Here is a 72089-nt window from a genome sequence, read left to right as displayed (position 1 = left end):
AGGCGCATGAGATCAAAGACAGCAAGGCTTGTGATGCAGTGAGCTGCGCGTGCACACCTGTCACCAGTGGCGGCTGGTGAAAAATATTTTAGGTGGGGCTGTTTGTGTGTGTGTGTGGGCATCTGGGGGGATCCTCCCCCAGAATTTTTTTTATTTCATAGATGTGATTTCCTGCATTCTGGTGCATTTTAGTCCATGTCCCTTGCCTATACCAATAAAAGAACTCAAACCAGTCAATACCAATGGTCTAAAAAGACAATATTAATTGAACTGCCATGTAGAAATCAAGTCTCACAGGTAATGATAATGAACAAGTTACATCGCTCAGTGTCCAGATAGGAAAAAGTGAACAAAAAAAAACAAAGCAAGCATAGTTACATTACTATTAAGATCAATATTTTAATGGCAAATGTGTGTGAAATGTGGTGTGGTGAGTGAGAGAGAGACTGAGTGAGTAAGAGAACGATAGCGTGTGTGTGTGTGTGTCTTTCAAAGTGAGTGAGTTGGAGAGATAGATGGAGGGTGAGTGTGTGTGTGTGTGTGTGTGTGTGTGTGTGAGAGAGAGAGAGAAAAAGAGAGAGTAAAGAGTAGAGAGAGACTAAGATATGGTGTCTGTGACAGATTTGTGTATGAGAGAGGTAGATGGAGTGAATGCGGGAGGATGTGTGTGTGTGTGTGTGAGAGAGAGAGGTAGATGGAGTGAATGCGGGAGGGTGTGTGTGTGTGTGTGTGAGAGAGAGAGAGAGAGAGAGAGAGGTAGATGGAGTGAATGCGGGAGGGTGTGTGTGTGTGTGTGAGAGAGAGAGAGGTAGATGGAGTGAATGCGGGAGGGTGTGTGTGTGTGTGTGAGAGAGAGAGAGAGAGAGAGAGAGAGAGAGGTAGATGGAGTGAATGCGGGAGGGTGTGTGTGTGTGTGTGAGAGAGAGAGGTAGATGGAGTGAATGCGGGAGGGTGTGTGTGTGTGTGAGAGAGAGAGAGGTAGATGGAGTGAATGCGGGAGGGTGTGTGTGTGTGTGTGTGTGAGAGAGAGAGAGAGAGAGAGAGAGAGAGAGGTAGATGGAGTGAATGCGGGAGGGTGTGTGTGTGTGTGTGAGAGAGAGAGAGGTAGATGGAGTGAATGCGGGAGGGTGTGTGTGTGTGTGTGAGAGAGAGAGGTAGATGGAGTGAATGCGGGAGGGTGTGTGTGTGTGTGTGTGAGAGAGAGAGGTAGATGGAGTGAATGCGGGGGGGGGTGTGTGTGTGTGTGTGTGTGTGTGAGAGAGAGAGGTAGATGGAGTGAATGCGGGAGGGTGTGTGTGTGTGTGTGTGTGTGTGAGAGAGAGAGGTAGATGGAGTGAATGCGGGGGGGGGTGTGTGTGTGTGTGTGTGTGTGTGAGAGAGAGAGGTAGATGGAGTGAATGCGGGGGGGGTGTGTGTGTGTGTGTGTGTGTGTGTGTGAGAGAGAGAGGTAGATGGAGTGAATGCGGGGGGGGTGTGTGTGTGTGTGTGTGAGAGAGAGAGAGAGAGAGAGTAAAGAGTAGAGAGAGAGAGAGAGAGAGTAAAGAGTAGAGAGAGAGAGTAAAGAGTAGAGAGAGAGAGTAAAGAGTAGAGAGAGACTAAGATATGGTGTCTGTGACAGATTTGTGTATGAGAGAGGTAGATGGAGTGAATGCGGGGGGTGTGTGTGTGTGTGTGTGTGAGAGAGAGAGGTAGATGGAGTGAATGCGGGGGGGGGGGTGAGTGAGTGAAGGGGATGGAGAACTCTTATTTGTACAGGAACTTTGCTCGTCTATCTTTCTGAGTGGCAAATCTCTCAATGACCCTTGTGTTGAAATCTGGAATGTCCCGTGTGAGTTTCTTCTCTATAGAGAGTATAGCCAGAGCGTTGAGGCGATCTTGTGCCATAGTGTTCCTAAGGAACGTTTTGATCCTCTTTAAAGTAGAGAAGCACCTCTCTGATTCTGCTGTTGTCATTGGTGTGGTGATGAGGATCTTGAGAAGACTTACAGTTTCAGTGAATGTGTCTTGAAGGTTATTTTCCATTACAACCTGAAAGAGAGCCAGTGCACCACTGCAACCCTGGAAGTCCTCATTTTCATAGATAAGGGACAGTTCTGTTTTAAGTCTGGCTTTGTCCAACATGGGATAGGCTTCCACCGTGGTTCCTAGTGCTGAATCTGGGAACTTTCTGCTGTGTTGTGGGAACAAGTCTCCTTGCAACAGAGTGGCACTGATGAGATGATTGGTGAAAGAAAACCTCCTTGGCATGGCTCATAATGGTATCACACACCTATGAAATTAGACATAATTGTAGAAGAGTAAGCACAGAAAACATTAAGTTTTCACATTTCTCAGTTCAACAATACAATAAAATCAGCATATTCATAGCAGTTACAATTTTGTTATGAGCAAGTAAGTTTTATTAATTACAATACAGACACTAGCTCTCACTCACTCACTCGCTCGCTCTATTGGCGGTCTCTATCACTCTCTCTCTCGCTTACTCACACATACACACCATATAGCACTAATTAATAAAATCACAAATGTGAAAAAAAAGTAGATAGATATGTCTAATAATGACAATTCAGAATACAAAAATGTGCAAACAAACACAAATACATATAGGCTATAGAATACAGAAACAGAATTTCTATTACTGCTTACCTCTATTGCCAGATGCTGTTGCGTTTCTTCTCCCATTGCCCTCCTTCTCTTCGGGGGTGGTTCCTGTACGGGTCCCCTATACTCCTCATCCTCAACTAGAGAAGGAACGGAGTCCCTGATCCAAAATAAGTTTCACAAGTCACTGTCCACCCTGAAATTACTGTATCAGAAACCAACTTGCTGGAGATATAAACATAATTTTAATAAAACTGTATTAAAATATGTGCTATTGCTGTGTTGGGCCTAGTCAATGTTATCTAGATTCATCACAAATAAATTCACTAGTCTAACATGGTGGCGAAATTGTAATATTTATGATAGGTTCTGTCGTGCTAAGCCATGTGGATTTATGTTTTTATTGTTTAGGCTGCATAAGCATGTTTTTAGCCAATATGCAAAATCATAGCCTACCTGATCACCTGTATGCTGTGAGTGAACCTCTGGGTGATCCCTGCGATGAAGACAGAGTCTATGTTCCTCTTCTGCAGATGGTTAAACAGCATGTCTACATGTGGCATGATTTTGTGGAATAACGCCAGGATGAAACAGAAAACCTCATCTTCCAACATTCTCATACAACCCCCGGCCTCTCTCTTCGATATGGCATCAAAGTCTCCTCTGTCTCGAATGGTTTGGAAGCACTTAACCAGTTTATCTTTGTGCTCGTAAACTGTGTTAACAGCACGACTGTGGAAGTTCCATCGCATTGTTGAAGCACCTGGAAGTCTGTGTGCCACCACTTCATCCAGCACTGCCGTTCGTTTGAATGACTTGGAAAAAAATGTAGAAAACCCCCCAATGTCTGAAAAAAACTGCCCGATCTTTGTGATGTTGCCTGCTGCATAATGAGGTTCAACTGATGCGCATAACAGTGAACGTAGTATGCACTCCCGTAGACGTCTTGCACTATACGCTGCACTCCACCTGTAGCACCCCTCATCACTGCGGCACCATCATAGGCCTGGGCAATTAATTTTCTCTCTTGTCCCGCAGGAAGGATGGTGCTCAGCCTTTCCAATAATGCAGTGGCAATCGTATCAGCGGTCGCATTTGGAAGCGCGATAAACTCAAAAAAACGTTGTTGAATGTTGTTGTGGCCATCTATGTACCGTAGCACAAGCACAAGCTGACAATGAGTGCAGATGTCGGTTGTCTCGTCTGCCTGAATGGCAATATAGTCCGACTGTTTCACCTCTTCCAGAATGCGGTCTCTGAGAACTGACAACACGCAGTCTAACAGTTCATTTTGCACGGTCTTCGAAGTGCCTTTAAAAACAGTGGCGTTCTCCAGGTGCACCTCCAACTCACGGTCGATTGAGGCCATAAGATCAATTAGACCCAGGAAAATGCCAGGGTTTTCTGATACGTCACTCTCATCGTGACCACGCAAAGCAAGTTCAAAGGCACCACAAAATTTCACGGCATCAATGATCTTTGACAAAATATGCCGATTCCTGTCCACCTCCTCGTTGTGCCTTCTTATGGCAATGCGGTGTCCCTCATCTAGCTGTGTGGCTATACTAATTCGGCCTAGCATGGCTAGCTTCACAGAGTTGTCCATATGCACTCTTGCCCGTTCATGTTTCTTAATGCGTTCTGACATATGTTCAGGTCTGTCACCCCTGTCTGTGTCCACGAGCTATCACAAGCACTTGTTTTAAACAGTAAGCAAGGGAAGCAAAAGATTGCATTGGCGTAACCACAGCTAGTAAGCCAAACCTTTCGATCGAACCAACCTCGGGAAAAGGTTCTCTTGTAGGTTTTCTCCTTTTCTCGCGCCTTTTGCGTTATATTCACTTCTGGCTTGTCTGGTCCGAGTTCTTTTACAATTAGTTTTTCCGCTAATGTTCTTCTTTCGAATGGATACAGGTGTAGAGATTTTACTGAATTTGGGGCAAGATTAACTCCCACGACTACATTATTGATATTCAACGTCGCCGGCGCCGCCATACTGCACTCGCACTCCGCTCTGAGGTAAAAGGTAAAAAGTGGTGCACTGCTCTAATCTTGGTTAGGGATGTGCACATCGATGCTATAGTATCGATATATCGATACTCGAAAGCTACTGTTTAGGTATCGATATTTCATATAAAGTATCGATATCTTAATTAAGGCATGACTAAATGTTATCAAAGCTGTGCAGTGTTTATGTCAATCGGTGGCGGTGTTTATAATGTTAAAACTTTCCAGCCGGCTGTGCGTGCGTGCGTGCAGTCTGTAGCGCGATGACGTAGTACGCATTCATTTTAAACAGAGCGGCACGATGGCAGAGAGGAAAAGTAGCGTGGTGTGGTGCTATTTTTCTACAATATTGCACGATGCAATATATGTGATAAAAAAGTGGCACACAGCAATAATACTAGCAACCTTTTTAAACATTTACAAACGACACACCCTGAAACTTATAAAGAGGTTGAACGAAACCAAGCTGCCCGTGCCCAGTCTTCCTCTGCCCAGTCTTCATCTGTCCGACAAAAGACGTTACAGGAGACTTTCCAGGGAGGCAAAAAGTATCCAGGTACAAAGAGCTGGTCATTAGTTAACCTATTACGTGTAATCCCTTGTCACTTGGTACAAATAGGCAAATAAAAATAAGTGTGTTTGTGCGCGCACACAAATGAAAGTTTGCGATAGGAAACTTCAGTACAGTTCAGTAATAGTTCTGTACAGTAAGTGTAACAGTTTGTCATGAAACTGCTCCGAGACTTAGAGGTGAGATCCACTTGCAGCTTTATTAGGGGGTAATCCGAAGGCGTAATCCAAATAACGGGCAGGGGTCATACACAGGCAGGCAGTTCAAACAAAGCAACAAACCAAACAAAGAGACAAACCAAAACAAGCAGGGACCAGAGGCAAAAGGGTAATCAGGGAACAAGGCACAAATCCAGAAGACAGGGAATAGACACAGGTAACGCTCAGAAATGCAGACAGGCTAACAAGACTTCGCAGTGAGTGAATAAGTGCACATGGTATATATAGAGTGAATGTGAATGATATGCAGGTGTGTGTGAAATCAGTGCTGATGAGTCCGGGTAGTGCGTTATGGGAAATGTAGTCTGTGAGTGAATGATAAGTTTGATGTGGAGTGCCCTCTGGTGGTTTTCAAGGGCACTCCAGCTGGTGACCGTTACACAGTTCAAGAAAAATGGCCTGTTTAAAATGACAGTGAAAAAATGCACAGTTAATGTTTTTAGGATTTACGTTATTTCATCATAATTTTTGGAAGAATGTGGTTTAAACGTTTAAATTTTTTGTTAAATTAACCTTTTATAATAAATATGTTATTAATGGCCAGTACAAGTCGTAATTTGTCTTTAATTGTAATTATATTCTATTATAAAAATGAAAAATTCTCATACACTTTAAAAATGATAGCAGTATCGGTATCGGTATCAGTATCGCTTAAATTTAAAGAAAAAATATCGGTATCGTATCGCATCAAAAAAATGTGGTATCGCCCATCACTAATCTTGGTACTACAGGCGATATTTTCAGAGCCCCTAAACCTTAAAATTACACGACGATGATTGGCGAAATATAAACTTTTTTGCGTAGCAACCGGGGAACCATTGGCTTAAATTCCAGCACTGTAGGGCTGAGCGAACTGGAGCCCAGGGAAGACAGCCTATTGGCTACTACTACTACACCAACATCCAAATATCATTCTGGAGAGTTCTAAACACATTCTAGAGTAAAACCATTAATATCATGTAATTAACACAGATTATTTTTCAAAATGAGAGATTATTAAAAGATTTTTTTTTTTAAATACAAATAAAAAACTGTAAGGGAGGTCGGCACCCCAGCGCCCTCTATGGGCGAGCCGCTGCTGGTGGAGCGGCATGAATATGACGATGATCTGCATCATTCAAATTCACTCGATGCAATTTAAAAAACAACGGAAGTAACGGTCAACTGTACACTTCGCTTCACGACCAGCATCAGAAGAGATCGTCTTTCACCTTTCGCTGAAACTTGTTTACAGGAAGGATGCCATTGAAATGCAAAGAACCGTCTGACAAAGAGACTTGTATAATACATCCGCGGAGTCGGGCCAGGTAACCGGAAAAATCTCATTTTATTAATAATGCACCACCACATTTAACCAAAATCTTGTGTTTTTTGGGGTCGGGGTACAAATCATTTGTATTAATGCTTATTTGAGGAGGTTAAATCATGAAAGGCATTCATTCCTTCCACTGGAAAAGGGCCCTGGACTTTTTGTTACTAGAAATATCTTTGCATATGAAGGAAAATGTGAAAACAAAATCATAAAGGAATTTAATTTGAGTTAAACTCCCTCTTTTGAACAATCGATTAATTGATAATCGTGTTTTTATATACGCTTTAAGATAAACCGTGTGCAATTTCAATACTTGAATCCATTGTAGAGTATTTTCTCCATATATTTACCAAAGACGGTTTAATAAAATGCTGTTTGAAACTACCTCTGTTTACAACTTCATGTGAGGCATAGATGTGGATGGTGCATATACTACATACAGTATATAACCATCACTGATGTTTCAGCTCTGCTTCTGCAACACCAGCACACGCTGCTCACACGTCAAATGAAGCATCTATGTATACAGTACAAATGTTACATTTCAGCCTTTTTAAGGCATGAATAAATCATAATCACAGCAAAAAACCTTTTACAGATGCTATTTCAGTGCTAAAAGATGAGTGACACAACGACACATTATTGAATGCGGTGGGACTTTGAGTGAATTAGCTAACCAAGCAACATACAATAGATTTTGTGTTTCAAAGCCTTTTTTTTTTCCGCAGAAATGTATACCTGCTGTTCATGATCATCCTTACATCTTTCAACTTGTTTGCCATCCCTTTGGACATGGCCTTTTCTGAGGATATCCACAAAAGCTCACACAAGATTTGGTTATCTTTAAATGTCATCTCAGACATAGTGTTCTGTTTTGACATCTTGATAAACTTTCGAATGGGATTCTTCAAGGAACATGGTCAGGTAGGAAACCAGCCGTAACAGCGTTCTGGGTGAAAAACAAGAAACGAAATGAAAACTAAACCTTTGCATTAGCCAGATTACTGATGAACGCCTTAATAATGCCAATCACACATTTTTAGAAATAGTCCAGTTTAACTGATGACAACAACGTAAATATGATTATCTTACTTAGCTGCACCTGTCTATGTTTTTATATTCAAAACAGATTTTCAGTCCGCACTTTTTTGTTCCGTCTAGGTGCTCGTTCTTGATCCTCAGATGATAAAGAAAGACTATCTAAGCTCGTGGTTTGTTCCAGACCTGCTGGCTGCGTTTCCGGCGGATGTCTTCATCATAATTTTGGTGAGTTTGCTTATTCTGCCTTATTAATATCAGTCACATTGATGATATCAGCTATTCGACGTCTTACTATAAAACCATATTTGATTTGTTTCAGGAAAACTATCACGTTGACACGAGCTCGCTGATGGCCTCAAAGATCATGAGGATCCTCATGTTTGTGAGGATTCTGAGCATGATACGTCTGCTCCGTGTCCCGAAACTCACCAGGTTTTTCTTGGAACTTGAAGAAGTAAGGAATAGCCAGTTTCTTGCATACAAAAGTAGACATTTTTGTTGTTGTATGGAGTGTGATTGTAATGGTTGCATGGTGTTTTCGTACGTGCTTGTAGGATTTACACATCCAGCTTGTAGCAGTGAGAAGACTCTTTAGAACCTTGTTTGTTGCAGTGGTGCTGTTTCTTATTATGCACTGGAACGCCTGCATCCAGTTTTTCCTCTCCGGGCTGGGTGAATTTCCACCTGATAGCTGGGTCACACAAGAACACCTCCTGGTACGTGGTACATGGTTTTTAATATGGTGAGAAGTCACGTGAATTGAATGCCTGTTTTATTCTTTTTTTGACACATTACGTAGAATGCCTCAATTGGAGAGAAGTACTCATCTTCTTTCTTTCGTGCATTCTGCCAAATGACCGGGACACTATGTGGAGCTTCTGACCCTCCGACACGTACGTCACACTTCCAACATGCATTCGAAATACTTAAATTCAGCGATGCTTGCATTTAGACGAACTCAGGGCTTTGACCAAATCCTTAACAATAAAACTTACCACAACCTAGTAAAAGCAAGCAGCACTCAAAAAGGATGTAAAAAGATGCAATAATGGCGTTTGCATGGATGTGTTTCTCTGATTTGTAGGTATTGAAGAACAATGGGCCGCCATCATAAGTATTGTGATTGGCCGATCGATGTTTATGGCACTTGTTGCATGGCAGATAGCAACATTTGCAGCTAGCAATGCGAACGTAAAAGAGGTGCTCTTTTGTAACATTTGCTCATTTTTATTAAATGAACTGAAGGTACGTCAGATAATATAATGGCATATTTGATATGTTACATCTGTAGCTGAAAAACTTCGAACATCTGCCCAAGGCATTGCGCAAGCGTGCCATTGCAGGCTACAGATGGCAACAGAAAAGGAGCTGTCTTGGCCTCCTGCAAGAATCGCTAAAAAAGGTTTGTCAAATTGAGAAAGTTAGATTTTTTAAAATATGAACTGATGTGTGCAGTTATACCATTTTGTCAAATGTTGTCACTGACCGATCAAAAGAGTGTAAATGTGTATACCTTCTAAACGTTTATTTTGTTCATGTGTAGGAGCAAATTAGCATATTCATGAGCTCAAAGCTAAAAGACATTCATGTTTCGTACTGTAGGATGTTATGAAAGTCATGTGCCCAAACTTGATGAAGGGATGGCTGTTTGCTAGTGGCGATGTCACGCTGATCGAGGCCGTTCTGATGAAGCTGGAGTGCGAAATCTTCCAGACAGGCGACATCATCATCCAACGGAACGGTCCTGCTGACAGGATGTTCTTCATCGAGCGTGGACGGGTACACGAGGAGATCAAGTCTTTCCAGCAGGAGCTCTTGTCTGGAGAGTACTTTGGAGGTGGTGTATGAGAAACTTGCTTTAATTCAGTTTGAACTTTACAGAGACACACATCATATCATTTTTACCAAGAACTTCCTACTTTTGACAGGAAGCTGGTAGAATGTGTGAAAGAATTCAGACATAATTCGGACAACTTGGAAAACGACCGAAAAACCTTTAAGTGTGCCATTGGTATATTTAAAAGAAAATATACATACAGTATATACTGTACCGCCAGTCTACTTTTTATGTTGACTTACTGTAGATCTACTTGTTTTCATCATTTGATGGAGAAATGCCGTACTCTATAAAAGTGTTATGACGTATTTGGCTTGTAGTTAAGTTTCTTGCTTATATATTGAATGTTTTTTCTATTTGGATTTCTCTGTTATGTCTTTGCAGAGATCAGTTTGCTCTTGGGAGGACAGCAGCCTGCTCAACTTCGTGCCTTAAGTTCCTGCACACTTTTTTCCTTGTCTGTGGACAAGCTGCAGGAACTTGAGAGGAGCTTTCCTGATGTGATCGCTGATCTGCGGGAAGCGGCTCATCAGCACCTTTCAGATATCGAGCGTACGAAGCCTTTTCAAAGCAGTCAGACTGGGTGTAGTGGCTTTAAAAAAAGTCTTTATGTTGAAAAAACAATGCGAGTGACGTTACAGTCCATTTAGCAATGCTCAAAACAAAGCTCAGAAGTTCAGCTTATGTTGGTGTATTATGTATGCATTAACTCTCTGCTAAAGTGTTTTGTTTGTGTGCTTTACAGAAGGTGCTGCGGAGGATGAAAATGAAGATCAAGTGTGAAGAAGATGGAGTGCTTATTAATTAAAACTAAGAAACGTTCACACACTTGTCTCTGATTTTTTGGGCTTCGTTGGTTCTTGTCAATACTAGTGTTAACATATGGAAACATTTAGTGGTTTGCCCTTTAGTGCTCAAGTCACAGTTTTGGCCATCTTATCTTTTAATTTGACATTATTTGAAGATGAAAATACCTTTGCAGTAGTGTAATGCTATGGAGGAAGGAGAAAGTAAGCGGGATTATAAATCCACATTTGGTGGTTATGACCTAAATCAGCTTTAAAGAGATCCTGGTTAAGGCCTTTGGTCCTAAAGCGGCTTCTTCAAATGCTCCAGAGACTCAGCTTGAGGCCGGACCAAGGAGACCAGGTTGTCCAGCAACCTTTACCAGAATCATCTTCTCCACTGGGAGCCCACTCACAAGCCCCAGAAGCTTCTGAATATCAGAAGGCGTGAAATAAGATGCTGTTCTCAATGATGTTTATGAGTCTTTCGTGATTTTATTGCAATCAAAACATCTTGATGAATTATATGACAATACCTAAATGATTCTGTGAATCACAAACCTGAGGAAAAGAACTGTGATATAGAAAGGTCTCAGATTGAAAAAATACAGACTACTTATTTCCAGAGGTTCTTATAAATATATTTTACGGTAATACTTAGATTAAAACTAACATGTTTCTAAACTTCAATTTGATGATCCACTGATTCCGTCATACAGTAAGCATGCACAATAACTGTAACTGCAAAGTCATGGTCTTCAGTTTCAGGCACACCGTTGAATGAAAAAGATTCAACACTATTGCATATATCACACAAGCAGCCACACTAACACACAGATCAGTCCTTCATTGTCATATATTAATGTGCTTGGAAAACATGAAATAAATATTGAAAGGACCACAACATTTCTGATCTTCCAAAGCGACACACTAAGGCACTGCTGCTCCTTAAGGAAATGGGTGAACTTCAAGAAAAAAAAATTTGTCCAGGCCACCGTATACAACTTATATTTTTCTTAAATAAATAATTTTTGCGATTGTGACATTGTGACCTACTTTAAGTACATTAATCAAAAAAACTCATTGTTATGGGTCCTGTATAGGAGGTTTCAATAATTCTCATTATTCTAAATGGTGATTCTCATACTGTAATACAGTACGTAATATAAATAAAATAAGCATAAATTAAAGCCAGTACAACAAATTCTACAACATGGTACTTGTCAAATTAAGTATTACAAGAAAAAAATAAGCCTTATTTCCCCAATACAACACTGAGACATTGGGTAAATGTATGTGCTTACTTATAAAATAATGTCACAATGTAAAAATGTATTAAACATCAGCTCTCTTTGAGCGAAATATTGTCTTATTTCTGGTGGAGAGAAAGATGACCACAACATGTCCTTTTTCTGAGTTTCACCCAGTTTAACTTTAAAAACTGTCCTAGTTACAACACCGCTGCAATCTGGTATGTTGTTGCACACATTTGATACTCTGCTTCCATTCCAATAACTTAACTTCTTTTTGTTTTAACAAGTCAGTCTGTAAATGTACTGAAATGTGCACCGCATATAAATTAATTAGGCTTTAAAATTAAAACATAAAATTGAAATGTAAAACATAAAAGAGAACTTTGGGTTTCTAGGCAGGATCGTGCACAGTGTCGCTGTTTAGACGGAGATAGAGCCCTCCCTGAAGTTGGTTTTCCCAATCAGAACGTTTAACAGAATGGCTTTTCCCTCTCTACTTTCCTTCTGTGCCTTTTTAATGATGTCATCAAGTTGTGACTCATCCTGTCGCCCAACCAGGTAACCCTTGCCCCCATAGCCATCAGCTACGATGTGATAATCTGCAAGCAGAAAACAAGAAAAAAACGAATTCATACTTTTGTATCCAAATACAGTATAGAAGAAAGTCAAATGTCAGTGCTGCTGTATTCCTTGAGTGTACAACTGCTGGACACTATGCAATCCTATAATGTCACAGGTGCTACGGAAGACTCAACAATAAATTACTAAATAACAAAAATGGTAAATAACTGTGACCTAGACTTCTCTTTTAAAGCGATTTTACACGTAGTTGAACTGTACGGTACAACAACATTCAAGTAAATAATTTCCCTGGTTAGTAATATGACATCACAGGTCAAAGAACATACATGCAACAATATCCTTTTTCTGAAAAACATCTTGATCCACATATTTTTTTGAAGACTCGGGAGGTGTACTGTAAACTTCAAACTCGTGCTAAATCCTACATTTATGACAACATTTTGAAAATATTATTAGAGTAAACCATCTCACCTGTGAAGGCGAGACCACAGGCTACATTGCTCCCGAGCAAAGGCACTTGTTCTCTGGAGATCTGACTCCAGCAGGCATCATTTCCGACCAGAGCGATCACTGGTGTCTGACATGACGTGAAAAAACAGCTCATTTACAATCGTTCTGGCTTATATACTGCATTTATGCATTATGCACTTACAATATAAGTCTATGGGGACAATCACATAACATGCTTCATCTGCTGTTGATCGCATATGGAAAGGGTTAAAAATGTTATGATTTTTTAATTCATTTGTAAATAAATCAAATGTAATCCAAAACCCTATTACGCCCTGTCCTGTCTTTTAAATAGATATGTAAACTATTTATATGTGAGGTTTGGCCGTGTTTTCCCCACCTTGTGGCGTGTAAAGGTATCAAATTCAGCTACACTGTATCCAAGGGAACCATCACCGTAAATGATCCAAACCTGTAACACACACATCGCACCACGTGGGAAAAGCTGTTTCAATAACTGGGGCAAATGTCACTACAGTCAGGTCAGCTAGGTCCTCTGGTCAAACAGAGATCAATATCAAAGCATTCAATACAATTTAACTTCTTTACAGTCTTACCTCAGAGTCAGGTCGACAGAGCTTGGCCCCCAGAGCAAAACCTCCTCCAACACCCAGAGTCCCAAAAGCTCCTGGAGTGAATAGCAGAAAACAGAATCATCAATTCCTTCAAAACGGTGCTTTAGATGTTCACAAACAGGTCAAAAAATATCGATAGTCCTGCTAATCTGGGTCTAGCCAGCGCAGCGGGCCCCGCGGCCTCATGATATAAGCAGCACTGCCGACAAAATCTCCCCCGGCGGCCACTATGATGCTGTCCTCATTCAAAAGCTCATCCACCCGGTGCAGAACATTCAGAGGATTCAGATGCATCTCTGTCTTCTCATCTGCTTTGGCTCTGAGATAAACAAATAGGCAGCGAGATGAAACTAAAGGGAGTTATAGGTCATAGGTTTACACATTCAGTCTCCTGAGACAAAGCTGACATGCAAGCAAGAATAGAAAAGGTGGGGAAAGTTCACCTGTTAGTTTTCTCTTTGACGTAATCTCCTTCTTTCAGACTTTGAGGCCATTCCTCTGGGCATCTGTGTCCCTTGAGGGCTTTAGAGAGACGCAGGAGGAAAGAGCCAGCATCGCCTGAAACATTTGGAAAACAAATTGTCAGTGTAGAACCCCTTTTTTAGTAGTGTATATGTACTGTATGTATACACAGGTTATAACTTAAGTTATACAAATATGATGTAGCTGTAATCCGCTGAGCGGCTAAACTGGGAGTGCTGTATTTGTGACGCATCAAAAAGGACATCATACATACAAAAAACAGAAAGCTTTCCAATACTCCAATTATTACTCCACAAACATGTTGCAAAAATAAATTGCTGGTCAACAAAGAGTACACTTACTCCCCATTCACCCCCTCCTGACCCACAACAGGTGAGCAGGTGCCCGATAACCACTTCCTACATATCTCACGACCCCTCCCAAATCATGTGACGCATTTACCATTTCATGTCCACTACAGATGGATTTTGATTCTAGTTTATTTAGTGCAGAGCTTTTTAAACTTCAAAAGGTCCCAAAAGATGTCCCATGTGCTTTAAGACCACACATTTTATATACATATAATATACACAATAAAGTACAGTCTCTTTACAAAACATTGATCACAAGATTGTAAGTGTGTAATGTAAATGATGTGCCCAAATGATAAAATACTGTAGTAGAGTATACTATAATATTTACTATAGTAAACTGTAGTAAAATGTCAAGATACTCCGGTATAGGGTGTTCAATTAAGTATAGGCCTATTACAGTTAATGAATTAAAACTAGTTAGATACTATAGTTAATACTATAGTACAGAGAATTTTATTTTCATTAATGTATTATACATTATGTATTCAGGAAAGAAATTAAACTGCACTTCTTCACCTTGAATGGCCACTGTTGGTTTCCAGAACATGTCCGAGTTCTTCAATAGCTGACTTCTGTCTCTGTTAACTGCAATGATTTTACTCCGTCGGTTCAGCACCCTTCCATAACCCAATCTGAAGTCACACACTGTGCCTACAAACCAAAACAAATCATGTATTGACATCTAGAAAAAGAATAGCTTAGTTTTCTAAGCATTCCGAACAGTATAAAACCATAGAAAATAAAAAGACACTAGATGGCGCTGTTACTCACCTGCCAGCAGCACAAGATCAGCATCTTTCAAGGCATCTCTCCTGTTCTGTCTGATGTGCAGTAGACTGTTCTTTCCCAGCATGCCCCGAGACATCCCACCCAGGAAGCAAGGAATGCCTAAAGACTCTAGGGCCTTTCTGTAAGACACACATCCAAAAAGAGAGTTCAAACTTCAACCATGAGTTACATGTCCGGGTGCTATAAATCAATAATTGTTGCCGTTTTTGGCTCATGCTTACACAACTAAAGCATTATTCTATATGATCAATTTATTCAATACATACAGTAACTGTGTTGGTTGCATATGGAGCATAAAAACCCTTTGGACCTAAAGCAGTGGTTCTCGAACTGGGGGCCCCAAGATTGATCCAGGGGGACACGGAATTTGTATCATACTTTTCACGCAATCAAACACTAGAAAAATAACCAAAATTATTTATGTTTCAGCATTGTATAACTGAATATGTTTTTGGTTTCTTAAAATTCTAGTTTAGGATTATGCGACTTTATTTTGGGGAGGGTCGAAAATGCACTGTACAACAAGGAAAACGTTTGAGAACTACGGACCTAAAGGGATAGTTCACACCAAGATTTAAACTCTTTTTTTGTAAGAAAAATAAATATTTGTTCTGCAGAATACAAAAGAAGATATTTGTTGGTAGCCAAACAACACCGCCCCATTGACTTGGCCCCAAAATGATTTCTCAACATATTTTCTTTTCCACATAAAAATGAACCAGAAGTTTTGAACCACATGAGAATATAATTTTTTGAGAAATTTTTTTTTGAGTGTTATTTTATACTTCTAATGCCCTTTATTGCAAAGAAAAATAAATAGTAAGCAGGTCTAAAGTAGCAGAACGGGTTTTTTCACGATATGATTTAAAAAAATGTAAAGGTGTCAACCAGTATATGTCAATATTAAATGTTTAATGTTTACTGTTTAATGAAGGAGGGTTGTCTTTAAATATCTAGACTGGCACCACAAAGACAATAGGTTTAATATCCAGAAGGGGATTGATGAACTACTCCATGAACGAGTATGACACAAACTGGGTAAAGACAGAATGGCTAAATGACCTGACATCATCTGCAGGTGTAGGCGGCAAGGTTGCTTGGCTGCCCAACAGTATGACGGGTTTCTTGGCTCGGCTCACCAGTTCCACACATCTTTGAATCTGGAAATGAATGAAACAACTTGAATACCGAGTCATGTAAATAAGATCTAATCTGCCGTGTCTGAAGTAAAAGTCACAGCTTTCTAGATCATTTCATTCTGCCCTGTTATGGTTCATGTTAAAGATGATGAGAATCAAATGAGATCTAATGTGACGCAACCATAAAAGCAATTAATAATACATCTCAAATGGCCATTAAATGATTGACAGGTCTCACCTCATCCTCTGTGGCCTGCGGGATGTGAACGGGAAGTGGGGAGGGATCACGGTTTTCCCAAGCTCCAGCAAATAAGTTAGATAAGTGATTTTTAAGATACCTGGCGGATAACAAACAAAAACACTTTCAACGTAAAAGTGATTGCCTTTCCTTTAATAATGAAATAAAGCGTAAGAAAATTGGAGGAAATAAAAAGTGAGAAATGTTTTACCGTGCAGTGATTTTGCCCATAAGACCTTTGGGAGTGTTTTTAGGGGCAAACTCTTTTTCCACCACATGGAAAGGGTACAGCGTGTCTATGGGAAGCTCGATAAACACTGGGCCTGTGAAATTGTTATACACATCAAACTGTACTTATGCACACAGAGTCAGGTCATGTACTCTCTAAAAAGTGTGATTCACTATATCTTAACTTAAAAGTGACATGTTTCAATCACTCACAAAAATGATAAATGATTAAATGAAAAAATGGTCATTCGCAGCATTACCTGGTGTGCCAGACTGTGCCACGGCCAATGCTTTTCTCACAGTAGGAACGATTTCTCTCACTGTTCTCACTGAAGCACAGAACTTACAGAGGGGTTTAAAGAGAGACATCTGGTCAATATCCTTCAGGGCTCCTCTACCCTAAAAAACACAAAAATCGAATGTCAAGAGGAAGAGTGGTGGGTTATTCTTGTACAAATTGTAGATTTTTGTCATGATTCTCGAGGTGGTGAGACAAGGGCAGAGGACCCAGGTGCAGACAGCGGGTAAGGGGTTAACATATATTTAATAAATAATAAAACAAAGACCCACGTGGGGGTAACATAACAAAACATGGGACTATAATGACAGAACAGGACTAAAACTAACTACACATAAACAAGACTTGAATAAACTGTTGACAAACTACAAATAACTAAACTAACACAACAGGAACTCACCACACAAACCACAATGAACCAGCACAAGACAGAAGACACAAGGGCATTAAATAAGGGAGCAAATCAAGAGGGAAACAGGTGAAAGGCATTAATCAATAAAGAGGGTAACGAGAGGATGGGAACAAAGACGAGACCGGAGAGAGATTATGGAAGGCCATAAGAACAATAATTATCTCTCCACATTTAACATGAGGTTCTGTCATGATCCTGCCACTACACTAAGAAAACATGACATGGAGCAGAATCATGACAGAAGCCTCTCCCTAAGGAGCAGCAACCTGATGCTCCTCAAGGCACAAACAAGACAAGACAGACTGTGACAGTGGCAAAATGATAATACAATAAATCAGAACGGGCAAGCACAAGAGTCCAAGGGAAGGGGCACACAAGAGTCCAAAGGGAAGTCCAAACATGGGCAGACACGGACTGGGTAGCTCCGGCAGACACGAAAACACTAGCCGGCAGACATGAACAGGATGGCCGGCAGATACGAACACGATAGCCGGCAGACATGAACAGGAGAGCCGGCAGACATGAACAGGATGCACTGGGCTGGAATGGCCGCATACACCGGGCTGGAATGGCCGCATGCACCGGGCTGGAATGCCCGGCTCCGCCAAGCAGGAAAGTGCCCAGCTCCACCGGGCGGAAATGCCCGGCTGCACCGACCTGGATGCCCGGTTGCACCGACCTGGAATGCCCAGCTGCACCGACCTGGAATGCCCGGCTGGGGATCTTTAATGGCCACAGGATTCCAGCGGCTTCGACCCTGGAGGGAAGACCGGCAGTCTCAACCCTGTAAGGCAGTCCGGCGGTCTCGGCCCTGAGTAGGAATCCGGCAGTCTCAACCCTGGCAGGGAGTCCGGCGGCCCCGACTCAGGAGGGAGTCCGGCGTTCTCGACCCTGGAAGGGAGTCCGGCAACCTCTAACCCTGGAGGGGAATCCGGCAGCCTCAACTGCTGCCACAACGATCCCTCTGTCTGCTGGGTCCGATTATGGCTGGTTCATTCTGTCATGATTCTCGAGGTGGTGAGACAAGGGCAGAGGACCCAGGTGCAGACAGCGGGTAAGGGGTTAACATATATTTAATAAATAATAAAACAAAGACCCACGTGGGGGTAACATAACAAAACATGGGACTATAATGACAGAACAGGACTAAAACTAACTACACATAAACAAGACTTGAATAAACTGTTGACAAACTACAAATAACTAAACTAACACAACAGGAACTCACCACACAAACCACAATGAACCAGCACAAGACAGAAGACACAAGGGCATTAAATAAGGGAGCAAATCAAGAGGGAAACAGGTGAAAGGCATTAATCAATAAAGAGGGTAACGAGAGGATGGGAACAAAGACGAGACCGGAGAGAGATTATGGAAGGCCATAAGAACAATAATTATCTCTCCACATTTAACATGAGGTTCTGTCATGATCCTGCCACTACACTAAGAAAACATGACATGGAGCAGAATCATGACAGATTTTCATATTTATAACAGATCACAAAACCATCACATATGACACACACTTAAAATATTACTGTTCGCTGTATTAACATAAACAATTAATGTCTTAAGCTAGGATCTCTTCTACGTTACACACACGACTCAACAGAATGTTCATATCAAATGTATTTTACAGTAAGATATACTATGTCTGCAACTTTTCAGCACCAATGAGAATTTATGGGATCAGATTGACAACACATTCTTAGGAGGACAATACTCACATATTTATATCCACATCCTAATTTTATTTAAAAAAAGGAGTTTTATGTTCTTGCCATAAAGATCATCAGAAGTTAGAATAGCTTCACAGATGTTTTATACATGGGTCTAAATAAATTGATAAAGTGATTTTGTGTCCATAGAAAGCACATTAAATATAAGTAAAATGTCTTTTTACTTACAACGTAAAGTTTCTTGGACAATAAAGTCACAATTTGGTTGAAATACTGTTACATTGTCATTCAGCGTAACACAATATGTACAAATTCAGAATTTTACTTATTAAAATATATAAAATAATTAGGGGAGCATTTACATTTTATTGTGCTTTAAATATGTAAAAAAGATTATTGACCATTGGCCGAATTTTTTTTTTTTACAAATCATTAGCATTTAGTGTGAAAGTAACTATTCTCTTTTTATATGTGATAAATAGATTTTTGTGATAAATAGACTTATTTATTTTATGCTTAAACCCTTTTTCGTCAAAAATATAAATTATTTTAGCAGTGCGGAATTTCATTTGAATATAATGATGATGATATAATGACATTCTTGTTCAGAGCAAGTCGAAACATTGAATGTCACAAGTATTCCGACAAATATAAAGTAACGACTTTATAATACAAGAATAAGTGTTCACAACATCATAATGCTAGCTAGCAGTTTACTTTTAATAGCTTATTGTTTGGCATCATACGTCTTCCAGAAGGAAATATTATGCGCAAACAATGGTGTCAGAGACTCCTCTATATTAAATTATGAGCGAAAGAATCCCTCCACAATAATTGATCATTAATGTCACTCAACACATCGTGTTAATATATACATGAGAATGCGATGTGCTTGTTACACTGAAAGGTTTGATAGATAAGTATACTGTAAGCTCTTGACCGGGCAAGTAGAAACAAAGCATGTCATTTTATTCTTAAGAAAAAATGAAGCAAACATTGAAGTTTCTTCTTTAGCTCCGTTCCTTAAGCTTCATCCCTGTACACCTGTTCTTCTGTTCATACTGAAATGAGATCATTTGCTTTGTTATTTTCTTTCTAGTGCGTTTCTTCTCTTCAACATGCTTCGTAAGATCCCGGGTAGAGCGGTTCAATAATAATATAAAAGTAATTGCTGACTTATTTGCTCTCTGTGTGTACACTTGTACTGGGCGGGAGGAACCAGGAGAGTTAAGATAAGCCTTGAGGTGAGGTGATGAATACACATCCAGTTTACTGTGTCAGAGATACATGGAGATAAAACCCTGTAATTTCATCACTACCACAATCTCATGAGTGCAGAGAAAGCATGTTAAGCATTCTTATACACACAGTTGTTGACAGACTCAATATTAAACTCACAACTTGCGCATGAAATGTTATATTCAAGTTTTAGAATTAAATTCATAAAATGATTTCTACTTTCAGAGCCTCACTGTTGCGGTCAGGGGGCTACCTCTGTGACGGACAGTTACCTGATATAATCTCACACCAATAGCGATATGAGGAACAGATAAGGCAGAGGTGTTCCAGCACGCCAGGCTGAGCAGAGAGTATGTAAAGTGCACCTTGAAGTAACTTTCTGACCTGCAGTAGAGTAGCAGCTGCACCACCGATAAGAAGCAGAGGAGATTCGGCCATCTGAGCGTTCTTCACCGCAGTGACAGTGTTGGTCAGTCCAGGTCCGGCCGTGACTGCAGCCACACCCACTGTGCCTACAGGGGCAAAACACTAGATTATCACCATCTAACATCCTCATGCAACACGAAGGACCCTCTTGCTTTCTTAGATTTGTTCTTACCGGAAAGTCTTGCCACGGCATCGGCTGCAAACACAGCCGTGGCCTCGTGCCGCGTGTCGACGATGCGGATGCCCAGTTTCTCACAGGCCACCAGGATGGGCGAGATGTGTCCTCCCACCAACGTAAAGACGAATTTGACCCCGTGAGCCCGCAGGACCTCCGCCACGCTCTCTCCTCCATGCCGGGGACTCTTACTTTCTGTCTGGGTGTCACAGACGTTGACAGTTAGAATAACATTCCCTGGTGTATAATGCAACAATCTTTGTCACTGCGAGGGGAGGAGAATACGCCTCAAGAGAATAGAATAATAGACACATTGTCGGATTGTGGGAGTGGTGTTTCCCTGTCCTGATTTATGGATATCTGCCAAAACAGGTGTTCTGCACGAACGTGTTTACATGCAATGTTGCAGTAAAAACTTGCAGTGTTGGCAATACAACAAGAATGCTTAAGTGTCAAATAGGCGCATGAGATCAAAGACAGCAAGGCTTGTGATGCAGTGAGCTGCGCGTGCACACCTGTCACCAGTGGCGGCTGGTGAAAAATATTTTAGGTGGGGCTGTTTGTGTGTGTGTGTGGGCATCTGGGGGGATCCTCCCCCAGAAATTTTTTAATTTCATAGATGTGATTTCCTGCATTCTGGTGCATTTTAGTCCATGTCCCTTGCCTATACCAATAAAAGAACTCAAACCAGTCAATACCAATGGTCTAAAAAGACAATATTAATTGAACTGCCATGTAGAAATCAAGTCTCACAGGTAATGATAATGAACAAGTTACATCGCTCAGTGTCCAGATAGGAAAAAGTGAACAAAAAAAAAACAAAGCAAGCATAGTTACATTACTATTAAGATCAATATTTTAATGGCAAATGTGTGTGAAATGTGGTGTGGTGAGTGAGAGAGAGACTGAGTGAGTAAGAGAATGATAGCGTGTGTGTGTGTCTTTCAAAGTGAGTGAGTTGGAGAGATAGATGGAGGATGAGTGTGTGTGTGTGTGTGTGTGTGTGTGTGTGTGAGAGAGAGAGAGAGAGAGAAAAAGAGAGAGTAAAGAGTAGAGAGAGACTAAGATATGGTGTCTGTGACAGACTTGTGTATGAGAGAGGTAGATGGAGTGAATGCGGGAGGGTGTGTGTGTGTGTGTGTGTGTGTGTGAGAGAGAGAGAGGTAGATGGAGTGAATGCGGGAGGGTGTGTGTGTGTGTGTGTGTGTGAGAGAGAGAGAGAGGTAGATGGAGTGAATGCGGGAGGGTGTGTGTGTGTGTGTGTGAGAGAGAGAGAGGTAGATGGAGTGAATGCGGGGGGGTGTGTGTGTGTGTGTGAGAGAGAGAGAGGTAGATGGAGTGAATGCGGGAGGGTGTGTGTGTGTGTGTGTGTGTGTGTGTGAGAGAGAGAGAGGTAGATTGAGTGAATGCGGGGGGTGTGTGTGTGTGTGTGTGTGAGAGAGAGAGAGGTAGATGGAGTGAATGCGGGGGGGGTGTGTGTGTGTGTGTGAGAGAGAGAGAGGTAGATGGAGTGAATGCGGGAGGGTGTGTGTGTGTGTGTGTGTGAGAGAGAGAGAGGTAGATTGAGTGAATGCGGGGGGTGTGTGTGTGTGTGTGTGTGTGTGTGAGAGAGAGAGGTAGATGGAGTGAATGCGGGGGGTGTGTGTGTGTGTGTGTGTGTGTGAGAGAGAGGTAGATGGAGTGAATGCGGGGGGGGGGTGAGTGAGTGAAGGGGATGGAGAACTCTTATTTGTACAGGAACTTTGCTCGTCTATCTTTCTGAGTGGCAAATCTCTCAATGACCCTTGTGTTGAAATCTGGAATGTCCCGTGTGAGTTTCTTCTCTATAGAGAGTATAGCCAGAGCGTTGAGGCGATCTTGTGCCATAGTGTTCCTAAGGAACGTTTTGATCCTCTTTAAAGTAGAGAAGCACCTCTCTGATTCTGCTGTTGTCATTGGTGTGGTGATGAGGATCTTGAGAAGACTTACAGTTTCAGTGAATGTGTCTTGAAGGTTATTTTCCATTACAACCTGAAAGAGAGCCAGTGCACCACTGCAACCCTGGAAGTCCTCATTTTCATAGATAAGGGACAGTTCTGTTTTAAGTCTGGCTTTGTCCAACATGGGATAGGCTTCCACCGTGGTTCCTAGTGCTGAATCTGGGAACTTTCTGCTGTGTTGTGGGAACAAGTCTCCTTGCAACAGAGTGGCACTGATGAGATGATTGGTGAAAGAAAACCTCTCCTTGGCATGGCTCATAATGGTATCACACACCTATGAAATTAGACATAATTGTAGAAGAGTAAGCACAGAAAACATTAAGTTTTCACATTTCTCAGTTCAACAATACAATAAAATCAGCATATTCATAGCAGTTACAATTTTGTTATGAGCAAGTAAGTTTTATTAATTACAATACAGACACTAGCTCTCACTCACTCACTCGCTCGCTCTATTGGCGGTCTCTATCACTCTCTCTCTCGCTTACTCACACATACACACCATATAGCACTAATTAATAAAATCACAAATGTGAAAAAAAAGTAGATAAATATGTCTAATAATGACAATTCAGAATACAAAAATGTGCAAACAAACACAAATACATATAGGCTATAGAATACAGAAACAGAATTTCTGTTACTGCTTACCTCTATTGCCAGATGCTGTTGCGTTTCTTCTCCCATTGCCCTCCTTCTCTTCGGGGGTGGTTCCTGTACGGGTCCCCTATACTCCTCATCCTCAACTAGAGAAGGAACGGAGTCCCTGATCCAAAATAAGTTTCACAAGTCACTGTCCACCCTGAAATTACTGTATCAGAAACCAACTTGCTGGAGATATAAACATAATTTTAATAAAACTGTATTAAAATATGTGCTATTGCTGTGTTGGGCCTAGTCAATGTTATCTAGATTCATCACAAATAAATTCACTAGTCTAACATGGTGGCGAAATTGTAATATTTATGATAGGTTCTGTTGTGCTAAGCCATGTGGATTTATGTTTTTATTGTTTAGGCTGCATAAGCATGTTTTTAGCCAATATGCAAAATCATAGCCTACCTGATCACCTGTATGCTGTGAGTGAACCTCTGGGTGATCCCTGCGATGAAGACAGAGTCTATGTTCCTCTTCTGCAGATGGTTAAACAGCATGTCTACATGTGGCATGATTTTGTGGAATAACGCCAGGATGAAACAGAAAACCTCATCTTCCAACATTCTCATACAACCCCCGGCCTCTCTCTTCGATATGGCATCAAAGTCTCCTCTGTCTCGAATGGTTTGGAAGCACTTAACCAGTTCATCTTTGTGCTCGTAAACTGTGTTAACAGCACGACTGTGGAAGTTCCATCGCGTTGTTGAAGCACCTGGAAGTCTGTGTGCCACCACTTCATCCAGCACTGCCGTTCGTTTGAATGACTTGGAAAAAAATGTAGAAAACCCCCCAATGTCTGAAAAAAACTGCCCGATCTTTGGGATGTGGGATGTTGCCTGCTGCATAATGAGGTTCAACTGATGCGCATAACAGTGAACGTAGTATGCACTCCCGTAGACGTCTTGCACTATACGCTGCACTCCACCTGTAGCACCCCTCATCACTGCGGCACCATCATAGGCCTGGGCAATTAATTTTCTCTCTTGTCCCGCAGGAAGGATGGTGCTCAGCCTTTCCAATAATGCAGTGGCAATCGTATCAGCGGTCGCATTTGGAAGCGCGATAAACTCAAAAAAACGTTGTTGAATGTTGTTGTGGCCATCTATGTACCGTAGCACAAGCACAAGCTGACAATGAGTGCAGATGTCGGTTGTCTCGTCTGCCTGAATGGCAATATAGTCCGACTGTTTCACCTCTTCCAGAATGCGGTCTCTGAGAACTGACAACACGCAGTCTAACAGTTCATTTTGCACGGTCTTCGAAGTGCCTTTAAAAACAGTGGCGTTCTCCAGGTGCACCTCCAACTCACAGTCGATTGAGGCCATAAGATCAATTAGACCCAGGAAAATGCCAGGGTTTTCTGATGCGTCACTCTCATCGTGACCACGCAAAGCAAGTTCAAAGGCACCACAACATTTCACGGCATCAATGATCTTTGACAAAATATGCCGATTCCTGTCCACCTCCTCGTTGTGCCTTCTTATGGCAATGCGGTGTCCCTCATCTAGCTGTGTGGCTATACTAATTCGGCCTAGCATGGCTAGCTTCACAGAGTTGTACATATGCACTCTTGCCCGTTCATGTTTCTTAATGCGTTCTGACATATGTTCAGGTCTGTCACCCCTGTCTGTGTCCACCAGCTATCACAAGCACTTGTTTTAAACAGTAAGCAAGGGAAGCAAAAGATTGCATTGGCGTAACCACAGCTAGTAAGCCAAACCTTTCGATCGAACCAACCTCGGGAAAAGGTTCTCTTGTAGGTTTTCTCCTTTTCTCGCGCCTTTTGCGTTATATTCACTTCTGGCTTGTCTGGTCCGAGTTCTTTTACAATTAGTTTTTCCGCTAATGTTCTTCTTTCGAATGGATACAGGTGTAGAGATTTTACTGAATTTGGGGCAAGATTAACTCCCACGACTACATTATTGATATTCAACGTCGCCGGCGCCGCCATACTGCACTCGCACTCCGCTCTGAGGTAAAAGGTAAAAAGTGGTGCACTGCTCTAATCTTGGTTAGGGATGTGCACATCGATGCTATAGTATCGATATATCGATACTCGAAAGCTACTGTTTAGGTATCGATATTTCATATAAAGTATCGATATCTTAATTAAGGCATGACTAAATGTTATCAAAGCTGTGCAGTGTTTATGTCAATCGGTGACGGTGTTTATAATGTTAAAACTTTCCAGCCGGCTGTGCGTGCGTGCGTGCAGTCTGTAGCGCGATGACGTAGTGGACTTTACCCATACGTAATTGATGTCATACCCGCATGCACTGCGGGTGTATTTTGATGGTGCAGCGCGAGTTGTGTGGTCACGTGGACGACGCATTCATTTTAAACAGAGCGGCACGATGGCAGAGAGGAAAAGTAGCGTGGTGTGGTGCTATTTTTCTACAATATTGCACGATGCAATATATGTGATAAAAAAGTGGCACACAGCAATAATACTAGCAACCTTTTTAAACATTTACAAACGACACACCCTGAAACTTATAAAGAGGTTGAACGAAACCAAGCTGCCCGTGCCCAGTCTTCCTCTGCCCAGTCTTCATCTGTCCGACAAAAGACGTTACAGGAGACTTTCCAGGGAGGCAAAAAGTATCCAGGTACAAAGAGCTGGTCATTAGTTAACCTATTACGTGTAATCCCTTGTCACTTGGTACAAATAGGCAAATAAAAATAAGTGTGTTTGTGCGCGCACACAAATGAAAGTTTGCGATAGGAAACTTCAGTACAGTTCAGTAATAGTTCTGTACAGTAAGTGTAACAGTTTGTCATGAAACTGCTCCGAGACTTAGAGGTGAGATCCACTTGCAGCTTTATTAGGGGGTAATCCGAAGGCGTAATCCAAATAACGGGCAGGGGTCATACACAGGCAGGCAGTTCAAACAAAGCAACAAACCAAACAAAGAGACAAACCAAAACAAGCAGGGACCAGAGGCAAAAGGGTAATCAGGGAACAAGGCACAAATCCAGAAGACAGGGAATAGACACAGGTAACGCTCAGAAATGCAGACAGGCTAACAAGACTTCGCAGTGAGTGAATAAGTGCACATGGTATATATAGAGTGAATGTGAATGATATGCAGGTGTGTGTGAAATCAGTGCTGATGAGTCCGGGTAGTGCGTTATGGGAAATGTAGTCTGTGAGTGAATGATAAGTTTGATGTGGAGTGCCCTCTGGTGGTTTTCAAGGGCACTCCAGCTGGTGACCGTTACACAGTTCAAGAAAAATGGCCTGTTTAAAATGACAGTGAAAAAATGCACAGTTAATGTTTTTAGGATTTACGTTATTTCATCATAATTTTTGGAAGAATGTGGTTTAAACATTTAAATTTTTTGTTAAATTAACCTTTTATAATAAATATGTTATTAATGGCCAGTACAAGTCGTAATTTGTCTTTAATTGTAATTATATTCTATTATAAAAATGAAAAATTCTCATACACTTTAAAAATGATAGCAGTATCGGTATCGGTATCAGTATCGCTTAAATTTAAAGAAAAAATATCGGTATCGTATCGCATCAAAAAAATGTGGTATCGCCCATCACTAATCTTGGTACTACAGGCGATATTTTCAGAGCCCCTAAACCTTAAAATTACACGACGATGATTGGCGAAATATAAACTTTTTTGCGTAGCAACCGGGGAACTATTGGCTTAAATTCCAGCACTGTAGGGCTGAGCGAACTGGAGCCCAGGGAAGACAGCCTATTGGCTACTACTACTACACCAACATCCAAATATCATTCTGGAGAGTTCTAAACACATTCTAGAGTAAAACCATTAATATCATGTAATTAACACAGATTATTTTTCAAAATGAGAGATTATTAAAAGATTTTTTTTTTTAAATACAAATAAAAAACTGGCAGGGAGGTCGGCACCCCAGCGCCCTCTATGGGCGAGTCGCTGCTGGTGGAGCGGCATGAATATGACGATGATCTGCATCATTCAAATTCACTCGATGCAATTTAAAAAACAACGGAAGCAACGGTCAACTGTACACTTCGCTTCACGACCAGCATCAGAAGAGATCGTCTTTCACCTTTCGCTGAAACTTGTTTACAGGAAGGATGCCATTGAAATACAGAGAACCGTCTGACAAAGAGACTTGTATAATACATCCGCGGAGTCGGGCCAGGTAACCGGAAAAATCTCATTTTATTAATAATGCACCACCACATTTAACCAAAATCTTGTGTTTTTGGGGGTCGGGGTACAAATCATTTGTATTAATGCTTATTTGAGGAGGTTAAATCATGAAAGGCATTCATTCCTTCCACTGGAAAAGGGCCCTGGACTTTCTGTTACTAGAAATATCTTTGCATATGAAGGAAAATGTGAAAACAAAATCATAAAGGAATTTAATTTGAGTTAAACTCCCTCTTTTGAACAATCGATTAATTGATAATCGTGTTTTTATATACGCTTTAAGATAAACCGTGTGCAATTTCAATACTTGAATCCATTGTAGAGTATTTTCTCCATATATTTACCAAAGACGGTTTAAAAAATGCTGTTTGAAACTGCCTCTGTTTACAACTTCATGTGAGGCATAGATGTGGATGGTGCATATACTACATACAGTATATAACCATCACTGATGTTTCAGCTCTGCTTCTGCAACACCAGCACACGCTGCTCACAAGTCAAATGAAGCATCTATGTATACAGTACAAATGTTACATTTCAGCCTTTTTAAGGCATGAATAAATCATAATCACAGGAAAAAACCTTTTACAGATGCTATTTCAGTGCTAAAAGATGAGTGACACAACGACACATTATTTAATGCGGTGGGACTTTGAGTGAATTAGCTAACCAAGCAACATACAATAGATTTTGTGTTTCAAAGCCTTTTTTTTTTCCGCAGAAATGTATACCTGCTGTTCATGATCATCCTTACATCTTTCAACTTGTTTGCCATCCCTTTGGACATGGCCTTTTCTGAGGATATCCACAAAAGCTCACACAAGATTTGGTTATCTTTAAATGTCATCTCAGACATAGTGTTCTGTTTTGACATCTTGATAAACTTTCGAATGGGATTCTTCAAGGAACATGGTCAGGTAGGAAACCAGCCGTAACAGCGTTCTGGGTGTAAAACAAGAAACGAAATGAAAACTAAACCTTTGCATTAGCCAGATTACTGATGAACGCCTTAATAATGCCAATCACACATTTTTAGAAATAGTCCAGTTTAACTGATGACAACAACGTAAATATGATTATCTTACTTAGCTGCACCTGTCTATGTTTTTATATTCAAAACAGATTTTCAGTCCGCACTTTTTTGTTCCGTCTAGGTGCTCGTTCTTGATCCTCAGCTGATAAAGAAAGACTATCTAAGCTCGTGGTTTGTTCCAGACCTGCTGGCTGCGTTTCCGGCTGATGTCTTCATCATAATTTTGGTGAGTTTGCTTATTCTGCCTTATTAATATCAGTCACATTGATGATATCAACTATTCGACGTCTTACTATAAAACCATATTTGATTTGTTTCAGGAAAACTATCACGTTGACACGAGCTCGCTGATGGCCTCAAAGATCATGAGGATCCTCATGTTTGTGAGGATTCTGAGCATGATACGTCTGCTCCGTGTCCCGAAACTCACCAGGTTTTTCTTGGAACTTGAAGAAGTAAGGAATAGCCAGTTTCTTGCATACAAAAGTAGACATTTTTGTTGTTGTATGGAGTGTGATTGTAATGGTTGCATGGTGTTTTCGTACGTGCTTGTAGGATTTACACATCCAGCTTGTAGCAGTGAGAAGACTCTTTAGAACCTTGTTTGTTGCAGTGGTGCTGTTTCTTATTATGCACTGGAACGCCTGCATCCAGTTTTTCCTCTCCGGGCTGGGTGAATTTCCACCTGATAGCTGGGTCACACAAGAACACCTCCTGGTAAATGGTACATGGTTTTTAATATGGTGAGAAGTCACGTGAATTGAATGCCTGTTTTATTCTTTTTTTGACACATTACGTAGAATGCCTCAATTGGAGAGAAGTACTCATCTTCTTTCTTTCGTGCATTCTGCCAAATGACCGGGACACTATGTGGAGCTTCTGACCCTCCGACACGTACGTCACACTTCCAACATGCATTCGAAATACTTAAATTCAGCGATGCTTGCATTTAGACGAACTCAGGGCTTTGACCAAATCCTTAACAATAAAACTTACCACAACCTAGTAAAAGCAAGCAGCACTCAAAAAGGATGTAAAAAGATGCAATAATGGCGTTTGCATGGATGTGGTTCTCTGATTTGTAGGTATTGAAGAACAATGGGCCGCCATCATAAGTATTGTGATTGGCCGATCGATGTTTATTGCACTTGTTGCATGGCAGATAGCAACATTTGCAGCTAGCAATGCGAACGTAAAAGAGGTGCTCTTTTGTAACATTTGCTCATTTTTATTAAATGAACTGAAGGTACGTCAGATAATATAATGGCATATTTGATATGTTACATCTGTAGCTGAAAAACTTCGAACATCTGCCCAAGGCATTGCGCAAGCGTGCCATTGCAGGCTACAGATGGCAACAGAAAAGGAGCTGTCTTGGCCTCCTGCAAGAATCGCTAAAAAAGGTTTGTCAAATTGAGAAAGTTAGATTTTTTAAAATATGAACTGATGTGTGCAGTTATACCATTTTGTCAAATGTTGTCACTGACCGATCAAAAGAGTGTAAATGTGTATACCTTCTAAACGTTTATTTTGTTCATGTGTAGGAGCAAATTAGCATATTCATGAGCTCAAAGCTAAAAGACATTCATGTTTCGTACTGTAGGATGTTATGAAAGTCATGTGCCCAAACTTGATGAAGGGATGGCTGTTTGCTAGTGGCGATGTCACGCTGATCGAGGCCGTTCTGATGAAGCTGGAGTGCGAAATCTTCCAGACAGGCGACATCATCATCCAACGGAACGGTCCTGCTGACAGGATGTTCTTCATCGAGCGTGGACGGGTACACGAGGAGATCAAGTCTTTCCAGCAGGAGCTCTTGTCTGGAGAGTACTTTGGAGGTGGTGTATGAGAAACTTGCTTTAATTCAGTTTGAACTTTACAGAGACACACATCATATCATTTTTACCAAGAACTTCCTACTTTTGACAGGAAGCTGGTAGAATGTGTGAAAGAATTCAGACATAATTCGGACAACTTGGAAAACGACCGAAAAACCTTTAAGTGTGCCATTGGTATATTTAAAAGAAAATATACATACAGTATATACTGTACCGCCAGTCTACTTTTTATGTTGACTTACTGTAGATCTACTTGTTTTCATCATTTGATGGAGAAATGCCGTACTCTATTAAAGTGTTATGACGTATTTGGCTTGTAGTTAAGTTTCTTGCTTATATATTGAATGTTTTTTCTATTTGGATTTCTCTGTTATGTCTTTGCAGAGATCAGTTTGCTCTTGGGAGGACAGCAGCCTGCTCAACTTCGTGCCTTAAGTTCCTGCACACTTTTTTCCTTGTCTGTGGACAAGCTGCAGGAACTTGAGAGGAGCTTTCCTGATGTGATCGCTGATCTGCGGGAAGCGGCTCATCAGCACCTTTCAGATATCGAGCGTACGAAGCCTTTTCAAAGCAGTCAGACTGGGTGTAGTGGCTTTAAAAAAAGTCTTTATGCTGAAAAAACAATGCGAGTGACGTTACAGTCCATTTAGCAATGCTCAAAACAAAGCTCAGAAGTTCAGCTTATGTTGGTGTATTATGTGTGCATTAACTCTCTGCTAAAGTGTTTTGTTTGTGTGCTTTACAGAAGGTGCTGCGGAGGATGAAAATGAAGATCAAGTGTGAAGAAGATGGAGTGCTTATTAATTAAAACTAAGAAACGTTCACACACTTGTCTCTGATTTTTTGGGCTTCGTTGGTTCTTGTCAATACTAGTGTTAACATATGGAAACATTTAGTGGTTTGCCCTTTAGTGCTCAAGTCACAGTTTTGGCCATCTTATCTTTTAATTTGACATTATTTGAAGATGAAAATACCTTTGCAGTAGTGTAATGCTATGGAGGAAGGAGAAAGTAAGCGGGATTATAAATCCACGTTTGGTGGTTATGACCTAAATCAGCTTTAAAGCGATCCTGGTTAAGGCCTTTGGTCCTAAAGCGGCTTCTTCAAATGCTCCAGAGACTCAGCTTGAGGCCGGACCAAGGAGACCAGGTTGTCCAGCAACCTTTACCAGAATCATCTTCTCCACTGGGAGCCCACTCACAAGCCCCAGAAGCTTCTGAATATCAGAAGGCGTGAAATAAGATGCTGTTCTCAATGATGTTTATGAGTCTTTCGTGATTTTATTGCAATCAAAACATCTTGATGAATTATATGACAATACCTAAATGATTCTGTGAATCACAAACCTGAGGAAAAGAACTGTGATATAGAAAGGTCTCAGATTGAAAAAATACAGACTACTTATTTCCAGAGGTTCTTATAAATATATTTTACGGTAATACTTAGATTAAAACTAACATGTTTCTAAACTTCAATTTGATGATCCACTGATTCCGTCATACAGTAAGCATGCACAATAACTGTAACTGCAAAGTCATGGTCTTCAGTTTCAGGCACACCGTTGAATGAAAAAGATTCAACACTATTGCATATATCACACAAGCAGCCACACTAACACACAGATCAGTCCTTCATTGTCATATATTAATGTGCTTGGAAAACATGAAATAAATATTGAAAGGACCACAACATTTCTGATCTTCCAAAGCGACACACTAAGGCACTGCTGCTCCTTAAGGAAATGGGTGAACTTCAAGAAAAAAAACATGTCCAGGCCACCGTATACAACTTATATTTTTCTTAAATAAAAATTTTTTGCGATTGTGACATTGTGACCTACTTTAAGTACATTAATCAAAAAAATTCATTGTTATGGGTCCTGTATAGGAGGTTTCAATAATTCTCATTATTCTAAATGGTGATTCTCATACTGTAATACAGTACGTAATATAAATAAAATAAGCATAAATTAAAGCCAGTACAACAAATTCTACAACATGGTACTTGTCAAATTAAGTATTACAAGAAAAAAATAAGCCTTATTTCCCCAATACAACACTGAGACATTGGGTAAATGTATGTGCTTACTTATAAAATAATGTCACAATGTAAAAATGTATTAAACATCAGCTCTCTTTGAGCGAAATATTGTCTTATTTCTGGTGGAGAGAAAGATGACCACAACATGTCCTTTTTCTGAGTTTCACCCAATTTAACTTTAAAAACTGTCCTAGTTACAACACCGCTGCAATCTGGTATGTTGTTGCACACATTTGATACTCTGCTTCCATTCCAATAACTTAACTTCTTTTTGTTTTAACAAGTCAGTCTGTAAATGTACTGAAATGTGCACCGCATATAAATTAATTAGGCTTTAAAATTAAAACATAAAATTGAAATGTAAAACATAAAAGAGAACTTTGGGTTTCTAGGCAGGATCGTGCACAGTGTCGCTGTTTAGACGGAGATAGAGCCCTCCCTGAAGTTGGTTTTCCCAATCAGAACGTTTAACAGAATGGCTTTTCGCTCTCTTCTTTCCTTCTGTGCCTTTTTAATGATGTCATCAAGTTGTGACTCATCCTGTCGCCCAACCAGGTAACCCTTGCCCCCATAGCCATCAGCTACGATGTGATAATCTGCAAGCAGAAAACAAGAAAAAAACGAATTCATACTTTTGTATCCAAATACATGTATAGAAGAAAGTCAAATGTCAGTGCTGCTGTATTCCTTGAGTGTACAACTGCTGGACACTATGCAATCCTATAATGTCACAGGTGCTACGGAAGACTCAACAATAAATTACTAAATAACAAAAATGGTAAATAACTGTGACCCAGACTTCTCTTTTAAAGCGATTTTACACGTAGTTGAACTGTACGGTACAACAACATTCAAGTAAATAATTTCCCTGGTTAGTAATATGACATCACAGGTCAAAGAACATACATGCAACAATATCCTTTTTCTGAAAAACATCTTGATCCACATATTTTTTTGAAGACTCGGGAGGTGTACTGTAAACTTCAAACTCGTGCTAAATCCTACATTTATGACAACATTTTGAAAATATTATTAGAGTAAACCATCTCACCTGTGAAGGCGAGACCACAGGCTACATTGCTCCCGAGCAAAGGCACTTGTTCTCTGGAGATCTGACTCCAGCAGGCATCATTTCCGACCAGAGCGATCACTGGTGTCTGACATGACGTGAAAAAACAGCTCATTTACAATCGTTCTGGCTTATATACTGCATTTATGCATTATGCACTTACAATATAAGTCTATGGGGACAATCACATAACATGCTTCATCTGCTGTTGATCGCATATGGAAAGGGTTAAAAATGTTATGATTTTTTAATTCATTTGTAAATAAATCAAATGTAATCCAAAACCCTATTACGCCCTGTCCTGTCTTTTAAATAGATATGTAAACTATTTATATGTGAGGTTTGGCCGTGTTTTCCCCACCTTGTGGCGTGTAAAGGTATCAAATTCAGCTACACTGTATCCAAGGGAACCATCACCGTAAATGATCCAAACCTGTAACACACACATCGCACCACGTGGGAAAAGCTGTTTCAATAACTGGGGCAAATGTCACTACAGTCAGGTCAGCTAGGTCCTCTGGTCAAACAGAGATCAATATCAAAGCATTCAATACAATTTAACTTCTTTACAGTCTTACCTCAGAGTCAGGTCGACAGAGCTTGGCCCCCAGAGCAAAACCTCCTCCAACACCCAGAGTCCCAAAAGCTCCTGGAGTGAATAGCAGAAAACAGAATCATCAATTCCTTCAAAACGGTGCTTTAGATGTTCACAAACAGGTCAAAAAATATCGATAGTCCTGCTAATCTGGGTCTAGCCAGCGCAGCGGGCCCCGCGGCCTCATGATATAAGCAGCACTGCCGACAAAATCTCCCCCGGCGGCCACTATGATGCTGTCCTCATTCAAAAGCTCATCCACCCGGTGCAGAACATTCAGAGGATTCAGATGCATCTCTGTCTTCTCATCTGCTTTGGCTCTGAGATAAACAAATAGGCAGCGAGATGAAACTAAAGGGAGTTATAGGTCATAGGTTTACACATTCAGTCTCCTGAGACAAAGCTGACATGCAAGCAAGAATAGAAAAGGTGGGGAAAGTTCACCTGTTAGTTTTCTCTTTGACGTAATCTCCTTCTTTCAGACTTTGAGGCCATTCCTCTGGGCATCTGTGTCCCTTGAGGGCTTTAGAGAGACGCAGGAGGAAAGAGCCAGCATCGCCTGAAACATTTGGAAAATAAATTGTCAGTGTAGAACCCCTTTTTTAGTAGTGTATATGTACTGTATGTATACACAGGTTATAACTTAAGTTATACAAATATGATGTAGCTGTAATCCGCTGAGCGGCTAAACTGGGAGTGCTGTATTTGTGACGCATCAAAAAGGACATCATACATACAAAAAACAGAAAGCTTTCCAATACTCCAATTATTACTCCACAAACATGTTGCAAAAATAAATTGCTGGTCAACAAAGAGTACACTTACTCCCCATTCACCCCCTCCTGACCCACAACAGGTGAGCAGGTGCCCGATAACCACTTCCTACATATCTCACGACCCCTCCCAAATCATGTGACGCATTTACCATTTCATGTCCACTACAGATGGATTTTGATTCTAGTTTATTTAGTGCAGAGCTTTTTAAACTTCAAAAGGTCCCAAAAGATGTCCCATGTGCTTTAAGACCACACATTTTATATACATATAATATACACAATAAAGTACAGTCTCTTTACAAAACATTGATCACAAGATTGTAAGTGTGTAATGTAAATGATGTGCCCAAATGATAAAATACTGTAGTAGAGTATACTATAATATTTACTATAGTAAACTGTAGTAAAATGTCAAGATACTCCGGTATAGGGTGTTCAATTAAGTATAGGCCTATTACAGTTAATGAATTAAAACTAGTTAGATACTATAGTTAATACTATAGTACAGAGAATTTTATTTTCATTAATGTATTATACATTATGTATTCAGGAAAGAAATTAAACTGCACTTCTTCACCTTGAATGGCCACTGTTGGTTTCCAGAACATGTCCGAGTTCTTCAATAGCTGACTTCTGTCTCTGTTAACTGCAATGATTTTACTCCGTCGGTTCAGCACCCTTCCATAACCCAATCTGAAGTCACACACTGTGCCTACAAACCAAAACAAATCATGTATTGACATCTAGAAAAAGAATAGCTTAGTTTTCTAAGCATTCCGAACAGTATAAAACCATAGAAAATAAAAAGACACTAGATGGCGCTGTTACTCACCTGCCAGCAGCACAAGATCAGCATCTTTCAAGGCATCTCTCCTGTTCTGTCTGATGTGCAGTAGACTGTTCTTTCCCAGCATGCCCCGAGACATCCCACCCAGGAAGCAAGGAATGCCTAAAGACTCTAGGGCCTTTCTGTAAGACACACATCCAAAAAGAGAGTTCAAACTTCAACCATGAGTTACATGTCCGGGTGCTATAAATCAATAATTGTTGCCGTTTTTGGCTCATGCTTACACAACTAAAGCATTATTCTATATGATCAATTTATTCAATACATACAGTAACTGTGTTGGTTGCATATGGAGCATAAAAACCCTTTGGACCTAAAGCAGTGGTTCTCGAACTGGGGGCCCCAAGATTGATCCAGGGGGACACGGAATTTGTATCATACTTTTCACGCAATCAAACACTAGAAAAATAACCAAAATTATTTATGTTTCAGCATTGTATAACTGAATATGTTTTTGGTTTCTTAAAATTCTAGTTTAGGATTATGCGACTTTATTTTGGGGAGGGTCGAAAATGCACTGTACAACAAGGAAAACGTTTGAGAACTACGGACCTAAAGGGATAGTTCACACCAAGATTTAAACTCTTTTTTTGTAAGAAAAATAAATATTTGTTCTGCAGAATACAAAAGAAGATATTTGTTGGTAGCCAAACAACACCGCCCCATTGACTTGGCCCCAAAATGATTTCTCAACATATTTTCTTTTCCACATAAAAATGAACCAGAAGTTTTGAACCACATGAGAATATAATTTTTTGAGAAATTTTTTTTTGAGTGTTATTTTATACTTCTAATGCCCTTTATTGCAAAGAAAAATAAATAGTAAGCAGGTCTAAAGTAGCAGAACGGGTTTTTTCACGATATGATTTAAAAAAATGTAAAGGTGTCAACCAGTATATGTCAATATTAAATGTTTAATGTTTACTGTTTAATGAAGGAGGGTTGTCTTTAAATATCTAGACTGGCACCACAAAGACAATAGGTTTAATATCCAGAAGGGGATTGATGAACTACTCCATGAACGAGTATGACACAAACTGGGTAAAGACAGAATGGCTAAATGACCTGACATCATCTGCAGGTGTAGGCGGCAAGGTTGCTTGGCTGCCCAACAGTATGACGGGTTTCTTGGCTCGGCTCACCAGTTCCACACATCTTTGAATCTGGAAATGAATGAAACAACTTGAATACCGAGTCATGTAAATAAGATCTAATCTGCTGTGTCTGAAGTAAAAGTCACAGCTTTCTAGATCATTTCATTCTGCCCTGTTATGGTTCATGTTAAAGATGATGAGAATCAAATGAGATCTAATGTGACGCAACCATAAAAGCAATTAATAATACATCTCAAATGGCCATTAAACGATTGACAGGTCTCACCTCATCCTCTGTGGCCTGCGGGATGTGAACGGGAAGTGGGGAGGGATCACGGTTTTCCCAAGCTCCAGCAAATAAGTTAGATAAGTGATTTTTAAGATACCTGGCGGATAACAAACAAAAACACTTTCAACGTAAAAGTGATTGCCTTTCCTTTAATAATGAAATAAAGCGTAAGAAAATTGGAGGAAATAAAAAGTGAGAAATGTTTTACCGTGCAGTGATTTTGCCCATAAGACCTTTGGGAGTGTTTTTAGGGGCAAACTCTTTTTCCACCACATGGAAAGGGTACAGCGTGTCTATGGGAAGCTCGATAAACACTGGGCCTGTGAAATTGTTATACACATCAAACTGTACTTATGCACACAGAGTCAGGTCATGTACTCTCTAAAAAGTGTGATTCACTATATCTTAACTTAAAAGTGACATGTTTCAATCACTCACAAAAATGATAAATGATTAAATGAAAAAATGGTCATTCGCAGCATTACCTGGTGTGCCAGACTGTGCCACGGCCAATGCTTTTCTCACAGTAGGAACGATTTCTCTCACTGTTCTCACTGAAGCACAGAACTTACAGAGGGGTTTAAAGAGAGACATCTGGTCAATATCCTTCAGGGCTCCTCTACCCTAAAAAACACAAAAATCGAATGTCAAGAGGAAGAGTGGTGGGTTATTCTTGTACAAATTGTAGATTTTCATATTTATAACAGATCACAAAACCATCACATATGACACACACTTAAAATATTACTGTTCGCTGTATTAACATAAACAATTAATGTCTTAAGCTAGGATCTCTTCTACGTTACACACACGACTCAACAGAATGTTCATATCAAATGTATTTTACAGTAAGATATACTATGTCTGCAACTTTTCAGCACCAATGAGAATTTATGGGATCAGATTGACAACACATTCTTAGGAGGACAATACTCACATATTTATATCCACATCCTAATTTTATTTAAAAAAAGGAGTTTTATGTTCTTGCCATAAAGATCATCAGAAGTTAGAATAGCTTCACAGATGTTTTATACATGGGTCTAAATAAATTGATAAAGTGATTTTGTGTCCATAGAAAGCACATTAAATATAAGTAAAATGTCTTTTTACTTACAACGTAAAGTTTCTTGGACAATAAAGTCACAATTTGGTTGAAATACTGTTACATTGTCATTCAGCGTAACACAATATGTACAAATTCAGAATTTTACTTATTAAAATATATAAAATAATTAGGGGAGCATTTACATTTTATTGTGCTTTAAATATGTAAAAAAGATTATTGACCATTGGCCGAATTTTTTTTTTTTACAAATCATTAGCATTTAGTGTGAAAGTAACTATTCTCTTTTTATATGTGATAAATAGATTTTTGTGATAAATAGACTTATTTATTTTATGCTTAAACCCTTTTTCGTCAAAAATATAAATTATTTTAGCAGTGCGGAATTTCATTTGAATATAATGATGATGATATAATGACATTCTTGTTCAGAGCAAGTCGAAACATTGAATGTCACAAGTATTCCGACAAATATAAAGTAACGACTTTATAATACAAGAATAAGTGTTCACAACATCATAATGCTAGCTAGCAGTTTACTTTTAATAGCTTATTGTTTGGCATCATACGTCTTCCAGAAGGAAATATTATGCGCAAACAATGGTGTCAGAGACTCCTCTATATTAAATTATGAGCGAAAGAATCCCTCCACAATAATTGATCATTAATGTCACTCAACACATCGTGTTAATATATACATGAGAATGCGATGTGCTTGTTACACTGAAAGGTTTGATAGATAAGTATACTGTAAGCTCTTGACCGGGCAAGTAGAAACAAAGCATGTCATTTTATTCTTAAGAAAAAATGAAGCAAACATTGAAGTTTCTTCTTTAGCTCCGTTCCTTAAGCTTCATCCCTGTACACCTGTTCTTCTGTTCATACTGAAATGAGATCATTTGCTTTGTTATTTTCTTTCTAGTGCGTTTCTTCTCTTCAACATGCTTCGTAAGATCCCGGGTAGAGCGGTTCAATAATAATATAAAAGTAATTGCTGACTTATTTGCTCTCTGTGTGTACACTTGTACTGGGCGGGAGGAACCAGGAGAGTTAAGATAAGCCTTGAGGTGAGGTGATGAATACACATCCAGTTTACTGTGTCAGAGATACATGGAGATAAAACCCTGTAATTTCATCACTACCACAATCTCATGAGTGCAGAGAAAGCATGTTAAGCATTCTTATACACACAGTTGTTGACAGACTCAATATTAAACTCACAACTTGCGCATGAAATGTTATATTCAAGTTTTAGAATTAAATTCATAAAATGATTTCTACTTTCAGAGCCTCACTGTTGCGGTCAGGGGGCTACCTCTGTGACGGACAGTTACCTGATATAATCTCACACCAATAGCGATATGAGGAACAGATAAGGCAGAGGTGTTCCAGCACGCCAGGCTGAGCAGAGAGTATGTAAAGTGCACCTTGAAGTAACTTTCTGACCTGCAGTAGAGTAGCAGCTGCACCACCGATAAGAAGCAGAGGAGATTCGGCCATCTGAGCGTTCTTCACCGCAGTGACAGTGTTGGTCAGTCCAGGTCCGGCCGTGACTGCAGCCACACCCACTGTGCCTACAGGGGCAAAACACTAGATTATCACCATCTAACATCCTCATGCAACACGAAGGACCCTCTTGCTTTCTTAGATTTGTTCTTACCGGAAAGTCTTGCCACGGCATCGGCTGCAAACACAGCCGTGGCCTCGTGCCGCGTGTCGACGATGCGGATGCCCAGTTTCTCACAGGCCACCAGGATGGGCGAGATGTGTCCTCCCACCAACGTAAAGACGAATTTGACCCCGTGAGCCCGCAGGACCTCCGCCACGCTCTCTCCTCCATGCCGGGGACTCTTACTTTCTGTCTGGGTGTCACAGACGTTGACAGTTAGAATAACATTCCCTGGTGTATAATGCAACAATCTTTGTCACTGCGAGGGGAGGAGAATACGCCTCAAGAGAATAGAATAATAGACACATTGTCGGATTGTGGGAGTGGTGTTTCCCTGTCCTGATTTATGGATATCTGCCAAAACAGGTGTTCTGCACGAACGTGTTTACATGCAATGTTGCAGTAAAAACTTGCAGTGTTGGCAATACAACAAGAATGCTTAAGTGTCAAATAGGCGCATGAGATCAAAGACAGCAAGGCTTGTGATGCAGTGAGCTGCGCGTGCACACCTGTCACCAGTGGCGGCTGGTGAAAAATATTTTAGGTGGGGCTGTTTGTGTGTGTGTGTGGGCATCTGGGGGGATCCTCCCCCAGAAATTTTTTAATTTCATAGATGTGATTTCCTGCATTCTGGTGCATTTTAGTCCATGTCCCTTGCCTATACCAATAAAAGAACTCAAACCAGTCAATACCAATGGTCTAAAAAGACAATATTAATTGAACTGCCATGTAGAAATCAAGTCTCACAGGTAATGATAATGAACAAGTTACATCGCTCAGTGTCCAGATAGGAAAAAGTGAACAAAAAAAAAACAAAGCAAGCATAGTTACATTACTATTAAGATCAATATTTTAATGGCAAATGTGTGTGAAATGTGGTGTGGTGAGTGAGAGAGAGACTGAGTGAGTAAGAGAATGATAGCGTGTGTGTGTGTCTTTCAAAGTGAGTGAGTTGGAGAGATAGATGGAGGATGAGTGTGTGTGTGTGTGTGTGTGTGTGTGTGTGTGAGAGAGAGAGAGAGAGAGAAAAAGAGAGAGTAAAGAGTAGAGAGAGACTAAGATATGGTGTCTGTGACAGACTTGTGTATGAGAGAGGTAGATGGAGTGAATGCGGGAGGGTGTGTGTGTGTGTGTGTGTGTGTGTGAGAGAGAGAGAGGTAGATGGAGTGAATGCGGGAGGGTGTGTGTGTGTGTGTGTGTGTGAGAGAGAGAGAGAGGTAGATGGAGTGAATGCGGGAGGGTGTGTGTGTGTGTGTGTGAGAGAGAGAGAGGTAGATGGAGTGAATGCGGGGGGGTGTGTGTGTGTGTGTGAGAGAGAGAGAGGTAGATGGAGTGAATGCGGGAGGGTGTGTGTGTGTGTGTGTGTGTGTGTGTGAGAGAGAGAGAGGTAGATTGAGTGAATGCGGGGGGTGTGTGTGTGTGTGTGTGTGAGAGAGAGAGAGGTAGATGGAGTGAATGCGGGGGGGGTGTGTGTGTGTGTGTGAGAGAGAGAGAGGTAGATGGAGTGAATGCGGGAGGGTGTGTGTGTGTGTGTGTGTGAGAGAGAGAGAGGTAGATTGAGTGAATGCGGGGGGTGTGTGTGTGTGTGTGTGTGTGTGTGAGAGAGAGAGGTAGATGGAGTGAATGCGGGGGGTGTGTGTGTGTGTGTGTGTGTGTGAGAGAGAGGTAGATGGAGTGAATGCGGGGGGGGGGTGAGTGAGTGAAGGGGATGGAGAACTCTTATTTGTACAGGAACTTTGCTCGTCTATCTTTCTGAGTGGCAAATCTCTCAATGACCCTTGTGTTGAAATCTGGAATGTCCCGTGTGAGTTTCTTCTCTATAGAGAGTATAGCCAGAGCGTTGAGGCGATCTTGTGCCATAGTGTTCCTAAGGAACGTTTTGATCCTCTTTAAAGTAGAGAAGCACCTCTCTGATTCTGCTGTTGTCATTGGTGTGGTGATGAGGATCTTGAGAAGACTTACAGTTTCAGTGAATGTGTCTTGAAGGTTATTTTCCATTACAACCTGAAAGAGAGCCAGTGCACCACTGCAACCCTGGAAGTCCTCATTTTCATAGATAAGGGACAGTTCTGTTTTAAGTCTGGCTTTGTCCAACATGGGATAGGCTTCCACCGTGGTTCCTAGTGCTGAATCTGGGAACTTTCTGCTGTGTTGTGGGAACAAGTCTCCTTGCAACAGAGTGGCACTGATGAGATGATTGGTGAAAGAAAACCTCTCCTTGGCATGGCTCATAATGGTATCACACACCTATGAAATTAGACATAATTGTAGAAGAGTAAGCACAGAAAACATTAAGTTTTCACATTTCTCAGTTCAACAATACAATAAAATCAGCATATTCATAGCAGTTACAATTTTGTTATGAGCAAGTAAGTTTTATTAATTACAATACAGACACTAGCTCTCACTCACTCACTCGCTCGCTCTATTGGCGGTCTCTATCACTCTCTCTCTCGCTTACTCACACATACACACCATATAGCACTAATTAATAAAATCACAAATGTGAAAAAAAAGTAGATAAATATGTCTAATAATGACAATTCAGAATACAAAAATGTGCAAACAAACACAAATACATATAGGCTATAGAATACAGAAACAGAATTTCTGTTACTGCTTACCTCTATTGCCAGATGCTGTTGCGTTTCTTCTCCCATTGCCCTCCTTCTCTTCGGGGGTGGTTCCTGTACGGGTCCCCTATACTCCTCATCCTCAACTAGAGAAGGAACGGAGTCCCTGATCCAAAATAAGTTTCACAAGTCACTGTCCACCCTGAAATTACTGTATCAGAAACCAACTTGCTGGAGATATAAACATAATTTTAATAAAACTGTATTAAAATATGTGCTATTGCTGTGTTGGGCCTAGTCAATGTTATCTAGATTCATCACAAATAAATTCACTAGTCTAACATGGTGGCGAAATTGTAATATTTATGATAGGTTCTGTTGTGCTAAGCCATGTGGATTTATGTTTTTATTGTTTAGGCTGCATAAGCATGTTTTTAGCCAATATGCAAAATCATAGCCTACCTGATCACCTGTATGCTGTGAGTGAACCTCTGGGTGATCCCTGCGATGAAGACAGAGTCTATGTTCCTCTTCTGCAGATGGTTAAACAGCATGTCTACATGTGGCATGATTTTGTGGAATAACGCCAGGATGAAACAGAAAACCTCATCTTCCAACATTCTCATACAACCCCCGGCCTCTCTCTTCGATATGGCATCAAAGTCTCCTCTGTCTCGAATGGTTTGGAAGCACTTAACCAGTTCATCTTTGTGCTCGTAAACTGTGTTAACAGCACGACTGTGGAAGTTCCATCGCGTTGTTGAAGCACCTGGAAGTCTGTGTGCCACCACTTCATCCAGCACTGCCGTTCGTTTGAATGACTTGGAAAAAAATGTAGAAAACCCCCCAATGTCTGAAAAAAACTGCCCGATCTTTGGGATGTGGGATGTTGCCTGCTGCATAATGAGGTTCAACTGATGCGCATAACAGTGAACGTAGTATGCACTCCCGTAGACGTCTTGCACTATACGCTGCACTCCACCTGTAGCACCCCTCATCACTGCGGCACCATCATAGGCCTGGGCAATTAATTTTCTCTCTTGTCCCGCAGGAAGGATGGTGCTCAGCCTTTCCAATAATGCAGTGGCAATCGTATCAGCGGTCGCATTTGGAAGCGCGATAAACTCAAAAAAACGTTGTTGAATGTTGTTGTGGCCATCTATGTACCGTAGCACAAGCACAAGCTGACAATGAGTGCAGATGTCGGTTGTCTCGTCTGCCTGAATGGCAATATAGTCCGACTGTTTCACCTCTTCCAGAATGCGGTCTCTGAGAACTGACAACACGCAGTCTAACAGTTCATTTTGCACGGTCTTCGAAGTGCCTTTAAAAACAGTGGCGTTCTCCAGGTGCACCTCCAACTCACAGTCGATTGAGGCCATAAGATCAATTAGACCCAGGAAAATGCCAGGGTTTTCTGATGCGTCACTCTCATCGTGACCACGCAAAGCAAGTTCAAAGGCACCACAACATTTCACGGCATCAATGATCTTTGACAAAATATGCCGATTCCTGTCCACCTCCTCGTTGTGCCTTCTTATGGCAATGCGGTGTCCCTCATCTAGCTGTGTGGCTATACTAATTCGGCCTAGCATGGCTAGCTTCACAGAGTTGTACATATGCACTCTTGCCCGTTCATGTTTCTTAATGCGTTCTGACATATGTTCAGGTCTGTCACCCCTGTCTGTGTCCACCAGCTATCACAAGCACTTGTTTTAAACAGTAAGCAAGGGAAGCAAAAGATTGCATTGGCGTAACCACAGCTAGTAAGCCAAACCTTTCGATCGAACCAACCTCGGGAAAAGGTTCTCTTGTAGGTTTTCTCCTTTTCTCGCGCCTTTTGCGTTATATTCACTTCTGGCTTGTCTGGTCCGAGTTCTTTTACAATTAGTTTTTCCGCTAATGTTCTTCTTTCGAATGGATACAGGTGTAGAGATTTTACTGAATTTGGGGCAAGATTAACTCCCACGACTACATTATTGATATTCAACGTCGCCGGCGCCGCCATACTGCACTCGCACTCCGCTCTGAGGTAAAAGGTAAAAAGTGGTGCACTGCTCTAATCTTGGTTAGGGATGTGCACATCGATGCTATAGTATCGATATATCGATACTCGAAAGCTACTGTTTAGGTATCGATATTTCATATAAAGTATCGATATCTTAATTAAGGCATGACTAAATGTTATCAAAGCTGTGCAGTGTTTATGTCAATCGGTGACGGTGTTTATAATGTTAAAACTTTCCAGCCGGCTGTGCGTGCGTGCGTGCAGTCTGTAGCGCGATGACGTAGTGGACTTTACCCATACGTAATTGATGTCATACCCGCATGCACTGCGGGTGTATTTTGATGGTGCAGCGCGAGTTGTGTGGTCACGTGGACGACGCATTCATTTTAAACAGAGCGGCACGATGGCAGAGAGGAAAAGTAGCGTGGTGTGGTGCTATTTTTCTACAATATTGCACGATGCAATATATGTGATAAAAAAGTGGCACACAGCAATAATACTAGCAACCTTTTTAAACATTTACAAACGACACACCCTGAAACTTATAAAGAGGTTGAACGAAACCAAGCTGCCCGTGCCCAGTCTTCCTCTGCCCAGTCTTCATCTGTCCGACAAAAGACGTTACAGGAGACTTTCCAGGGAGGCAAAAAGTATCCAGGTACAAAGAGCTGGTCATTAGTTAACCTATTACGTGTAATCCCTTGTCACTTGGTACAAATAGGCAAATAAAAATAAGTGTGTTTGTGCGCGCACACAAATGAAAGTTTGCGATAGGAAACTTCAGTACAGTTCAGTAATAGTTCTGTACAGTAAGTGTAACAGTTTGTCATGAAACTGCTCCGAGACTTAGAGGTGAGATCCACTTGCAGCTTTATTAGGGGGTAATCCGAAGGCGTAATCCAAATAACGGGCAGGGGTCATACACAGGCAGGCAGTTCAAACAAAGCAACAAACCAAACAAAGAGACAAACCAAAACAAGCAGGGACCAGAGGCAAAAGGGTAATCAGGGAACAAGGCACAAATCCAGAAGACAGGGAATAGACACAGGTAACGCTCAGAAATGCAGACAGGCTAACAAGACTTCGCAGTGAGTGAATAAGTGCACATGGTATATATAGAGTGAATGTGAATGATATGCAGGTGTGTGTGAAATCAGTGCTGATGAGTCCGGGTAGTGCGTTATGGGAAATGTAGTCTGTGAGTGAATGATAAGTTTGATGTGGAGTGCCCTCTGGTGGTTTTCAAGGGCACTCCAGCTGGTGACCGTTACACAGTTCAAGAAAAATGGCCTGTTTAAAATGACAGTGAAAAAATGCACAGTTAATGTTTTTAGGATTTACGTTATTTCATCATAATTTTTGGAAGAATGTGGTTTAAACATTTAAATTTTTTGTTAAATTAACCTTTTATAATAAATATGTTATTAATGGCCAGTACAAGTCGTAATTTGTCTTTAATTGTAATTATATTCTATTATAAAAATGAAAAATTCTCATACACTTTAAAAATGATAGCAGTATCGGTATCGGTATCAGTATCGCTTAAATTTAAAGAAAAAATATCGGTATCGTATCGCATCAAAAAAATGTGGTATCGCCCATCACTAATCTTGGTACTACAGGCGATATTTTCAGAGCCCCTAAACCTTAAAATTACACGACGATGATTGGCGAAATATAAACTTTTTTGCGTAGCAACCGGGGAACTATTGGCTTAAATTCCAGCACTGTAGGGCTGAGCGAACTGGAGCCCAGGGAAGACAGCCTATTGGCTACTACTACTACACCAACATCCAAATATCATTCTGGAGAGTTCTAAACACATTCTAGAGTAAAACCATTAATATCATGTAATTAACACAGATTATTTTTCAAAATGAGAGATTATTAAAAGATTTTTTTTTTTAAATACAAATAAAAAACTGGCAGGGAGGTCGGCACCCCAGCGCCCTCTATGGGCGAGTCGCTGCTGGTGGAGCGGCATGAATATGACGATGATCTGCATCATTCAAATTCACTCGATGCAATTTAAAAAACAACGGAAGCAACGGTCAACTGTACACTTCGCTTCACGACCAGCATCAGAAGAGATCGTCTTTCACCTTTCGCTGAAACTTGTTTACAGGAAGGATGCCATTGAAATACAGAGAACCGTCTGACAAAGAGACTTGTATAATACATCCGCGGAGTCGGGCCAGGTAACCGGAAAAATCTCATTTTATTAATAATGCACCACCACATTTAACCAAAATCTTGTGTTTTTGGGGGTCGGGGTACAAATCATTTGTATTAATGCTTATTTGAGGAGGTTAAATCATGAAAGGCATTCATTCCTTCCACTGGAAAAGGGCCCTGGACTTTCTGTTACTAGAAATATCTTTGCATATGAAGGAAAATGTGAAAACAAAATCATAAAGGAATTTAATTTGAGTTAAACTCCCTCTTTTGAACAATCGATTAATTGATAATCGTGTTTTTATATACGCTTTAAGATAAACCGTGTGCAATTTCAATACTTGAATCCATTGTAGAGTATTTTCTCCATATATTTACCAAAGACGGTTTAAAAAATGCTGTTTGAAACTGCCTCTGTTTACAACTTCATGTGAGGCATAGATGTGGATGGTGCATATACTACATACAGTATATAACCATCACTGATGTTTCAGCTCTGCTTCTGCAACACCAGCACACGCTGCTCACAAGTCAAATGAAGCATCTATGTATACAGTACAAATGTTACATTTCAGCCTTTTTAAGGCATGAATAAATCATAATCACAGGAAAAAACCTTTTACAGATGCTATTTCAGTGCTAAAAGATGAGTGACACAACGACACATTATAATGCGGTGGGACTTTGAGTGAATTAGCTAACCAAGCAACATACAATAGATTTTGTGTTTCAAAGCCTTTTTTTTTTCCGCAGAAATGTATACCTGCTGTTCATGATCATCCTTACATCTTTCAACTTGTTTGCCATCCCTTTGGACATGGCCTTTTCTGAGGATATCCACAAAAGCTCACACAAGATTTGGTTATCTTTAAATGTCATCTCAGACATAGTGTTCTGTTTTGACATCTTGATAAACTTTCGAATGGGATTCTTCAAGGAACATGGTCAGGTAGGAAACCAGCCGTAACAGCGTTCTGGGTGTAAAACAAGAAACGAAATGAAAACTAAACCTTTGCATTAGCCAGATTACTGATGAACGCCTTAATAATGCCAATCACACATTTTTAGAAATAGTCCAGTTTAACTGATGACAACAACGTAAATATGATTATCTTACTTAGCTGCACCTGTCTATGTTTTTATATTCAAAACAGATTTTCAGTCCGCACTTTTTTGTTCCGTCTAGGTGCTCGTTCTTGATCCTCAGCTGATAAAGAAAGACTATCTAAGCTCGTGGTTTGTTCCAGACCTGCTGGCTGCGTTTCCGGCTGATGTCTTCATCATAATTTTGGTGAGTTTGCTTATTCTGCCTTATTAATATCAGTCACATTGATGATATCAACTATTCGACGTCTTACTATAAAACCATATTTGATTTGTTTCAGGAAAACTATCACGTTGACACGAGCTCGCTGATGGCCTCAAAGATCATGAGGATCCTCATGTTTGTGAGGATTCTGAGCATGATACGTCTGCTCCGTGTCCCGAAACTCACCAGGTTTTTCTTGGAACTTGAAGAAGTAAGGAATAGCCAGTTTCTTGCATACAAAAGTAGACATTTTTGTTGTTGTATGGAGTGTGATTGTAATGGTTGCATGGTGTTTTCGTACGTGCTTGTAGGATTTACACATCCAGCTTGTAGCAGTGAGAAGACTCTTTAGAACCTTGTTTGTTGCAGTGGTGCTGTTTCTTATTATGCACTGGAACGCCTGCATCCAGTTTTTCCTCTCCGGGCTGGGTGAATTTCCACCTGATAGCTGGGTCACACAAGAACACCTCCTGGTAAATGGTACATGGTTTTTAATATGGTGAGAAGTCACGTGAATTGAATGCCTGTTTTATTCTTTTTTTGACACATTACGTAGAATGCCTCAATTGGAGAGAAGTACTCATCTTCTTTCTTTCGTGCATTCTGCCAAATGACCGGGACACTATGTGGAGCTTCTGACCCTCCGACACGTACGTCACACTTCCAACATGCATTCGAAATACTTAAATTCAGCGATGCTTGCATTTAGACGAACTCAGGGCTTTGACCAAATCCTTAACAATAAAACTTACCACAACCTAGTAAAAGCAAGCAGCACTCAAAAAGGATGTAAAAAGATGCAATAATGGCGTTTGCATGGATGTGGTTCTCTGATTTGTAGGTATTGAAGAACAATGGGCCGCCATCATAAGTATTGTGATTGGCCGATCGATGTTTATTGCACTTGTTGCATGGCAGATAGCAACATTTGCAGCTAGCAATGCGAACGTAAAAGAGGTGCTCTTTTGTAACATTTGCACATTTTTATTAAATGAACTGAAGGTACGTCAGATAATATAATGGCATATTTGATATGTTACATCTGTAGCTGAAAAACTTCGAACATCTGCCCAAGGCATTGCGCAAGCGTGCCATTGCAGGCTACAGATGGCAACAGAAAAGGAGCTGTCTTGGCCTCCTGCAAGAATCGCTAAAAAAGGTTTGTCAAATTGAGAAAGTTAGATTTTTTAAAATATGAACTGATGTGTGCAGTTATACCATTTTGTCAAATGTTGTCACTGACCGATCAAAAGAGTGTAAATGTGTATACCTTCTAAACGTTTATTTTGTTCATGTGTAGGAGCAAATTAGCATATTCATGAGCTCAAAGCTAAAAGACATTCATGTTTCGTACTGTAGGATGTTATGAAAGTCATGTGCCCAAACTTGATGAAGGGATGGCTGTTTGCTAGTGGCGATGTCACGCTGATCGAGGCCGTTCTGATGAAGCTGGAGTGCGAAATCTTCCAGACAGGCGACATCATCATCCAACGGAACGGTCCTGCTGACAGGATGTTCTTCATCGAGCGTGGACGGGTACACGAGGAGATCAAGTCTTTCCAGCAGGAGCTCTTGTCTGGAGAGTACTTTGGAGGTGGTGTATGAGAAACTTGCTTTAATTCAGTTTGAACTTTACAGAGACACACATCATATCATTTTTACCAAGAACTTCCTACTTTTGACAGGAAGCTGGTAGAATGTGTGAAAGAATTCAGACATAATTCGGACAACTTGGAAAACGACCGAAAAACCTTTAAGTGTGCCATTGGTATATTTAAAAGAAAATATACATACAGTATATACTGTACCGCCAGTCTACTTTTTATGTTGACTTACTGTAGATCTACTTGTTTTCATCATTTGATGGAGAAATGCCGTACTCTATTAAAGTGTTATGACGTATTTGGCTTGTAGTTAAGTTTCTTGCTTATATATTGAATGTTTTTTCTATTTGGATTTCTCTGTTATGTCTTTGCAGAGATCAGTTTGCTCTTGGGAGGACAGCAGCCTGCTCAACTTCGTGCCTTAAGTTCCTGCACACTTTTTTCCTTGTCTGTGGACAAGCTGCAGGAACTTGAGAGGAGCTTTCCTGATGTGATCGCTGATCTGCGGGAAGCGGCTCATCAGCACCTTTCAGATATCGAGCGTACGAAGCCTTTTCAAAGCAGTCAGACTGGGTGTAGTGGCTTTAAAAAAAGTCTTTATGCTGAAAAAACAATGCGAGTGACGTTACAGTCCATTTAGCAATGCTCAAAACAAAGCTCAGAAGTTCAGCTTATGTTGGTGTATTATGTGTGCATTAACTCTCTGCTAAAGTGTTTTGTTTGTGTGCTTTACAGAAGGTGCTGCGGAGGATGAAAATGAAGATCAAGTGTGAAGAAGATGGAGTGCTTATTAATTAAAACTAAGAAACGTTCACACACTTGTCTCTGATTTTTTGGGCTTCGTTGGTTCTTGTCAATACTAGTGTTAACATATGGAAACATTTAGTGGTTTGCCCTTTAGTGCTCAAGTCACAGTTTTGGCCATCTTATCTTTTAATTTGACATTATTTGAAGATGAAAATACCTTTGCAGTAGTGTAATGCTATGGAGGAAGGAGAAAGTAAGCGGGATTATAAATCCACGTTTGGTGGTTATGACCTAAATCAGCTTTAAAGCGATCCTGGTTAAGGCCTTTGGTCCTAAAGCGGCTTCTTCAAATGCTCCAGAGACTCAGCTTGAGGCCGGACCAAGGAGACCAGGTTGTCCAGCAACCTTTACCAGAATCATCTTCTCCACTGGGAGCCCACTCACAAGCCCCAGAAGCTTCTGAATATCAGAAGGCGTGAAATAAGATGCTGTTCTCAATGATGTTTATGAGTCTTTCGTGATTTTATTGCAATCAAAACATCTTGATGAATTATATGACAATACCTAAATGATTCTGTGAATCACAAACCTGAGGAAAAGAACTGTGATATAGAAAGGTCTCAGATTGAAAAAATACAGACTACTTATTTCCAGAGGTTCTTATAAATATATTTTACGGTAATACTTAGATTAAAACTAACATGTTTCTAAACTTCAATTTGATGATCCACTGATTCCGTCATACAGTAAGCATGCACAATAACTGTAACTGCAAAGTCATGGTCTTCAGTTTCAGGCACACCGTTGAATGAAAAAGATTCAACACTATTGCATATATCACACAAGCAGCCACACTAACACACAGATCAGTCCTTCATTGTCATATATTAATGTGCTTGGAAAACATGAAATAAATATTGAAAGGACCACAACATTTCTGATCTTCCAAAGCGACACACTAAGGCACTGCTGCTCCTTAAGGAAATGGGTGAACTTCAAGAAAAAAAACATGTCCAGGCCACCGTATACAACTTATATTTTTCTTAAATAAAAATTTTTTGCGATTGTGACATTGTGACCTACTTTAAGTACATTAATCAAAAAAATTCATTGTTATGGGTCCTGTATAGGAGGTTTCAATAATTCTCATTATTCTAAATGGTGATTCTCATACTGTAATACAGTACGTAATATAAATAAAATAAGCATAAATTAAAGCCAGTACAACAAATTCTACAACATGGTACTTGTCAAATTAAGTATTACAAGAAAAAAATAAGCCTTATTTCCCCAATACAACACTGAGACATTGGGTAAATGTATGTGCTTACTTATAAAATAATGTCACAATGTAAAAATGTATTAAACATCAGCTCTCTTTGAGCGAAATATTGTCTTATTTCTGGTGGAGAGAAAGATGACCACAACATGTCCTTTTTCTGAGTTTCACCCAATTTAACTTTAAAAACTGTCCTAGTTACAACACCGCTGCAATCTGGTATGTTGTTGCACACATTTGATACTCTGCTTCCATTCCAATAACTTAACTTCTTTTTGTTTTAACAAGTCAGTCTGTAAATGTACTGAAATGTGCACCGCATATAAATTAATTAGGCTTTAAAATTAAAACATAAAATTGAAATGTAAAACATAAAAGAGAACTTTGGGTTTCTAGGCAGGATCGTGCACAGTGTCGCTGTTTAGACGGAGATAGAGCCCTCCCTGAAGTTGGTTTTCCCAATCAGAACGTTTAACAGAATGGCTTTTCGCTCTCTTCTTTCCTTCTGTGCCTTTTTAATGATGTCATCAAGTTGTGACTCATCCTGTCGCCCAACCAGGTAACCCTTGCCCCCATAGCCATCAGCTACGATGTGATAATCTGCAAGCAGAAAACAAGAAAAAAACGAATTCATACTTTTGTATCCAAATACATGTATAGAAGAAAGTCAAATGTCAGTGCTGCTGTATTCCTTGAGTGTACAACTGCTGGACACTATGCAATCCTATAATGTCACAGGTGCTACGGAAGACTCAACAATAAATTACTAAATAACAAAAATGGTAAATAACTGTGACCCAGACTTCTCTTTTAAAGCGATTTTACACGTAGTTGAACTGTACGGTACAACAACATTCAAGTAAATAATTTCCCTGGTTAGTAATATGACATCACAGGTCAAAGAACATACATGCAACAATATCCTTTTTCTGAAAAACATCTTGATCCACATATTTTTTTGAAGACTCGGGAGGTGTACTGTAAACTTCAAACTCGTGCTAAATCCTACATTTATGACAACATTTTGAAAATATTATTAGAGTAAACCATCTCACCTGTGAAGGCGAGACCACAGGCTACATTGCTCCCGAGCAAAGGCACTTGTTCTCTGGAGATCTGACTCCAGCAGGCATCATTTCCGACCAGAGCGATCACTGGTGTCTGACATGACGTGAAAAAACAGCTCATTTACAATCGTTCTGGCTTATATACTGCATTTATGCATTATGCACTTACAATATAAGTCTATGGGGACAATCACATAACATGCTTCATCTGCTGTTGATCGCATATGGAAAGGGTTAAAAATGTTATGATTTTTTAATTCATTTGTAAATAAATCAAATGTAATCCAAAACCCTATTACGCCCTGTCCTGTCTTTTAAATAGATATGTAAACTATTTATATGTGAGGTTTGGCCGTGTTTTCCCCACCTTGTGGCGTGTAAAGGTATCAAATTCAGCTACACTGTATCCAAGGGAACCATCACCGTAAATGATCCAAACCTGTAACACACACATCGCACCACGTGGGAAAAGCTGTTTCAATAACTGGGGCAAATGTCACTACAGTCAGGTCAGCTAGGTCCTCTGGTCAAACAGAGATCAATATCAAAGCATTCAATACAATTTAACTTCTTTACAGTCTTACCTCAGAGTCAGGTCGACAGAGCTTGGCCCCCAGAGCAAAACCTCCTCCAACACCCAGAGTCCCAAAAGCTCCTGGAGTGAATAGCAGAAAACAGAATCATCAATTCCTTCAAAACGGTGCTTTAGATGTTCACAAACAGGTCAAAAAATATCGATAGTCCTGCTAATCTGGGTCTAGCCAGCGCAGCGGGCCCCGCGGCCTCATGATATAAGCAGCACTGCCGACAAAATCTCCCCCGGCGGCCACTATGATGCTGTCCTCATTCAAAAGCTCATCCACCCGGTGCAGAACATTCAGAGGATTCAGATGCATCTCTGTCTTCTCATCTGCTTTGGCTCTGAGATAAACAAATAGGCAGCGAGATGAAACTAAAGGGAGTTATAGGTCATAGGTTTACACATTCAGTCTCCTGAGACAAAGCTGACATGCAAGCAAGAATAGAAAAGGTGGGGAAAGTTCACCTGTTAGTTTTCTCTTTGACGTAATCTCCTTCTTTCAGACTTTGAGGCCATTCCTCTGGGCATCTGTGTCCCTTGAGGGCTTTAGAGAGACGCAGGAGGAAAGAGCCAGCATCGCCTGAAACATTTGGAAAATAAATTGTCAGTGTAGAACCCCTTTTTTAGTAGTGTATATGTACTGTATGTATACACAGGTTATAACTTAAGTTATACAAATATGATGTAGCTGTAATCCGCTGAGCGGCTAAACTGGGAGTGCTGTATTTGTGACGCATCAAAAAGGACATCATACATACAAAAAACAGAAAGCTTTCCAATACTCCAATTATTACTCCACAAACATGTTGCAAAAATAAATTGCTGGTCAACAAAGAGTACACTTACTCCCCATTCACCCCCTCCTGACCCACAACAGGTGAGCAGGTGCCCGATAACCACTTCCTACATATCTCACGACCCCTCCCAAATCATGTGACGCATTTACCATTTCATGTCCACTACAGATGGATTTTGATTCTAGTTTATTTAGTGCAGAGCTTTTTAAACTTCAAAAGGTCCCAAAAGATGTCCCATGTGCTTTAAGACCACACATTTTATATACATATAATATACACAATAAAGTACAGTCTCTTTACAAAACATTGATCACAAGATTGTAAGTGTGTAATGTAAATGATGTGCCCAAATGATAAAATACTGTAGTAGAGTATACTATAATATTTACTATAGTAAACTGTAGTAAAATGTCAAGATACTCCGGTATAGGGTGTTCAATTAAGTATAGGCCTATTACAGTTAATGAATTAAAACTAGTTAGATACTATAGTTAATACTATAGTACAGAGAATTTTATTTTCATTAATGTATTATACATTATGTATTCAGGAAAGAAATTAAACTGCACTTCTTCACCTTGAATGGCCACTGTTGGTTTCCAGAACATGTCCGAGTTCTTCAATAGCTGACTTCTGTCTCTGTTAACTGCAATGATTTTACTCCGTCGGTTCAGCACCCTTCCATAACCCAATCTGAAGTCACACACTGTGCCTACAAACCAAAACAAATCATGTATTGACATCTAGAAAAAGAATAGCTTAGTTTTCTAAGCATTCCGAACAGTATAAAACCATAGAAAATAAAAAGACACTAGATGGCGCTGTTACTCACCTGCCAGCAGCACAAGATCAGCATCTTTCAAGGCATCTCTCCTGTTCTGTCTGATGTGCAGTAGACTGTTCTTTCCCAGCATGCCCCGAGACATCCCACCCAGGAAGCAAGGAATGCCTAAAGACTCTAGGGCCTTTCTGTAAGACACACATCCAAAAAGAGAGTTCAAACTTCAACCATGAGTTACATGTCCGGGTGCTATAAATCAATAATTGTTGCCGTTTTTGGCTCATGCTTACACAACTAAAGCATTATTCTATATGATCAATTTATTCAATACATACAGTAACTGTGTTGGTTGCATATGGAGCATAAAAACCCTTTGGACCTAAAGCAGTGGTTCTCGAACTGGGGGCCCCAAGATTGATCCAGGGGGACACGGAATTTGTATCATACTTTTCACGCAATCAAACACTAGAAAAATAACCAAAATTATTTATGTTTCAGCATTGTATAACTGAATATGTTTTTGGTTTCTTAAAATTCTAGTTTAGGATTATGCGACTTTATTTTGGGGAGGGTCGAAAATGCACTGTACAACAAGGAAAACGTTTGAGAACTACGGACCTAAAGGGATAGTTCACACCAAGATTTAAACTCTTTTTTTGTAAGAAAAATAAATATTTGTTCTGCAGAATACAAAAGAAGATATTTGTTGGTAGCCAAACAACACCGCCCCATTGACTTGGCCCCAAAATGATTTCTCAACATATTTTCTTTTCCACATAAAAATGAACCAGAAGTTTTGAACCACATGAGAATATAATTTTTTGAGAAATTTTTTTTTGAGTGTTATTTTATACTTCTAATGCCCTTTATTGCAAAGAAAAATAAATAGTAAGCAGGTCTAAAGTAGCAGAACGGGTTTTTTCACGATATGATTTAAAAAAATGTAAAGGTGTCAACCAGTATATGTCAATATTAAATGTTTAATGTTTACTGTTTAATGAAGGAGGGTTGTCTTTAAATATCTAGACTGGCACCACAAAGACAATAGGTTTAATATCCAGAAGGGGATTGATGAACTACTCCATGAACGAGTATGACACAAACTGGGTAAAGACAGAATGGCTAAATGACCTGACATCATCTGCAGGTGTAGGCGGCAAGGTTGCTTGGCTGCCCAACAGTATGACGGGTTTCTTGGCTCGGCTCACCAGTTCCACACATCTTTGAATCTGGAAATGAATGAAACAACTTGAATACCGAGTCATGTAAATAAGATCTAATCTGCTGTGTCTGAAGTAAAAGTCACAGCTTTCTAGATCATTTCATTCTGCCCTGTTATGGTTCATGTTAAAGATGATGAGAATCAAATGAGATCTAATGTGACGCAACCATAAAAGCAATTAATAATACATCTCAAATGGCCATTAAACGATTGACAGGTCTCACCTCATCCTCTGTGGCCTGCGGGATGTGAACGGGAAGTGGGGAGGGATCACGGTTTTCCCAAGCTCCAGCAAATAAGTTAGATAAGTGATTTTTAAGATACCTGGCGGATAACAAACAAAAACACTTTCAACGTAAAAGTGATTGCCTTTCCTTTAATAATGAAATAAAGCGTAAGAAAATTGGAGGAAATAAAAAGTGAGAAATGTTTTACCGTGCAGTGATTTTGCCCATAAGACCTTTGGGAGTGTTTTTAGGGGCAAACTCTTTTTCCACCACATGGAAAGGGTACAGCGTGTCTATGGGAAGCTCGATAAACACTGGGCCTGTGAAATTGTTATACACATCAAACTGTACTTATGCACACAGAGTCAGGTCATGTACTCTCTAAAAAGTGTGATTCACTATATCTTAACTTAAAAGTGACATGTTTCAATCACTCACAAAAATGATAAATGATTAAATGAAAAAATGGTCATTCGCAGCATTACCTGGTGTGCCAGACTGTGCCACGGCCAATGCTTTTCTCACAGTAGGAACGATTTCTCTCACTGTTCTCACTGAAGCACAGAACTTACAGAGGGGTTTAAAGAGAGACATCTGGTCAATATCCTTCAGGGCTCCTCTACCCTAAAAAACACAAAAATCGAATGTCAAGAGGAAGAGTGGTGGGTTATTCTTGTACAAATTGTAGATTTTCATATTTATAACAGATCACAAAACCATCACATATGACACACACTTAAAATATTACTGTTCGCTGTATTAACATAAACAATTAATGTCTTAAGCTAGGATCTCTTCTACGTTACACACACGACTCAACAGAATGTTCATATCAAATGTATTTTACAGTAAGATATACTATGTCTGCAACTTTTCAGCACCAATGAGAATTTATGGGATCAGATTGACAACACATTCTTAGGAGGACAATACTCACATATTTATATCCACATCCTAATTTTATTTAAAAAAAGGAGTTTTATGTTCTTGCCATAAAGATCATCAGAAGTTAGAATAGCTTCACAGATGTTTTATACATGGGTCTAAATAAATTGATAAAGTGATTTTGTGTCCATAGAAAGCACATTAAATATAAGTAAAATGTCTTTTTACTTACAACGTAAAGTTTCTTGGACAATAAAGTCACAATTTGGTTGAAATACTGTTACATTGTCATTCAGCGTAACACAATATGTACAAATTCAGAATTTTACTTATTAAAATATATAAAATAATTAGGGGAGCATTTACATTTTATTGTGCTTTAAATATGTAAAAAAGATTATTGACCATTGGCCGAATTTTTTTTTTTTACAAATCATTAGCATTTAGTGTGAAAGTAACTATTCTCTTTTTATATGTGATAAATAGATTTTTGTGATAAATAGACTTATTTATTTTATGCTTAAACCCTTTTTCGTCAAAAATATAAATTATTTTAGCAGTGCGGAATTTCATTTGAATATAATGATGATGATATAATGACATTCTTGTTCAGAGCAAGTCGAAACATTGAATGTCACAAGTATTCCGACAAATATAAAGTAACGACTTTATAATACAAGAATAAGTGTTCACAACATCATAATGCTAGCTAGCAGTTTACTTTTAATAGCTTATTGTTTGGCATCATACGTCTTCCAGAAGGAAATATTATGCGCAAACAATGGTGTCAGAGACTCCTCTATATTAAATTATGAGCGAAAGAATCCCTCCACAATAATTGATCATTAATGTCACTCAACACATCGTGTTAATATATACATGAGAATGCGATGTGCTTGTTACACTGAAAGGTTTGATAGATAAGTATACTGTAAGCTCTTGACCGGGCAAGTAGAAACAAAGCATGTCATTTTATTCTTAAGAAAAAATGAAGCAAACATTGAAGTTTCTTCTTTAGCTCCGTTCCTTAAGCTTCATCCCTGTACACCTGTTCTTCTGTTCATACTGAAATGAGATCATTTGCTTTGTTATTTTCTTTCTAGTGCGTTTCTTCTCTTCAACATGCTTCGTAAGATCCCGGGTAGAGCGGTTCAATAATAATATAAAAGTAATTGCTGACTTATTTGCTCTCTGTGTGTACACTTGTACTGGGCGGGAGGAACCAGGAGAGTTAAGATAAGCCTTGAGGTGAGGTGATGAATACACATCCAGTTTACTGTGTCAGAGATACATGGAGATAAAACCCTGTAATTTCATCACTACCACAATCTCATGAGTGCAGAGAAAGCATGTTAAGCATTCTTATACACACAGTTGTTGACAGACTCAATATTAAACTCACAACTTGCGCATGAAATGTTATATTCAAGTTTTAGAATTAAATTCATAAAATGATTTCTACTTTCAGAGCCTCACTGTTGCGGTCAGGGGGTTACCTCTGTGACGGACAGTTACCTGATATAATCTCACACCAATAGCGATATGAGGAACAGATAAGGCAGAGGTGTTCCAGCACGCCAGGCTGAGCAGAGAGTATGTAAAGTGCACCTTGAAGTAACTTTCTGACCTGCAGTAGAGTAGCAGCTGCACCACCGATAAGAAGCAGAGGAGATTCGGCCATCTGAGCGTTCTTCACCGCAGTGACAGTGTTGGTCAGTCCAGGTCCGGCCGTGACTGCAGCCACACCCACTGTGCCTACAGGGGCAAAACACTAGATTATCACCATCTAACATCCTCATGCAACACGAAGGACCCTCTTGCTTTCTTAGATTTGTTCTTACCGGAAAGTCTTGCCACGGCATCGGCTGCAAACACAGCCGTGGCCTCGTGCCGCGTGTCGACGATGCGGATGCCCAGTTTCTCACAGGCCACCAGGATGGGCGAGATGTGTCCTCCCACCAACGTAAAGACGAATTTGACCCCGTGAGCCCGCAGGACCTCCGCCACGTTCTCTCCTCCATGCCGGGGACTCTTACTTTCTGTCTGGGTGTCACAGACGTTGACAGTTAGAATAACATTCCCTGGTGTATAATGCAACAATCTTTGTCACTGCGAGGGGAGGAGAATACGCCTCAAGAGAATAGAATAATAGACACATTGTCGGATTGTGGGAGTGGTGTTTCCCTGTCCTGATTTATGGATATCTGCCAAAACAGGTGTTCTGCACGAACGTGTTTACATGCAATGTTGCAGTAAAAACTTGCAGTGTTGGCAATACAACAAGAATGCTTAAGTGTCAAATAGGCGCATGAGATCAAAGACAGCAAGGCTTGTGATGCAGTGAGCTGCGCGTGCACACCTGTCACCAGTGGCGGCTGGTGAAAAATATTTTAGGTGGGGCTGTTTGTGTGTGTGTGTGGGCATCTGGGGGGATCCTCCCCCAGAAATTTTTTAATTTCATAGATGTGATTTCCTGCATTCTGGTGCATTTTAGTCCATGTCCCTTGCCTATACCAATAAAAGAACTCAAACCAGTCAATACCAATGGTCTAAAAAGACAATATTAATTGAACTGCCATGTAGAAATCAAGTCTCACAGGTAATGATAATGAACAAGTTACATCGCTCAGTGTCCAGATAGGAAAAAGTGAACAAAAAAAAAACAAAGCAAGCATAGTTACATTACTATTAAGATCAATATTTTAATGGCAAATGTGTGTGAAATGTGGTGTGGTGAGTGAGAGAGAGACTGAGTGAGTAAGAGAATGATAGCGTGTGTGTGTGTCTTTCAAAGTGAGTGAGTTGGAGAGATAGATGGAGGATGAGTGTGTGTGTGTGTGTGTGTGTGTGTGTGTGTGTGTGAGAGAGAGAGAGAGAGAGAAAAAGAGAGAGTAAAGAGTAGAGAGAGACTAAGATATGGTGTCTGTGACAGACTTGTGTATGAGAGAGGTAGATGGAGTGAATGCGGGAGGGTGTGTGTGTGTGTGTGTGTGTGTGTGAGAGAGAGAGAGGTAGATGGAGTGAATGCGGGAGGGTGTGTGTGTGTGTGTGTGTGTGAGAGAGAGAGAGAGGTAGATGGAGTGAATGCGGGAGGGTGTGTGTGTGTGTGTGTGAGAGAGAGAGAGGTAGATGGAGTGAATGCGGGGGGGTGTGTGTGTGTGTGTGAGAGAGAGAGAGGTAGATGGAGTGAATGCGGGAGGGTGTGTGTGTGTGTGTGTGTGAGAGAGAGAGAGGTAGATTGAGTGAATGCGGGGGGTGTGTGTGTGTGTGTGTGTGAGAGAGAGAGAGGTAGATGGAGTGAATGCGGGGGGGGTGTGTGTGTGTGTGTGAGAGAGAGAGAGGTAGATGGAGTGAATGCGGGAGGGTGTGTGTGTGTGTGTGTGTGAGAGAGAGAGAGGTAGATTGAGTGAATGCGGGGGGTGTGTGTGTGTGTGTGTGTGTGTGTGAGAGAGAGAGGTAGATGGAGTGAATGCGGGGGGTGTGTGTGTGTGTGTGTGTGTGTGAGAGAGAGGTAGATGGAGTGAATGCGGGGGGGGGGTGAGTGAGTGAAGGGGATGGAGAACTCTTATTTGTACAGGAACTTTGCTCGTCTATCTTTCTGAGTGGCAAATCTCTCAATGACCCTTGTGTTGAAATCTGGAATGTCCCGTGTGAGTTTCTTCTCTATAGAGAGTATAGCCAGAGCGTTGAGGCGATCTTGTGCCATAGTGTTCCTAAGGAACGTTTTGATCCTCTTTAAAGTAGAGAAGCACCTCTCTGATTCTGCTGTTGTCATTGGTGTGGTGATGAGGATCTTGAGAAGACTTACAGTTTCAGTGAATGTGTCTTGAAGGTTATTTTCCATTACAACCTGAAAGAGAGCCAGTGCACCACTGCAACCCTGGAAGTCCTCATTTTCATAGATAAGGGACAGTTCTGTTTTAAGTCTGGCTTTGTCCAACATGGGATAGGCTTCCACCGTGGTTCCTAGTGCTGAATCTGGGAACTTTCTGCTGTGTTGTGGGAACAAGTCTCCTTGCAACAGAGTGGCACTGATGAGATGATTGGTGAAAGAAAACCTCTCCTTGGCATGGCTCATAATGGTATCACACACCTATGAAATTAGACATAATTGTAGAAGAGTAAGCACAGAAAACATTAAGTTTTCACATTTCTCAGTTCAACAATACAATAAAATCAGCATATTCATAGCAGTTACAATTTTGTTATGAGCAAGTAAGTTTTATTAATTACAATACAGACACTAGCTCTCACTCACTCGCTCGCTCTATTGGCGGTCTCTATCACTCTCTCTCTCGCTTACTCACACATACACACCATATAGCACTAATTAATAAAATCACAAATGTGAAAAAAAAGTAGATAAATATGTCTAATAATGACAATTCAGAATACAAAAATGTGCAAACAAACACAAATACATATAGGCTATAGAATACAGAAACAGAATTTCTGTTACTGCTTACCTCTATTGCCAGATGCTGTTGCGTTTCTTCTCCCATTGCCCTCCTTCTCTTCGGGGGTGGTTCCTGTACGGGTCCCCTATACTCCTCATCCTCAACTAGAGAAGGAACGGAGTCCCTGATCCAAAATAAGTTTCACAAGTCACTGTCCACCCTGAAATTACTGTATCAGAAACCAACTTGCTGGAGATATAAACATAATTTTAATAAAACTGTATTAAAATATGTGCTATTGCTGTGTTGGGCCTAGTCAATGTTATCTAGATTCATCACAAATAAATTCACTAGTCTAACATGGTGGCGAAATTGTAATATTTATGATAGGTTCTGTTGTGCTAAGCCATGTGGATTTATGTTTTTATTGTTTAGGCTGCATAAGCATGTTTTTAGCCAATATGCAAAATCATAGCCTACCTGATCACCTGTATGCTGTGAGTGAACCTCTGGGTGATCCCTGCGATGAAGACAGAGTCTATGTTCCTCTTCTGCAGATGGTTAAACAGCATGTCTACATGTGGCATGATTTTGTGGAATAACGCCAGGATGAAACAGAAAACCTCATCTTCCAACATTCTCATACAACCCCCGGCCTCTCTCTTCGATATGGCATCAAAGTCTCCTCTGTCTCGAATGGTTTGGAAGCACTTAACCAGTTCATCTTTGTGCTCGTAAACTGTGTTAACAGCACGACTGTGGAAGTTCCATCGCGTTGTTGAAGCACCTGGAAGTCTGTGTGCCACCACTTCATCCAGCACTGCCGTTCGTTTGAATGACTTGGAAAAAAATGTAGAAAACCCCCCAATGTCTGAAAAAAACTGCCCGATCTTTGGGATGTGGGATGTTGCCTGCTGCATAATGAGGTTCAACTGATGCGCATAACAGTGAACGTAGTATGCACTCCCGTAGACGTCTTGCACTATACGCTGCACTCCACCTGTAGCACCCCTCATCACTGCGGCACCATCATAGGCCTGGGCAATTAATTTTCTCTCTTGTCCCGCAGGAAGGATGGTGCTCAGCCTTTCCAATAATGCAGTGGCAATCGTATCAGCGGTCGCATTTGGAAGCGCGATAAACTCAAAAAAACGTTGTTGAATGTTGTTGTGGCCATCTATGTACCGTAGCACAAGCACAAGCTGACAATGAGTGCAGATGTCGGTTGTCTCGTCTGCCTGAATGGCAATATAGTCCGACTGTTTCACCTCTTCCAGAATGCGGTCTCTGAGAACTGACAACACGCAGTCTAACAGTTCATTTTGCACGGTCTTCGAAGTGCCTTTAAAAACAGTGGCGTTCTCCAGGTGCACCTCCAACTCACAGTCGATTGAGGCCATAAGATCAATTAGACCCAGGAAAATGCCAGGGTTTTCTGATGCGTCACTCTCATCGTGACCACGCAAAGCAAGTTCAAAGGCACCACAACATTTCACGGCATCAATGATCTTTGACAAAATATGCCGATTCCTGTCCACCTCCTCGTTGTGCCTTCTTATGGCAATGCGGTGTCCCTCATCTAGCTGTGTGGCTATACTAATTCGGCCTAGCATGGCTAGCTTCACAGAGTTGTACATATGCACTCTTGCCCGTTCATGTTTCTTAATGCGTTCTGACATATGTTCAGGTCTGTCACCCCTGTCTGTGTCCACCAGCTATCACAAGCACTTGTTTTAAACAGTAAGCAAGGGAAGCAAAAGATTGCATTGGCGTAACCACAGCTAGTAAGCCAAACCTTTCGATCGAACCAACCTCGGGAAAAGGTTCTCTTGTAGGTTTTCTCCTTTTCTCGCGCCTTTTGCGTTATATTCACTTCTGGCTTGTCTGGTCCGAGTTCTTTTACAATTAGTTTTTCCGCTAATGTTCTTCTTTCGAATGGATACAGGTGTAGAGATTTTACTGAATTTGGGGCAAGATTAACTCCCACGACTACATTATTGATATTCAACGTCGCCGGCGCCGCCATACTGCACTCGCACTCCGCTCTGAGGTAAAAGGTAAAAAGTGGTGCACTGCTCTAATCTTGGTTAGGGATGTGCACATCGATGCTATAGTATCGATATATCGATACTCGAAAGCTACTGTTTAGGTATCGATATTTCATATAAAGTATCGATATCTTAATTAAGGCATGACTAAATGTTATCAAAGCTGTGCAGTGTTTATGTCAATCGGTGACGGTGTTTATAATGTTAAAACTTTCCAGCCGGCTGTGCGTGCGTGCGTGCAGTCTGTAGCGCGATGACGTAGTGGACTTTACCCATACGTAATTGATGTCATACCCGCATGCACTGCGGGTGTATTTTGATGGTGCAGCGCGAGTTGTGTGGTCACGTGGACGACGCATTCATTTTAAACAGAGCGGCACGATGGCAGAGAGGAAAAGTAGCGTGGTGTGGTGCTATTTTTCTACAATATTGCACGATGCAATATATGTGATAAAAAAGTGGCACACAGCAATAATACTAGCAACCTTTTTAAACATTTACAAACGACACACCCTGAAACTTATAAAGAGGTTGAACGAAACCAAGCTGCCCGTGCCCAGTCTTCCTCTGCCCAGTCTTCATCTGTCCGACAAAAGACGTTACAGGAGACTTTCCAGGGAGGCAAAAAGTATCCAGGTACAAAGAGCTGGTCATTAGTTAACCTATTACGTGTAATCCCTTGTCACTTGGTACAAATAGGCAAATAAAAATAAGTGTGTTTGTGCGCGCACACAAATGAAAGTTTGCGATAGGAAACTTCAGTACAGTTCAGTAATAGTTCTGTACAGTAAGTGTAACAGTTTGTCATGAAACTGCTCCGAGACTTAGAGGTGAGATCCACTTGCAGCTTTATTAGGGGGTAATCCGAAGGCGTAATCCAAATAACGGGCAGGGGTCATACACAGGCAGGCAGTTCAAACAAAGCAACAAACCAAACAAAGAGACAAACCAAAACAAGCAGGGACCAGAGGCAAAAGGGTAATCAGGGAACAAGGCACAAATCCAGAAGACAGGGAATAGACACAGGTAACGCTCAGAAATGCAGACAGGCTAACAAGACTTCGCAGTGAGTGAATAAGTGCACATGGTATATATAGAGTGAATGTGAATGATATGCAGGTGTGTGTGAAATCAGTGCTGATGAGTCCGGGTAGTGCGTTATGGGAAATGTAGTCTGTGAGTGAATGATAAGTTTGATGTGGAGTGCCCTCTGGTGGTTTTCAAGGGCACTCCAGCTGGTGACCGTTACACAGTTCAAGAAAAATGGCCTGTTTAAAATGACAGTGAAAAAATGCACAGTTAATGTTTTTAGGATTTACGTTATTTCATCATAATTTTTGGAAGAATGTGGTTTAAACATTTAAATTTTTTGTTAAATTAACCTTTTATAATAAATATGTTATTAATGGCCAGTACAAGTCGTAATTTGTCTTTAATTGTAATTATATTCTATTATAAAAATGAAAAATTCTCATACACTTTAAAAATGATAGCAGTATCGGTATCGGTATCAGTATCGCTTAAATTTAAAGAAAAAATATCGGTATCGTATCGCATCAAAAAAATGTGGTATCGCCCATCACTAATCTTGGTACTACAGGCGATATTTTCAGAGCCCCTAAACCTTAAAATTACACGACGATGATTGGCGAAATATAAACTTTTTTGCGTAGCAACCGGGGAACCATTGGCTTAAATTCCAGCACTGTAGGGCTGAGCGAACTGGAGCCCAGGGAAGACAGCCTATTGGCTACTACTACTACACCAACATCCAAATATCATTCTGGAGAGTTCTAAACACATTCTAGAGTAAAACCATTAATATCATGTAATTAACACAGATTATTTTTCAAAATGAGAGATTATTAAAAGATTTTTTTTTTTAAATACAAATAAAAAACTGGCAGGGAGGTCGGCACCCCAGCGCCCTCTATGGGCGAGCCGCTGCTGGTGGAGCGGCATGAATATGACGATGATCTGCATCATTCAAATTCACTCGATGCAATTTAAAAAACAACGGAAGCAACGGTCAACTGTACACTTCGCTTCACGACCAGCATCAGAAGAGATCGTCTTTCACCTTTCGCAGAAACTTGCTTACAGGAAGGATGCCATTGAAATGCAAAGAACCGTCTGACAAAGAGACTTGTATAATACATCCGCGGAGTCGGCTCAGGTAACCTGAAAAATCTCATTTTATTAATAATGCACCACCACATTTAACCAAAATCTTGTGTTTTTTGGGGTCGGGGTACAAATCATTTGTATTAATGCTTATTTGAGGAGGTTAAATCATGAAAGGCATTCATTCCTTCCACTGGAAAAGGGCCCTGGACTTTTTGTTACTAGAAATATCTTTGCATATGAAGGAAAATGTGAAAACAAAATCATAAAGGAATTTAATTTGAGTTAAACTCCCTCTTTTGAACAATCGATTAATCGATAATCGTGTTTTTATATACGCTTTAAGATAAACCGTGTGCAATTTCAATACTTGAATCCATTGTAGAGTATTTTCTCCATATATTTACCAAAGACGGTTTAAAAAATGCTGTTTGAAACTGCCTCTGTTTACAACTTCATGTGAGGCATAGATGTGGATGGTGCATATACTACATACAGTATATAACCATCACTGATGTTTCAGCTCTGCTTCTGCAACACCAGCACACGCTGCTCACACGTCAAATGAAGCATCTATGTATACAGTACAAATGTTACATTTCAGCCTTTTTAAGGCATGAATAAATCATAATCACAGCAAAAAACCTTTTACAGATGCTATTTCAGTGCTAAAAGATGAGTGACACAACGACACATTATTGAATGCGGTGGGACTTTGAGTGAATTAGCTAACCAAGCAACATACAATAGATTTTGTGTTTCAAAGCCTTTTTTTTTTCCGCAGAAATGTATACCTGCTGTTCATGATCATCCTTACATCTTTCAACTTGTTTGCCATCCCTTTGGACATGGCCTTTTCTGAGGATATCCACAAAAGCTCACACAAGATTTGGTTATCTTTAAATGTCATCTCAGACATAGTGTTCTGTTTTGACATCTTGATAAACTTTCGAATGGGATTCTTCAAGGAACATGGTCAGGTAGGAAACCAGCCGTAACAGCGTTCTGGGTGAAAAACAAGAAACGAAATGAAAACTAAACCTTTGCATTAGCCAGATTACTGATGAACGCCTTAATAATGCCAATCACACATTTTTAGAAATAGTCCAGTTTAACTGATGACAACAACGTAAATATGATTATCTTACTTAGCTGCACCTGTCTATGTTTTTATATTCAAAACAGATTTTCAGTCCGCACTTTTTTGTTCCGTCTAGGTGCTCGTTCTTGATCCTCAGCTGATAAAGAAAGACTATCTAAGCTCGTGGTTTGTTCCAGACCTGCTGGCTGCGTTTCCGGCGGATGTCTTCATCATAATTTTGGTGAGTTTGCTTATTCGGCCTTATTAATATCAGTCACATTGATGATATCAACTATTCGACGTCTTACTATAAAACCATATTTGATTTGTTTCAGGAAAACTATCACGTTGACACGAGCTCGCTGATGGCCTCAAAGATCATGAGGATCCTCATGTTTGTGAGGATTCTGAGCATGATACGTCTGCTCCGTGTCCCGAAACTCACCAGGTTTTTCTTGGAACTTGAAGAAGTAAGGAATAGCCAGTTTCTTGCATACAAAAGTAGACATTTTTGTTGTTGTATGGAGTGTGATTGTAATGGTTGCATGGTGTTTTCGTACGTGCTTGTAGGATTTACACATCCAGCTTGTAGCAGTGAGAAGACTCTTTAGAACCTTGTTTGTTGCAGTGGTGCTGTTTCTTATTATGCACTGGAACGCCTGCATCCAGTTTTTCCTCTCCGGGCTGGGTGAATTTCCACCTGATAGCTGGGTCACACAAGAACACCTCCTGGTAAATGGTACATGGTTTTTAATATGGTGAGAAGTCACGTGAATTGAATGCCTGTTTTATTCTTTTTTTGACACATTACGTAGAATGCCTCAATTGGAGAGAAGTACTCATCTTCTTTCTTTCGTGCATTCTGCCAAATGACCGGGACACTATGTGGAGCTTCTGACCCTCCGACACGTACGTCACACTTCCAACATGCATTCGAAATACTTAAATTCAGCGATGCTTGCATTTAGGCGAACTCAGGGCTTTGACCAAATCCTTAACAATAAAACTTACCACAACCTAGTAAAAGCAAGCAGCACTCAAAAAGGATGTAAAAAGATGCAATAATGGCGTTTGCATGGATGTGTTTCTCTGATTTGTAGGTATTGAAGAACAATGGGCCGCCATCATAAGTACTGTGATTGGCCAATCGATGTTTATTGCACTTGTTGCATGGCAGATAGCAACATTTGCAGCTAGCAATGCGAACGTAAAAGAGGTGCTCTTTTGTAACATTTGCTCATTTTTATTAAATGAACTGAAGGTACGTCAGATAATATAATGGCATATTTGATATGTTACATCTGTAGCTGAAAAACTTCGAACATCTGCCCAAGGCATTGCGCAAGCGTGCCATTGCAGGCTACAGATGGCAACAGAAAAGGAGCTGTCTTGGCCTCCTGCAAGAATCGCTAAAAAAGGTTTGTCAAATTGAGAAAGTTAGATTTTTTAAAATATGAACTGATGTGTGCAGTTATACCATTTTGTCAAATGTTGTCACTGACCGATCAAAAGAGTGTAAATGTGTATACCTTCTAAACGTTTATTTTGTTCATGTGTAGGAGCAAATTAGCATATTCATGAGCTCAAAGCTAAAAGACATTCATGTTTCGTACTGTAGGATGTTATGAAAGTCATGTGCCCAAACTTGATGAAGGGATGGCTGTTTGCTAGTGGCGATGTCACGCTGATCGAGGCCGTTCTGATGAAGCTGGAGTGCGAAATCTTCCAGACAGGCGACATCATCATCCAACGGAACGGTCCTGCTGACAGGATGTTCTTCATCGAGCGTGGACGGGTACACGAGGAGATCAAGTCTTTCCAGCAGGAGCTCTTGTCTGGAGAGTACTTTGGAGGTGGTGTATGAGAAACTTGCTTTAATTCAGTTTGAACTTTACAGAGACACACATCATATCATTTTTACCAAGAACTTCCTACTTTTGACAGGAAGCTGGTAGAATGTGTGAAAGAATTCAGACATAATTCGGACAACTTGGAAAACGACCGAAAAACCTTTAAGTGTGCCATTGGTATATTTAAAAGAAAATATACATACAGTATATACTGTACCGCCAGTCTACTTTTTATGTTGACTTACTGTAGATCTACTTGTTTTCATCATTTGATGGAGAAATGCCGTACTCTATTAAAGTGTTATGACGTATTTGGCTTGTAGTTAAGTTTCTTGCTTATATATTGAATGTTTTTTCTATTTGGATTTCTCTGTTATGTCTTTGCAGAGATCAGTTTGCTCTTGGGAGGACAGCAGCCTGCTCAACTTCGTGCCTTAAGTTCCTGCACACTTTTTTCCTTGTCTGTGGACAAGCTGCAGGAACTTGAGAGGAGCTTTCCTGATGTGATCGCTGATCTGCGGGAAGCGGCTCATCAGCACCTTTCAGATATCGAGCGTACGAAGCCTTTTCAAAGCAGTCAGACTGGGTGTAGTGGCTTTAAAAAAAGTCTTTATGCTGAAAAAACAATGCGAGTGACGTTACAGTCCATTTAGCAATGCTCAAAACAAAGCTCAGAAGTTCAGCTTATGTTGGTGTATTATGTGTGCATTAACTCTCTGCTAAAGTGTTTTGTTTGTGTGCTTTACAGAAGGTGCTGCGGAGGATGAAAATGAAGATCAAGTGTGAAGAAGATGGAGTGCTTATTAATTAAAACTAAGAAACGTTCACACACTTGTCTCTGATTTTTTGGGCTTCGTTGGTTCTTGTCAATACTAGTGTTAACATATGGAAACATTTAGTGGTTTGCCCTTTAGTGCTCAAGTCACAGTTTTGGCCATCTTATCTTTTAATTTGACATTATTTGAAGATGAAAATACCTTTGCAGTAGTGTAATGCTATGGAGGAAGGAGAAAGTAAGCGGGATTATAAATCCACATTTGGTGGTTATGACCTAAATCAGCTTTAAAGAGATCCTGGTTAAGGCCTTTGGTCCTAAAGCGGCTTCTTCAAATGCTCCAGAGACTCAGCTTGAGGCCGGACCAAGGAGACCAGGTTGTCCAGCAACCTTTACCAGAATCATCTTCTCCACTGGGAGCCCACTCACAAGCCCCAGAAGCTTCTGAATATCAGAAGGCGTGAAATAAGATGCTGTTCTCAATGATGTTTATGAGTCTTTCGTGATTTTATTGCAATCAAAACATCTTGATGAATTATATGACAATACCTTAATGATTCTGTGAATCACAAACCTGAGGAAAAGAACTGTGATATAGAAAGGTCTCAGATTGAAAAAATACAGACTACTTATTTCCAGAGGTTCTTATAAATATATTTGACGGTAATACTTAGATTAAAACTAACATGTTTCTAAACTTCAATTTGATGATCCACTGATTCCGTCATACAGTAAGCATGCACAATAACTGTAACTGCAAAGTCATGGTCTTCAGTTTCAGGCACACCGTTGAATGAAAAAGATTCAACACTATTGCATATATCACACAAGCAGCCACACTAACACACAGATCAGTCCTTCATTGTCATATATTAATGTGCTTGGAAAACATGAAATAAATATTGAAAGGACCACAACATTTCTGATCTTCCAAAGCGACACACTAAGGCACTGCTGCTCCTTAAGGAAATGGGTGAACTTCAAGAAAAAAAACATGTCCAGGCCACCGTATACAACTTATATTTTTCTTAAATAAAAAATTTTTGCGATTGTGACATTGTGACCTACTTTAAGTACATTAATCAAAAAAATTCATTGTTATGGGTCCTGTATAGGAGGTTTCAATAATTCTCATTATTCTAAATGGTGATTCTCATACTGTAATACAGTACCTAATATAAATAAAATAAGCATAAATTAAAGCCAGTACAACAAATTCTACAACATGGTACTTGTCAAATTAAGTATTACAAGAAAAAAATAAGCCTTATTTCCCCAATACAACACTGAGACATTGGGTAAATGTATGTGCTTACTTATAAAATAATGTCACAATGTAAAAATGTATTAAACATCATATCTCTTTGAGCGAAATATTGTCTTATTTCTGGTGGAGAGAAAGATGACCACAACATGTCCTTTTTCTGAGTTTCACCCAATTTAACTTTAAAAACTGTCCTAGTTACAACACCGCTGCAATCTGGTATGTTGTTGCACACATTTGATACTCTGCTTCCATTCCAATAACTTAACTTCTTTTTGTTTTAACAAGTCAGTCTGTAAATGTACTGAAATGTGCACCGCATATAAATTAATTAGGCTTTAAAATTAAAACATAAAATTGAAATGTAAAACATAAAAGAGAACTTTGGGTTTCTAGGCAGGATCGTGCACAGTGTCGCTGTTTAGACGGAGATAGAGCCCTCCCTGAAGTTGGTTTTCCCAATCAGAACGTTTAACAGAATGGCTTTTCCCTCTCTTCTTTCCTTCTGTGCCTTTTTAATGATGTCATCAAGTTGTGACTCATCCTGTCGCCCCCCAACCAGGTAACCCTTGCCCCCATAGCCATCAGCTACGATGTGATAATCTGCAAGCAGAAAACAAGAAAAAAAAACGAATTCATACTTTTGTATCCAAATACAGTATAGAAGAAAGTCAAATGTCAGTGCTGCTGTATTCCTTGAGTGTACAACTGCTGGACACTATGCAATCCTATAATGTCACAGGTGCTACGGAAGACTCAACAATAAATTACTAAATAACAAAAATGGTAAATAACTGTGACCCAGACTTCTCTTTTAAAGCGATTTTACACGTAGTTGAACTGTACGGTACAACAACATTCAAGTAAATAATTTCCCTGGTTAGTAATATGACATCACAGGTCAAAGAACATACATGCAACAATATCCTTTTTCTGAAAAACATCTTGATCCACAAATTTTTTTGAAGACTCGGGAGGTGTACTGTAAACTTCAAACTCGTGCTAAATCCTACATTTATGACAACATTTTGAAAATATTATTAGAGTAAACCATCTCACCTGTGAAGGCGAGACCACAGGCTACATTGCTCCCGAGCAAAGGCACTTGTTCTCTGGAGATCTGACTCCAGCAGGCATCATTTCCGACCAGAGCGATCACTGGTGTCTGACATGACGTGAAAAAACAGCTCATTTACAATCGTTCTGGCTTATATACTGCATTTATGCATTATGCACTTACAATATAAGTCTATGGGGACAATCACATAACATGCTTCATCTGCTGTTGATCGCATATGGAAAGGGTTAAAAATGTTATGATTTTTTAATTCATTTGTAAATAAATCAAATGTAATCCAAAACCCTATTACGCCCTGTCCTGTCTTTTAAATAGATATGTAAACTACTTTGTCCCCAGTACATAAAAGGGA

General features: G+C 40.2%; 3 protein-coding genes across 3 annotated transcripts; all 3 read right to left on the bottom strand.

The window, feature by feature from the left end:
• Positions 1–12045: 12045 nt before the first annotated feature.
• Positions 12046–20977, bottom strand: LOC306903165 (2-hydroxyacyl-CoA lyase 2-like; the record flags this gene model as incomplete). Its single annotated transcript, XM_079472135.1, has 14 exons — positions 12046–12224; positions 12679–12784; positions 13058–13129; positions 13275–13345; positions 13442–13611; positions 13736–13850; positions 14645–14779; positions 14900–15036; positions 15980–16077; positions 16295–16394; positions 16506–16617; positions 16783–16921; positions 20538–20665; positions 20752–20977. Coding segments are annotated over 14 exons (1788 nt in total), but the record flags the coding sequence as incomplete, so codon positions are not given.
• An 11901-nt stretch (positions 20978–32878) lies between these two features.
• LOC306903158 (2-hydroxyacyl-CoA lyase 2-like) lies at positions 32879–40083 on the bottom strand (the record flags this gene model as incomplete). The annotated part of the gene is made up of 14 exons (XM_079472126.1): positions 32879–33057; positions 33513–33618; positions 33892–33963; positions 34109–34179; positions 34276–34445; positions 34570–34684; positions 35479–35613; positions 35734–35870; positions 36814–36911; positions 37129–37228; positions 37340–37451; positions 37617–37755; positions 39644–39771; positions 39858–40083. Coding segments are annotated over 14 exons (1788 nt in total), but the record flags the coding sequence as incomplete, so codon positions are not given.
• An 11899-nt stretch (positions 40084–51982) lies between these two features.
• Positions 51983–67942, bottom strand: LOC306903151 (2-hydroxyacyl-CoA lyase 2-like; the record flags this gene model as incomplete). Its single annotated transcript, XM_079472114.1, has 15 exons — positions 51983–52161; positions 52617–52722; positions 52996–53067; positions 53213–53283; positions 53380–53549; positions 53674–53788; positions 54583–54717; positions 54838–54974; positions 55918–56015; positions 56233–56332; positions 56444–56555; positions 56721–56859; positions 58748–58875; positions 58962–59163; positions 67934–67942. 15 exons carry the CDS (start codon positions 67940–67942, stop codon positions 51983–51985), a joined length of 1773 nt encoding a protein of 590 aa, XP_079328240.1.
• Between the last annotated feature and the right edge of the window lie 4147 nt (positions 67943–72089).

Source organism: Barbatula barbatula (genome assembly GCF_947034865.1).
Source record: "Barbatula barbatula genome assembly, chromosome: 2".
NCBI lineage: Eukaryota > Metazoa > Chordata > Actinopteri > Cypriniformes > Nemacheilidae > Barbatula > Barbatula barbatula.
This window is presented reverse-complemented; position numbering and strand designations above follow the sequence as displayed.